A 72089-nucleotide genomic window follows, 5' to 3' on the forward strand; every position below is an offset into this window, starting at 1 on the left:
TGGTGTAGCTCATGTTTCTCTTTTCTTCATTGTGTCTTTGAGGAAATCTCTCTTTTAGTACTTCAAGTGTTTTGTTGTACTTGTTATGTTCATTGCCAGATGGAGTATGGGGTCTTGATTTGAGAATCCTTTTCTTGCTGATTGTTTCATGACCAACTATAGGTTGTCATGTTTTTAGAGTGAGATTTCTTTGTAAAGGAATGTTTTCTTGAAGGGGAAACTATCCACTCTTTTGGTTAGTACACCTTTTGGTCAGCACACCTTATGTACTCTTTATCACTGAATTATTTTTAGCATAATGAAATGGGGTCAAGCCATTGGAATCTGGACCAAGGAGATGTAGCCTAGGAGGGGTGAACTCCTTTATCAATTGCTGAGTGTATTACTGTTATGCTATTGTTCAATGGTATTTTTAATTCACATTTTAAGCTGATGAATTACATATAAAGACATAAAAACTCTTGTAAAACTTGAAATTTACCTCATAATCCTCAAGCACTTTGTTTACTATTCTAGATTGGAATTTAGCACAACAAATACTAACTTTCCCATTCAGATCAAGTTGGTATTAGAACACTTGGTTTTCTTTGTGAAAGGAGGATTTAAGTATTTGCAAGTGAATGTGAAGCTTACAAGTTGGAAGCTCAAGAGAGGAGAAGGTTTGTGTAGGAGAGCAAGTTTACCACATTCTCCACCACCAGTTCTACCACAAATTGCAATTGAAGCTTCAGTAAGCATGGACATGAGTTCAAAGCATGATAGTCTCCAAGATTCAAAGGAAATTATTGTATTTCTCCAACAAGGGAACATGGAGTTGAAAAGACTACTTGAAGCTAATGAGGAAGAGAAGCAAAGGATGTGCCTCATGTTGCAGAATGTTGTGAAGGAACAAACTCGTGAATGTTGTTCTACCAAAGCAGCAAAGGTTCCCTCCAATACTAAGAAATATTTTGGACACGGCAAGAATGTAACCTATGACTCTTGTCAAATGGAGGATACCTCCTATGTACCAGGAACCCAAGGAGGTTTCCTTGAAGCATCCTCCACTGCTCCATATAGGGAAGAGAAGAAGGAGGAATTTTTTGATGAGTACCCACAAGAGGCTAGTGTAGAAAACCCCTCAGAGAAGGAATATGGCCAAGTCTGCACCTTTTTTCCACGTGATGTTGAGGTTGAGGTTCTCTTCGTGCCAAAGTTCAAGGAGCTGAAAGAAGAAAGACCAAGAGTCTAAGAAGACACCTCAAGAATTAGGAAAGAGTTTAAGAGAATTTTTTTCACTTAGTTGAAAGATGAGGAAAATGGTAAGAATTTACATGTAGTTTCTTTACATGAAAATGTTGATTTAAACTCTTTTGCAGCCTTTGAGAAGCATAGCAAAGGCATAGGAACAACACTTTTGTCTAAGATGGGTTACAAGGGAGGATGCCTTGGAGTGAACAATCAAGGCATTATCCATCTAATTGAGGCAAAGGAGAGACCTTGATATGAAGGTTTGGGCTATGTTGAAAAGGAAGAATGGTCTTCCAGCGATAGTGCAGGGCATTTTAATTGTATGTTAAATCCCTGTCATTTAATTTGTCAACCCGGGGGTTTCATAAGCTTAGAAGCAAAGCAAAATATATGGGACCTCAGATGAAACTGTTGTAGAAAGTTTCTTTAGGATGGAAAGAAAGAAAGGAAATGCATATTACAAATATAACTAAAGAAAAATACAAAAGAAAACTGCAAAAGAAATCACATAAAAGAAAACTGAATTAGATTCTAGGGATGGAAGTTAAATTATAAGGGTGGAATGAATGAATGCCATGGTTTTTCTAAAAAAAAAACTTATAAACTAATCTATGAACAACTATAAGAAGAAAACTATGATAATCTAGAAAGCAGTAAGTAATAACTAGTGAGAAGGCAGTAAATAAGAACTAGTGATTTAGATGTCAAGCAAGAAAACTAGGATAACTAGTAAGTAAGAAATTTAATGAAAATCAAATCAAATATAGGAAATGAAGTCATACTTGCAGAAAGTAAATCATACTTGTGGAAAGGAAATAACAAAAATGAAACTATGTTACAATTGTATGCATATTGCAGTTGATGGGGATCCTTCAATTTCTTAATAGCACACATGAACAACTATCACACCTTAAGAATCAAACAACGCTCATAACTCATAATTCTGGAGAAAATTATATTATTCATGCTAAATGAACAATCATAAATCTGATGATAATGAATAACTGATAATTGTTGGCTTGCTTTGAAGGATGCACCTCTTATTTATACATGAGTTAGGGTTATATTCTCAATAAATGCAGATCCCTTAAATATTTAATAGATCCATACTTGTCTCAACTTATCCCTAAATATTAGATACAAATCCTATGACTCATAAAGACCTCCATGATCTTTCTCCTTGGAATATGGTCCACCTTTTGAGTTGAAATTCGAATTTGTGCTTGGGAGGACAGGTAAGACCCTTCTAGAACCTCCAAATAAGCCTACACACATCACAAAACACATAACACACACACACACGCACACACACACACACACACACACACACACACACACACTACTGTTACAAATTGATTCCTACTGCAAACTATTGAAATGATGTAGTCTTCAATCGTTTCTACTCGTGGCATAATTCTTATCTTTGCGAATAGATTTTTCGATGTCGAATAGAGAAAGAAATTGTTGGATTACTTCCCATTAATGAATTCCCTTAACCAACATGAGACTATGTAGGTTTTAACCCCGTACAGAAATTACCTGCATACGAATTCTAAAACACAGAAAATAAACAATGCGAGAGCATAACACATAAAATACATATACACAAAGATTTTCCCCTGGATCCCAAAAATGAGACTACCAGCTTGATTTTTCATTATATTCCTTTCAATGTTACAATACATATTTATACATGTCGAAGCATCCAATACCATGGACTGAAAACCATCGTGTCCAAAACCATGGACCGAAAAACCATCACATCCAAAACCATGTGCGAAAAACATGCAAAAAACCATAGGTAGGATCGCCCGACCTAATATAGGGTCCAAAACCAAAATTTTCTAGGGCACTGCCTTGGACCCTATAGAGTGGGGTTACTTGCACCCCTCAAACCCCCTGTGACTCCCCCTGCTATGCAATTGGTGCAACGAAGGGGGGGCTCCGCCCCCCTTCTAACCCCCTGGTTAACTACGTGGGCTAGTCGTGGAAAGAATATAACACAACCCAACATTCTCCCACTTGTTGTTTTCTTTCCATAGGGGGCCACAAGAGAGCTTAGTCATTTATCTAGCCCTGCAACGCCCATTGTTTCTCTACACCAAGAGAACTTCTCAGAGCTCATAGATTTTGTCAATGCATCTACAGTATTCTTCAAATTTTCCACCTTTACCAACAACACCTTTTTGTCTTCTATCATATCCCTCACAAAGTGATACTGGACATCAATGTGCTTTGTCTTTAAATGATATGCAGGGTTCTTTGCCAAGAAATTGCACTTTGGCTATCACAGTCTATCCTTATAGCTCCATGTACTAACCCCATACTTGAACACAATCTCTGCAACCAAACTGCTTCCTTGCTTGCATGAGTGGCTGCCATGTATTCTACATCTGTAGTTGATAGTGCCACTACAGATTGTTTCTTACTCATCCAACTGATTGCACCTACAAATAGGTTAAAAACATACGCACTTGTAGATCTTCTCTGATCCAAATCTCCAGCCCAGTCTGCATGAACAAAGCCACGAATATCCAACACTCCGTCCAATCCTGGTCTTCCTTGGTAGCACAAACCATAATCACTAGTGCCACGCAAATACTTGAAAACCCTCTTCATTGTTGTCCAGTGCTCCTTCCCTGGTTTTGACATAAACTTGCTTAATACTCCCACCGCATGTGCAATGTCTGGTCTTGTATAGACCATCGCATACATCAGGTTACCGAATGCACTTTCATATGGAACATGGGACATGCCCTCTTCCTCTTCTTGTGTCTTAGGACACTGTTCAGCAAATAACTTTACACCTACCAAAATAAGAACCTTCAATGGTCTACTATCTTGCATATTAAACCTCTACAATATTGTCTCGACATACTTCCTCTGGTTTAACCAGAGCTTCCTCTTTGTTCGATCTATTTTAATTTCCATGCCCAAAATATAGTTTGCAACACCAAGATCTTTCATGTTGAATTTGGAGGACAAATGGGTCTTCAAATCCTGGATAATTTCTTTGTCATTTCCAACCAGCAACATATCATCCACATACAAGACCAGATAAATAACACAGTCCCCAATTAATTTAAAATACACACACTGATCTGTTGTTATGAAACCAGCTCAAGAAAAGATAGAAAAGATAGATCAACGCCTTAGAATTCCGCCTCTTCGAGGGGGAAACCTCCTTTACATTACATAAATGAAAAATTCTTCGATGATACAAATGACAAAACCTCCTTTCTATATATAGGAGTCTAAGGAGTCACAATATAATCCAGCCGACCTAACAATAATAATATAAAGCCACAAAAATAACAATAGAGGGATTCTATGGGGCACAGAAATAGTAATATGGGGGTAATAGGGGCACAACAATATAAATAAGGGGTATAAATACAATAGTAATGGGGTAGTCACTAGTATTATAGCGACCCAACATGCCCCTCTCCTTCAAAAAAGTGTTGTCCTCAACGCTTGAGTAGTTCTGGATACTTCTGCATAAAATTCTCATCCTCCCATGTGGAATCTTCAGCTGATAAGTTCTTCCACTTGATAAGATATTCTGAAATTGATCGATTTCGTAGCTGTCGAGTTCTTGTTTCTGTGACTGCTTCCGGTTCCAATATAATTTTTCCTTCCTCGTCAAGTTCTGGCAATATTGTTTGAACTGGGAGCTTGTCGCCTATAACCTTCTTTAAACATGAAACATGGAAAACTGGGTGCAATCGAGAAGCTGCAGGAAGCTCCAATTTGTATGCCATAGTACCAATCTTTTCCAACACCTTGTACGGACCATAATACTTTGGTGATAATTTATTATCCTTCTTAGCTTGCTTTAGGGACATTTGCTTATATGGTTGTAGCCGTAGGAATACCCAATCACCTACATCAAAACTTCTTTCACTGCGATGTTGATCTGCCTGTTGTTTCATTCTATTTTGTGCCAACACGAGGTTATCCTTTAAGAGTTGGAGGACTTGTTGTTGATGTTCGATGTGATGTTCCACTGCTTGAACCTTAGAATTTTCTCTTAAATATGATGTGATTTATGGTGGTTGGTACCCATAAAGTGCCATAAATGGGGTCATTTTTGTTGTTGTATGGAAGGAAGTGTTATACCACCATTCAGCCAGAGGCAACCATTTGACCCATTGTGTCTGTTTATCAGATACAAAGCAACAAAGATATCCTTCCAAACATTTGTTTACTATCTCAGTTTGCCCATCAGATTGAGGATGATAAGATGAGCTATGAGCTAACTGAGTACCCAGACAAGAAAATAATTCTGTCCAAAAATTTCCAGTGAAAATGGGATCTCTGTCACTTACAATAATCTTTGGGTTTCCATGTAGCTTTTGAACTGTTTCCATAAATGCAGTAGAAACTGTACTGGCTTTAAATGGATGTGATAATGCACAAAAGTGTGCATACTTGGTAAGTCTGTCAACTACCACCATGATGACACTCTTTCCCTCAGACTTGGGTAAACCTGTGATAAAATCCATTGAAACCTCCTCCCAACGTTGGCTTGGAATGGATAAAGGTTGTAATAGACCCGGTGTCTTAATTTTTCAACTTTATTTTGTTGGCAAACCAAACATTCCGCCACAAACTTTTGAATATCTGATTTAAGGCCATCCCAAAAAAATTCCTTCTTAACCCTGTGGTAAGTTTTTAAAAATCCTGAGTGCCCTCCTAAGGGAGAAGTGTGCAATTCCATAAGAATATTTTGTTTTAGCTGGGAATTCTTACAGAGGTATAAGCGATCTTTGTACCATAACGAATCATTTTGCCAGCTAAATGTATCAGAAGTACTGGAATCTTGTTGTAGCTTTCGAATAAGTGCCCACACTTCTTCGTCATTCTTCCATTCCTCCTTGCTTCGTTTATCCAATCTGGTTGGATAATAGAAATGGCACACAACAATGCTTCCATATCCTCATCCTTTCTTGAGAGTGCATCTGCCACCACATTTTGCTTCCCTTTTTTGTAGATGATTTCAAAGTCATAACCCAACATCTTTGTGACCCACTTTTGTTGCTCTTCAGAGGATAATCTTTGTTCTAAAAAGTATTTAAGGCTATCATGATCCGTTTTTACCTTGAAGTGTCTTCCCATTAGGTAGGGTCGCCATTTCTTAAGTGCATGGAGTATTGCCAACATTTCCTTCTCATAAATAGCTTTGCTTAAAAACTTTCCCTTGATTGGACGACTTTCAAAAGCAATGGGTCTTTCATCTTGCATTAGAACAGCACCAATTCCATTTCCTGAAGCATCACATTCCACAATAAAGGTTTTTGTGAAGTCCGGTGTAGCTAAGACCGGTGCTTGGCACATTGCCTCTTTAAGATGTTTAAAGGCCTTTGTTGCTTCCGGAGTCCATGAAAATGAATCTTTCTTCAATAATGTTGTTAGAGGTGCTGCTATTCTCCCATAATTCTTAACAAACTTGCGATAATACCCTGTCAACCCAAGAAATCCTCATAGATGCTTTATGGATGTGGGGATTTTCCATTCCTTAATGGCTTTAATTTTGCTAGGGTCTACCTTAACTCCTTCATGAGATACAATATGACCCAAATATTCCACCTCCTGGACTCCAAAGAAACATTTGGATCTTTTTGCATATAATTGTTTCTCCTCCAATAGTTGTAGCACCTGTCAACATGTTCAACATGATCCTTCCAAGACTTGTTGTAGATTAGTATATCATCAAAAAATACTAACACAAATTTTCTAAGGAATGGTTTGAAAATTGAATTCATCAAACCTTGAAATGTTGAAGGTGCATTGGTAAGGCCAAAAGGCATGACCAAAAATTCATAATGACCCTCATGAGTTCTAAATGCCGTTTTCGGAATGTCTTCAATCTTCATTCTGATTTGATGATATCCCGAACGAAGATCCAACTTGGTGAAGTAAATTGATCCATGCAATTCATCCAGTAATTCATCAATGACAGGAATGGGGAACTTATCTTTAATAGTGAGCTTGTTGAGCTCCCTATAATCTGGACACATGCGCCCTGATCCATCCTTCTTGTGCACCAATACTACTGGAGCTGAGAAAGAACTTTGACTCGGTTGAATTATACCAGCCTCTAGCATTTCTGCAACCATACGTTCAATTTCACTTTTTGGACATATGGATATCTGTACGGCCTGATGTTTGGAGGAACACTTCCTGGAATCAGATGAATAGCATGATCATGATCACGCATAGGTGGGAGACCTTTGGGAGTCTCAAATACCTTGGAATGATTGTCCAGGACTTTTTGGAGATCTGGAGAAATAGATGATTCCAATGTGGAAACATCTAGCGAACATAATTGTGCAATTACACCTCTTTGCTCCTTTTTTAGAAGCTTTGTCATGCCATTAGAGCTGATTATCTTTCCTGGTTTCCCTGCAATACCCCTTAATTCAACTTCCTTTCCTTCCACAGAAAATTTCATGAAAAGTTCTTGAAAATTAAAAGCTATTGTACCCAAGGATTGTAGCCATTGGACTCCTAGTACAACATCAACACCTCCCATTGGAATGGAAAGCATTGGGCTAGTCAATACATATTCTCCCATGGATAGCTTGATATTATGGCACTTTCCAGAACAATTTATTGTTCCTCCATTTGCAATCATCACTTGACACTCTGGTGCTGGATATAGGAAGCAATTCAATTCTTTTGCTACCCTACAATGAATAAAATTGTGGGTGCTTCCTGAATCAATCAACACTATTACCTTTTTCTTCTTGATTTGTCCTTCTATCTTGATGGTTTGAGGAGTGGTAATTCCCACCAATGCATTACAAGATATGGTCGGATTTATTTGTTCTTCATCTAGGCTTTGTTCCTAGAATATATTCTCTTCTTTTGACCTTTCTTGCTCCTTTTCTTCTTCCTCTTCACAATCTATGTAGAATAATTTCTTCTCAGCACACTTATGACCTTTTGTGTATTTGCTATCACAATTGTAACAAAGCCCTTTTGCTCTTTTTTCTTCCAATTGTTGTGGTGTCAACCTAGTAGGTTGTGGAAGACTATGGGCAACAACACTTCCGTCTTTATAGTTGTGAATGGTATGCTTCCTAGTTGCCATAATTTTGCTTTCCATTTTTCTTGCTAACCTGAATGCCTTCTCTAATGAATCAGGTTCCCAAAGGCGCACATCATGTTGGATATTATCCTTTAAAGACCCTATGAACACATCAATCCTATGCTCCTCTGGAATATCTTTTACCCTTATGTTCAATTTTTGGAACTCCTCAATGTGCTCCATTATTGAACCCTTTTGTTTGAGACTTATCAATTGGCTAAAAAAAGTGTTGCTTTTTGTATCCTCATAATGTGCTATCAATTCTTCCGTAAAAATTGCCCAAGTGATAAATTGTTTACGAGAACAAAGCCATTGATACCATACAAATTGATTTGGTTCCAATATAAAGTTGCCATACGTACCTTTTGTGTGTTTTGCACATTATTGAGATCGAAGAATTGCTCCATCTGTAATATCCATGTGGTGGGATCCTTGCCATCAAACTTCCTCATATCGATTTTTGGAATGTGGTGATTCTTCGATCCAACATTAGCATCTATGGAATCATGATTAACATTTCTTTTGTTCTCATCATGAGTTTCCTTTACTACCTTTTCACCATTAGTAAGTATTTCTTGTAGAAAATTAGTCAAATCTGTCTTCAAATCTGCCATGCCTGTCTTCAAATTTGTGTTCAAATCTATCTTCAAATTGTCCATCTTAGCTTCCACGCCATTTATCTTAGCTTCCACGCCATTTATCTTAGCATCTGTTAACTTTTGTGAGCGTGACATTTGTTGCACTTGTTCTTGTAATTTTGATATATCATGTAGCATTTCTTCCTCTTCTTCATGAGTCATGCTAGAGCTTTCAGGTTCCTTACTAGGTGTTTGCATTTTCTTTCCTCGGGGCATCAATTACCGATAATAATGCTCTACTATGCCCTTTGAATTCCTTCAAAATAAATTTTCAAACAAAGCTTAATAAAAAATTTAAAAAATCTACACACCTTTTTTCACTTTGTAGGAGCTCGATATTGTCTCTGATGTATCTCTGTACTTTCCAGTCATCTAGTTCTGAACTTGTGACCTGTAGTAGCTCTCTGTGTCCTCTTTCCAATGCCACAAGTCTGACCCAAATTGGATTCTCCAAGGAAGAGTTATGCGAAATCTCCCACCGTGACTTGATTATAGACTAGTTCAGTAGAGCTAACTTGTACGACGTGCCGCGAGTCACTGTTTCGACCTTTGGATCTAAAAAACACCCACAAGAAACTACAGTCCGTCCTCTTTTTGTACCTTTTTACGAAATTTCAATTCGATCCTCAGAGAGAAATTTATGACGATTTTCCTCAGGTCACCTGTTTCGAATGTAATTCAGGAGTCTGCAAAAAGACCAACTTCCTCAGATCATATCTCCAAAAATATCGCACGAAAAAGCTCTAAAATTCAGATCCAAGGTTCAGTGCCAATTATTCTCAAATGGGTTTTTCTTGCGATTTCTGAAACGTCACAGAAAAAAATTTATAACGAAAATGCCACGATGACCTGTTTGGAGCAGCGAAACCCTAGAATCCAAAGCTCCGATACCAAATGTTATGAAACCAGCTCAAGAAAAGATAGAAAAGATAGATCAACGCCTTAGAATTCAGCCTCTTCGAGGGGGAAACCTCCTTTACATTACAGAAATGAACAATTCTTCAATGATACAAATGAAAAACCTCCTTTCTATATATAAGAGTCTAAGGAGTCACAATATAATCCAGCCGACCTAACAATAATAATATAAAGCCACAAAAATAACAATAGAGGGATTCTATGGGGCACATAAATAATAATATGGGGGTAATAGGGGCACAAAAATATAAATAAGGGGTATAACTACAATAGTAATGGGGTAATCACTAGTATTATAGGGACCCAACATCTGCTTTACTTCTGGTGAAGCCAAGTCCCCTATAAATGTATCAAATTTCTGATACCACATACTTAGTGACTGTTTTAACCCATACATAGACTTCTTTAACTTGCATACTAGTTCTTTCTTACCCTTCACTGCAAATCCTTCAGGTTGCTTCATGTAGATCTCCTCTTCTAAATCCCCATGAAGAAATGTTGTCTTCACATTCATTTGTTCTACCTCAAAATAAAAAGTAGCAGCAACAGATAAAAGTAATCTAATAGAAGTTACCTTGGCAACAGGAGAAAAAATATCACCAAAATCAATTCCTGGCACCTGGGAATAACCTTTTACTACCAATCGAGCTTTTTATTTCTCCACCTTTCCTTCTGCATTTGTCTTCTTCTTGAACACCCATTTGTTTCCAATGGGTTTCCTTCCAGCCGGCAACTCCACCAGATCCCAAGCCTCATTTTTGTGCAAATATTCCATTTCATCAACCATGGCCTCTTTCTAGAGTTTTCCATCCTCTGAATCTATTGCTTCCTTCATAGTTCTGGGATCATCATCAGTAATAGATAAAGAAAAATTTGAACAGAAAGCAGATGGACTATACCTTTCTGGCTGCCTTCTTTCTCGAACTGATATTCTCACACCCGGAGTTTGTGGCTCTTCATCTTTTGATTCCTCCTCTGTTTTAGAGTCTGATTCTTCCTCCTTAAGCTCAAACTCTATCTTCTCAAGTTCCTTTGGTTGGACTTCATGTTTAATAACATCTTTTACCTCTCTAAACACCACATCTCAGTTGTACAAAACCTTCCTTGTTACTGGGTTCCAAAGCTTATAACCCTTTAAACCATCCTTATACCCAATAAAGATGCACTTTTCAGATTTACTATCCAACTTGGTTCGTTTCTCCTTTAGAACATGTACATATGCATCACATCCAAATACCCTCAGATGTAAAAGAGAGGGTTTCTTACCAGTCCATACCTCTTGTGGAGTCTTATCCTCCAATGCTGATGAAGGTGATCTGTTGACCAGGTAACATGTTGTCTCCACCGCCTCTGCCCAGAATTCTCGTCCTAACCCGCCACCACTGAGCATACTTCTTGCCCTTTCCATCAACGCCTTGTTCATTCTTTCTGCAACTCCATTTTGCTGAGGTGTATATGGAGTAGTCTTCTGCCGTGCTATACCACACTTCTTACAAAATTCATCAAATTCCTTACTGCAAAACTCTCCACCGTTATCTGTCCTCAGCACCTTTATCTTCTTCTCTGTCTGGTTTTCCACCAGAGCCTTAAGTTCTTTAAACCTGTCAAAGACTTCAAATTTCTTCTTAAGGAAATATATCCATGTATTCCTTGATAAGTCATCTATAAATGATACATAGTACATAGACTTACCCAGTGATGGAACCTTCATAGGTCCAAAAACATCACTGTGTACAAGCTCAAATATCTATTTCGCCCTCTTACTACTAGAGGGGAAACTCATCCGATTTTTTTCCCATATACAAAATTTTCACAGAAATAAAAATCCAGAGAGCTATTACTCATACCTTCTACCATACCTTTACCATGAAGTATTCAAAGTCCCTTCTCTCCAATATGCCCAAGCCTTTCATGCCACAACATGGTCTTCTCTCCAGAGACCACTAGATTTTCTGCTCCACTTTTAGGAACCACAGAAATGTTGCACCCATCAACAACAGTGCTACCTTGCAGCTTGTACAGAGTTCCAAACCAAACTCCCCGCATCAATACCAGTGCTCCCCAAACCATCTTGCAGGTATCCTTCTCGAACACTGTTTTCGCACCTGCATCATCCAGCTTACTTATAGAAATCAGATTTTTGGCAAATGCAGGAATATTTAGAACACCTAGAAGTGTTCTAACCCTTCCACCTTGCAACTTCAACTTTACTTTTCCACGACCAATGATTCTAGCCTTCCTATCATCCGCTAAGAAGACATCACCACCATCGTATTTCTCATACTCGCAGAACTACTCTCTATGGGGAGTGAAGTGAAAGGATGCACCTGAGTCAATCAACCATGCCTCATGATCTACATGTGTACTTGAAGAAGCCAAGTACACATCCCCAGCTTCATCTGAGGTGGTTTTCGCCTCTGCAGAAGGAGCATCATCGGATCTCTTTCTTTTGTTAGGAGCTTTAGATTTATAGTCCCTTTTGTAGTGCCCTTCCTTTCCGCATTTCCAGCACACCACCTTTATAGGTTTTCCTGGAGATTTAGATCTCCCTCTAGATTTAGATCTCCCACTCGATGAATTATTTTTGTTTCTATTCTGGGATCATCCTCGTACAGACAAGGCATCACCATTCTGGCTTTCTGTAGGAATTTACAGGGTAAGTTCCACAGAAAGAATACCAAAAGGACACCGCTCACAACCAGATCTCAAATCAATACACCAGTATTTTTGACGTGGTTAAAACCCTCAGAGTGCAAGGAGGGAAACAGTCCACGGCCTGTCCCAACGTGGGTACTACAGGTAATTTATTAATCAAAGAATGAAAATTTACATAAGCTTCTCTCATGCACGGATTACCAGAACAATGACCCTCCATGCGCTTTAAATAGAACTCATGGACCAATCGGGTGTCAAGCCACGGATCAAGTGTCGGTAATACCGAGGTGAGAGTGAACCGTCGGATCACTACATATCGTGACCGTCGGATTGTAACTTACAAAATGTACAACGGTAAAGAAACACACTTTACCTAAATCTATACTAGACCAAGTTGAACTTAACTATATCCTATGTGTCGGAATATCCTAACATCCCCCCTTAAGAACAACTTGGGATAGGATTGAAGGATTTACAAATATGACACAATAGGAGAAGGAAGGAGGCACTAGAGCCTATCCCCCCTTAGTGACAACTTCCTGAACTCCAAGCATATATCGAAGTTTAGTGAACTTCGCCTTGTGAGAGCCTTTGTGAAGATGTCTGCAACCTGATCATCTGTTGGACAATATTGCACTTCAAGAACATGGTCATGAATGAGCTTTCTGATGAAGTGCATGTGTAGTTCAATGTGTTTGTTGCGCTGATGCTGGACTGGATCTTTGCATAGCTGAATGGCACTTTGATTATCACACCAAAGTGTGGTTGGATGCTGCTGCTCAAAGCCAAACTCTGATAGGATCTGACGAAGCCACAAGGCTTCCTTACTAGCTTCCACGGCACCACGATACTCTGCTTCTGCTGACGAAAGAGAAATGGCAGCCTGTTTCTTACAAGCCCATGTAATAGGTCCTGAACCAAGAGTGAAGACATAACCGGCAGTAGACTTCCGATCATCAGAATCAGTGAAACCAACTAACAGAGGAGCTGCTTTGGCACTGTAATGAATCCCAAACTGTACTGTACCTCGAACATAACGAAGTATTCTTTTAGCTGCTTTCCAATGACTTTCATGGGGGTTTTGCATAAAACGAGCAACAAGGCCAACAGCAAAGGAAAGATCAGGACGAGTATGGGTTAAATACAAGAGTTTTCCGACAAGTTGACGGTATAAGGTAGCATCAACTTCAGGAGAAGTACAAGAGACTGAAAGTTTGACTCCAGACTGAAAGGGAGAAGGGGCTGGCTTACAGTCTTCCATGTGAAAATGACGAAGAATATCACAAGCATACTTGGACTGGGAAAGGAAAATACCCTCTTGGATTGCAAGACTTGAAGACCGAGAAAATAGTGTAAGTGTCCTAAGTCTGTCATTTCAAATTTCTTTTTAAGGCTGGACTTCACATGGTTTATAAGGTTGGGATCACTACCAGTAAGAATAAGATCATCAACATAAAGAACAAGGATGATAAGAGAGTTGCCCACTTTCTTGGTGTAGACAGTATTGTCAGAATGACACCTAGAAAAGCCAGATTCTAAAAGAAAGCTATCCATTTTGGCATACCAAGCCCGAGGAGCTTGCTTGAGGCCATAAAGGGATTTCTTAAGTCGACAAACAAGGCTGGAGTCTGTTTGTATGAAGCCAATGGGTTGTTCCATATAGATTTCTTCCTGCAAGTCCCCATGCAAGAAGGCAGATTTAACATCCATCTGATGGACTTCCCATTTTAAAGAGGCAGCAAGGGAAAGAACAAGGCGGATAGAGTTCATTTTGGCAACAGGGGAGAAGGTTTCAGTGTAGTCAATGCCTTCAACCTGTGAAAAGCCCTTAGCAACGAGACGAGCTTTATGTTTATCAACTTTCCCATCTGGTCCATACTTGGTTCTGTAAACCCATTTACATCTAACAAGTTTGCGTCCCTTTGGTAGAGGAACAAGATCCCATGTATCATTTGTCATCAATGAATGATATTCTTCATTCATAGCTGCTTCCCAATGTGGATGGCCTGAAGCTTCTGCAAAAGTGTCAGGATCATGATTTACTGGAGCTTGAGCCAGTAAAGAAGAGGCTCTTTCAAACTGAGAACGTGTACGTCGCTGATCTGTAGGATCACCGGCAAGATCACCTGCTGCATCCCGAGTAGCACGGACCCATCTTGGAAGTTGAGGATCCTGAGAAGGTGGGGGAGGATTATCATCCTCGCTTTCATCATCTGAAGAAGAAATGTTTTCAAAAGTAGAAGAGATAGGAAGAGGTGGCACATCCGCCGGACTAGGCTCGCAGGCCGATTTATTTTCATCAAATTTTACATCTCTTCTAATGATAACATTTTTGGACTTAAATGGAATAAGTCTATAACCTTTTACATCTTCAGAATATCCAACAAAAGTACATTTCTCACTCTTAGGTTCTAAAGCTTTATGCTTTTCATCTGGAATATGGGCCCATGCTTCACTTCCAAACACACGAAAGTGACTTACATCTGGTTTAATGGAACTCCAAGCTTCTTCTGGAGTGATATTCTCTAGAACCTTAGTAGGAGTGCGATTGATTATATAATTTGCACAATTAATTGCTTCGGCCCAAAAACTAAGACTGAGTCCTTTAGATTGCAGCATACAATTAGCCATTTCCTTTAAGGTGCGATTTTTCCTTTCAGCTACACCATTTTGTTGTGGAGTGTATGGAACAGTATGTTGCATTTGAATTCCATTTTCGGTGCAAAAGTTGATGAATGTGTTTTTAACATATTCTCCACCATTATCAGTTCTTAGCTTAAGAATTTGATGTCCAGATTGTTTTTCAACAAAGGCTTTGAAGGCCAAAAAAGTGTTAAATACTTCGCTCTTGAGTTTTAAGAAGTATACCCAAGTGCGTCTGGAGAAATCATCAATGAAAGTTAAGAAGTACTTGCAGCCAGAGAATGAAGCAACAGGAAGAGGACCACATAAATCACTGTGCACAAGCTGTAAAGGGGCTGAGGCGTGCCAAGAGGCACGTTTGTCAAAACTGTCCCGATGATGTTTTCCGAGTACACATCCGGAACAAACACCATCTCTGCAAGATACCATAGGAAGACCTGTCACCATATTTTCTTTACATAGATGCTGAAGGGAGCGATAGTTTAAGTGACCAAATCGCTCATGCCAAAGTTTGCTCACTTCATCATTATGAGCAACAAATACTGAGGGAAGATTGGATGACCCAAAGTTGTGAAACTTATACAACCTTTTGGAATCATCAGCAAGACCAGTAGCTAGAATCTGTTTAGGATCTTTTAGATCCTTGATTACAACATCATGAGGTGAAAATTCAACAATTTTACCTTCACCTGAATGAGTTATCTGATAGACAGATAGAAGGTTGCAGGATAAGGTTGGAACACATAATACATCATTAAACTGACCATTGTCTAGATGAACAGTTCCAGTCCCTACAACATTAAGAGATCTATCATCACCAATATATATATTTTTGGTGTTACAATCATTTAAAGAAGAAAACATGGCTTGGTTTTTGGCCATGTGACAAGAGGCTCCAGAATCAATGAGCCACTCATGAGAATGAGAAGAAGAAGAAGATACATTTAATGCATAACCAGACTGAGATGATTGACAATGACATGCAGAAAGTGCCATTCCGGAAGTTGAAGTTGAAGTAGGCTCCACATGGATGTTATGTTTCTTCATTGCGGCTTCCAAGGCTTCCATCTTCTTAAAGCATTTAGATTCTAAGTGGCCATCTCGATTACAAAAGTTACAATGTCTATCAGTCTTCTTCCATTTGTTTTTATTGGTCTTATCATTTTGAGGCTGAGATGGTTTAGGACCATTCTTTTGAGGATATGACTTCTTAGGATTCTTTGAATTTGGTTGCTGCTGGGCGGCTAACGCTTTCGTGGAAGAGTTTCCAAGATTAAGAAGACCAAGGTGTAAGAGTTTTTCTTGTTCTCTTATTAAGGAATCACAAAAGGAGTCAAAGGAAGGGGCCTTGTAGTCTTGTCCTTGACAAATGAAAGCTTCCCTTGTAGAATGGAAAGTGGAAACAAATACAGAGTAGGCTGGTCCCAACTTAGTAAGGATGGAATAAATAAGGTTACCATCTTCTTTCTTAACTTTAACACCTTCCAAGAGATATCTAAGGGTCTTGAATTTGGACAAGAAATCTTCAATGCAGGAAAAATTATTAGGATCCAAAGTAAGCAGCTCATTTTCAAGTTGATGGGCTCTAATTTCATTTTTAATCCCAAAAACTTTAGCAAGTTTTTCTAATGCTTCATGAGGAGTCTCAAGTCTGCAATGTGGAATCTAAGATCAGGAGAAATAGACATCCCTATCAAACCACGTGCTTGATCTTGTCTATTTTCCCATTTTGCCGCCTTGTCTTCATCTTTTGGTTTCTTCTCTTGGTTTGTGGCTATTCTGAAGAGACCTTTACTTCTAAGTAAATCTTCCATGTATTCTACCCATTGGAAGTAGTTAGTGCTGTCAAGAATGACTTGGCATGGACTTTCCATTTTAAAAAAAAACTGAAGCTGAAGATGCTGAAAGTAAGTGTTCCAACGGATAGATCTCGAAAAAATAGGCGGTTTTAAAAAAAAACGGCTCTGAAAAAGGCTTCCGGATGAAGAAGTTATGGCTTTTTGAAAAAAAATTGTTGACGTTGCCGGCAAAGTGCGCGAATGTGCGGGAATGAAAAAAATCCGCCCCCACAAAATGGAGACTTGAACCCAAGACCTCTACTCTCTTAAAATAGCTTTGAACCAATTGATCTATACAAAAAATTTGAGAGAGAGAGAGAGAGAGAGAGAGAGAGAGAGAGAGGGGGGGGGGGGGGGCTTGGTTTGCGTGCTTGCCTTGAGAAAGCTCTTTTTCCCTACAAAACACAAAACACAAAACCCAACACGAATATGCAAAGAAAAACGAACCTTGCGGCTCGAAGTTAGCTTTAGCCAAAAAACTAGAAATTTTAAAAAAAATCTCAAAGTTAGCTTTAGCCGAAAAACTAAATATTTTTCTCAATGTTTCTGATTTTCCGAGATCACACTAAGGTGCAGGGAAAAGAGCATACGCATGAGAAAAATCCTTCCTTTCTGTTTCTGATTTGCCCAGATCGCACAGAGTCGCAGGGCAAAGAGCATACGCAGAAATGAAAGGTATAGATCCGGTTAAAAAAAAGGCTAAATAAACTGAGACCGAAATAAGCAGAGAGAAAATAACAGTAAACTGCAAAAAAAACACTGTATACCTCCCGATCTGAAAAATGACGCAGCTAGGGCTACCGGAAACCTTTTCGCGTGAAACGAAAGGGGTTCCTCACTGGAACAGATGCTCCGAACGCAACAGAGCAGTCCTCTCGGCCCGAAAGCAGTCAGAAACAGCAGATCTAGGAAACGACAGCCGCATGCAGTTCTACCGGCTTCAGATTTGGATCACCAACGGACGCGGCCCTCAAATAGCTCTGATACCATGTAGGAATTTACAGGGTAAGTTCCACAGAAAGAATACCAAAAGGACACCGCTCACAACCAGATCTCAAATCAATACACCAGTATTTTTGACGTGGTTAAAACCCTCAGAGTGCAAGGAGGGAAACAGTCCACGGCCTGTCCCAACGTGGGTACTACAGGCAATTTATTAATCAAAGAATGAAAATTTACATAAGCTTCTCTCATGCACGGATTACCCGAACAATGACCCTCCATGCGCTTTAAATAGAACTCATGGACCAATCGGGTGTCAAGCCACGGATCAAGTGTCGGTAATACCGAGGTGAGAGTGAACCGTCGGATCACTACATATCGTGACCGTCGGATTGTAAGTTACAAAATGTACAACGGTAAAGAAACACACTTTACCTAACTCTAACCTAACTCTATACTAGACCAAGTTGAACTTAACTATATCCTATGTGTCGGAATATCCTAACACTCTCCATATTTTTCCGTCTCATCTCCTCCATCAGCAAGTATGAGACTATTTCATCAAACTGCAAGGCAATAACATTGCTACCTATTGCAATAACCAGATTATCCAATGAATCTATTAGAGAACACAACAAATTAATGCACTTATCTTCATCTGAAATTTTGATATCAACAGACGATAACTGACTTACCATAGTATTAAACACATTTAGATGCTCTGTCGCCGAGTCTCCATCTTTCATCCTCCGGTTCTACATCTTTTTTTGTAGGAACAGTTTATTCACCAGAGACTTGGATTGGTACAAAGTCCCTAACTTGTCCCACAAAGCCTTCACCGTAGCTTCCCCTGATACATTCAGCAATACTGAATTTGAGACACACAATCGTATTGTGCTCTTTTCCTTCTAATCCAAGTTCTTCCATTCTTCATCAGACACTCCTATTGGTTTAGTACTTGGATCTACTGCGATCCACTGATCTTTATCCACCAACAGATCCTCCATATTGATTTTCCACAACTCAAAACTCTGACCATTAAATTTCTCGATCTCTATATTTCCACTGCTCACCATCTTCTTTAACCACCAGAATCGATCTTGCAGATCTCCCACTGAACAGGGTCTACCATAGGCCCGAGCGAAACCCCTCAGCAATAAAGGTGTCCCCTTGCAGCCAAAGCAACTCTGATACCAAATGTAGGTTTTAACCTCATACAGAAATTACCTGCATACGAATTCTAAAACACAAAAAATAAACAATGAGAGAGCATAACACATAAAACACATATACACAGATTTTCCCTTGGATCCCAAAATTGGGACTACCAACTTGATTCTTCATTATATTCCTTTCAATGTTACAATACATATTTACACATGCCAAAGCATCCAATACCATGGATCGAAAACCATCGCGTCCAAAACCATGGATCGAAAAACCATTGCGTCCAAAACCATGTGTGAAAAGCATGCACAAAACCATAGGTAGGTCTGCCCAACCTAATATAGGGTCCAAAACTAAAATTTTCCATGCCACTGCCCTGAACCCCATAGGGTGGGGTTACTTTCACCCCTCAAACCCCCTGTGACCCCCCCCGCTACGCAATCGGTGCAATGAAGGGGGGGGGCTCCGCCCCCCTTCTAACCCCCTGGTTAAGTACATGGGCTAGTCATGGAAAAAATATAACACAACCCAACAGACTACTCACCATTGATGTAAATGAGAGTCTAGATGCCTAAGTACATCTTACTAGGTACGAGTGAATGTGTTGTAGTCGAGTCACCTAGAAGATGTGACAAACAGGGGACATTGATGTATTCCCATTATCTATTTGCGAGAGAACTTGCCATTAAGGCATGCAAGCATCATGGTACTTTGAAATATCTCTATTTTTGATCCCATATGATGTGTTTAAGTCGATAGGTCAAAACTTGTTAGAAGGGAGGCCTTAATGAATCCTCCATCATCTAACGCAAGCATAAAATAATAATTTTGAAGAACTATGGATGAAAATTTTTGTAGTGGATCAAGGTTTATTTAACAAAATGAAAAGGGAAATGGAATGAATCACCTTTGTAGGGGAGCTGAATGGTTTTATTGCTGCGTTACAGGTTAGTAAAAGCGAGGTAGGAAAGTATAATGACTGTGAGGAAAATGAGATGAAGATTTTATTAACTGAATAAGTAGGAATGCAATGGTAAGACTAGTATCTAAAAGGTTTTGAAATGGTGTGATGGATTTGATTTTACATTTTTTATCCAAAATCATGTGCTCATGCTCTGATATTTCATCTTTGATGTTGCTCTGATCATGTTCTTAAGAAATGTGGTCTTTAAGAGACAATGCTTGTTTGTGGTCATCTGTTTATCTTCCTAGAACCAGAAAGAAAACATAGTATTTTTTCTGCAATGAAATTTAATCTTATCAAAAGAGAGAGGTGATCAATCTCTTTATTTATGAGATTTACACAAAAGATACTAAGAATTGGTACTAATGAAACAAATTCAATAAATAAAATCAAATGAATTCTTAACTTGTTTCGAAACTAGTGCCTTAGACTACCTGTCATGTCTTGTTAGAAATTTCTTCATTCTTTTACTGTTTCAAATTCTGATGAAATCTTTCTCATTGTCTATATCCTGTCGAGATCTTTCCAACGATGTTTGAATTGTCAAAAAACAATTTCGTATGAGAAAGTTATGCTTATTTGAAATTTTTGTGAAACAGTGAAAATAGTCATGTGTGAGTGTGACATGGAAACATGATGCTGATGTGAAAGATGAAGTAGGCAGATGATATTGCATGCTGATTATGAATTTAGAATGCATTTTCAAGATGCCTAAGTACATCTTACTAGGTACAAATGAATGTGTCGTAGTCAAATCACCTAGAAAATCTGACAAACAGGGGACATTGATGTATTCCCACTATCTTTTTGGGAGAGAAATTTCCATTAAGGCATGCAAGCCTCAAGGTACTTTGAAAGATCTCTAGTTTTGATCCCATATGATGTGTTTAAGTTGATGGGTCAAAACTTGTTAGAAGGGAGGCCTTAATGAATCCTCCATCATCTAACGTGAGCATAAAATAATAATTTTGAAGAGCTATGGATGAAATTTTTCGTAGTGGATCAAGGTTTATTTGACAAAATGGAAAGGGAAATGGAATGAATAACATTTTTAGGGGAGTTGAATGGTTTTATTATTGGGTTACAGGTTAGTGAAAGTGAGGTAGGAAAGTATAATGTCTGTGAAGGAAAATGAGATGAAGATTTTATTGACTGAATACGTAGGAATGCAATGGTAAGACTGGTATCTAAAAGTTTTTGAAATGGTGTGATGGATCCGATTTTGCCTTTTTTATCCAAAATCATGTGCTCATTCTCCGATATTTCATCTTTGATGTTTCTTTGATCATGTTCTTAAGAAATGTGGTCTTTAAGAGGCAATGGTTACTTGTGGTCATCTGTTTATCTTCCTGAACTTGAAAGAAAACATAGTACTTTTTCTGCAATGAAATTTAAGATTATCAAAAGAGAGAGGTGATCAATCTCTCTATTTATGAAATTTACACAAAAAATACTAAGAATTGGTAGTAATAAAACAAATTCAAGAAAGAAAATCAAATGAATTCTTATTTGTTTCGAAACTAGTACTTTAGGTTACCTGTCATGTGTTGTTAGCAATTTCTTCATTCTTTTACTATTTCAAATTCTGATGAAATCTTTCTCATTTTCTATATCATGTTGATATCTTTCCAACGACATTTGAATTGTCGAAAAACAATGTCGTATGAGAAAGTTATGCTTATTTGAAATTTTTGTGTGAGTGTGACATGGAAACATGATGCTGATGTGAAAGATGAAGTAGGCAGATGATATCGTATGCTGATTATGAATTTAGAATGTGTTGTCAAGAAATATATCATTGAATTAAATACAGAGTTGCATAATTGTTTTTTAGTTGCAAAATTGTTTTTCAGCTACAGAATTGTGCATTTCCTGCATCTAAAAATCTTTCATGGATAGTTAGGTATACACAACTATGTAAATAATCAGTCTAATCTTCGAATTGATAAGTACCTAGTCAGAAAAATGAGAAAATCCCTACTTGTTTTATTGATTAGAAAATGCAGTGAACAAGTTTTTTTAAAAAGGAAAAAGAAAATCACCCGCATTAAAAAATAGAGAAATTTTTAGAAATACATATAGATATTGATGTCGTAGTCTTGTTTGCTTCTATGTCTACAAGACTCAAAGAGACATTATGTATAGAAATAATTTTTTGTACAATTATGAGAAGTCCTTTATCATTAAAACAAATTGAAAAACAAATTGCAAAATTTTAAAATGTAGACTCTCGAGTAAAACTTAAATGAAAGCACATTCCTCCTCTCCCTCTAACATCAAATAACCTCTACAACACATCAAAATCACTGCTGCTAAAGATTGATCCAATGATCCATCCAAATATTGGCACCAAGACACCACCAACTCCTCTTTCCTTGGCAATAGATGAGAAATATAATAGATAGTTGGAAGCTTAGGGGTGACTCTGAATACTCGAGAATAGAGTAGAGTAGATTTTAAGCAAGGATCATAAGCATTACAAACCTACCACTTATTGGTTCTATTTGACATGTCGTATTTCTTAGCCAATGTGTAGGATTTGCCGACAGATATGCTTTATTCCCTGAAGCGTTTGTTGTATTTGATCCACAGAGTGAGAATATGTGGTAACGAAGCTATTATCTAATTGCTAATATATGTAATAACACGTTCTGGTGGTGAGTTAGGTGAGAAAATGCTTATGACAAAACCTTATTTGGATAGTTTGAAATAAAAAAGTAGTAGAAATAATCATCATGAATAAAAAATACAAGAAATAACATCCTTGTGTTCTGACAGAACGTGTGTTTGAAACGTGTCTAATGAATTTGTGTTTGCATTTAGTAGTATTAGTGACATTTTTCCTAAAGTGGTTTACAAACACAATAGCTAGGAGGAAATAGTGGCAATACGCCTACTTTGGTATTTGGGACTCTAAAGCAAGCAGCAAGACAATTAAGGCAACGCAGCCAGAATGAACAAGAGCATCACTCCAACTCCCATGCCCATTGTTGTTGCTTGCCTACCAGTGGTAATGAATGGTGGTTTGTCCCTACAATCTTCACCCCTTTCACAGTTCCATTGCCTTCTCGTTGGTTTCCAGTCTAGTTGAGTTTATTCGTAGTTGGAAATGGATTTATACACATCCTCCAGAGAGAAATGTAGACTACCTACCTTTAGTGCATGGGATAAACCTCGCACCACTAACAAGATGGCAATGTTGGTATCAGGGAATCGAACCCTTATCGTGAATCATTCAATGTGGTGGTTAACTCATTTTATTACCCTGTTTTGGTTGTTTATGTTGTTAGTTCGAGCTTTTCTCCTGAATCGACTTGCTATACCTAGAAATTCTCTGCCTCTTCACAGGTTCTGTCAATGGAATGGTCTCCATCCAAAACTTCTAGGCACAAGGCCATCAACATAGCGCACAATTCATGAGCTTTGACATGAAATAGCGTAAGATGCTATCAATACCGCGACCACAGAAAATGACACTAGTCCCCAGTTCAACATAATAGACATTTAGATAAAGTTGGGGAATATGCTTGTGCTAAAATTCAATTGAATTGATTAATAATTTTGATGAGAGTCGACACTATTATGTTTTCCTCTTAAAAAAAAAACAATAAAATTGTGCTTTCCACCATTGACAAGCACGAGAGGGTGTAAAAGGTGTGTGAAACAGAAATCAATGATATTATGTCAATAGATGAATTCATAAGTTGGTTGAATCCTTGGGTTTTTCTCCATCGCCGATAAGGAATGGCTACTGTCAATCCTTGCTTCCATTCAGTGAGTGTGCTTAGGTTGGGATGTTTTACTTGAGATATAGAGCTCGATGATATTTTTCTTTTCCCTTTCCCCTACCAATGACCATGCCTTTCCTCTGCCATGTGTAGGTTCCAAACCCTGGTAGGGAGGTATATCTGAGTAACATAGCTTATCGAAGTATATGATTCAAACAGATGCATTCGACATTGCAAAGAAGATTCTAGTTTGAGTTCCTTCTTCTATATCACAGTGACAATGTATCTCCCTAGTGGCAATCGGAAGAGGGGGAAGAATTTCAACGGATCCTCCCTATGATGATTTCCATGCTATATGATGGTTGCCAAAGATGGAGATATCGACCAAGAATATCGAGAAATTGTAGAAAGGTGGTCAAATTAGAACATTCGTGTGTGTGTGTGTGTGTGTGTGTTATGAGTTTTGTGACATGTTTATACTTATTTGGAGGTTCTAGAAGGGTCTTACTTGTCCTCCCAAGCACAAATTCGAATTTCAACTCAAGAGATGTACCGTATTCCAAGGAGAAAGATCATGGAGGTCTTTATGAGTCATAGGATTTGTATCTAATATTTAAGGATAAGTTGAGACAAGTATGGATCTATTAGATATTTAAGGGACCTACATTTATTGAGAAGATAACCCTAACTCATGTATAAATAAGAGGTGCATCTTTCAAACGAAGCCAACAGTTATCAATTATTCATTAGCATCAGATTTATGATTGTTCATTCAACATGAATAATATGGTTTTCTCCAAAATTATGAGCTATGAGCGTTGTTTGATTCTTAAGGTGTGATAGTTGTTCATGTGTGCTCATTGAGGAATGGAAATATCCCCATCAACCACAACCTGCATACAATTGTAACATAGTTTGATTTTCATTATTTCCTTTCTGCAAGTATGATTTACTTTCCGAAAGTATGATTTAATTTCCTAGATTTGATTTGATTGTCATTAAACTTCTTTCTTACTAGTTATCCTAGTTTTCTTGCTTGACAACTAAATCACTAGTTTTTATTTACTGCTTTCTCACTATTTGTTATTTACTACTTTCTAGACTACCATAGTTTGCTTCTTATAGTTGTTCATAGAATAGTTTATAAGGTTTTTTAGAAAGACCATGGCATTCATGCGTTCCACCTTCAGAATTTAACTTCCATCCTTAGAATCTAATTCAGTTTTCTTGCATGTGATTTATTTTGCAGTTTTATTTAGTTATATTTGTAATATTCATTTCCTTTCTTTCCTTCCATCCTAAAAAAGCTTTCTACAAGAGGTCCCATATATTTTGGTTTTCTTCTAAGTTTACGAAACCCATATGTTGACAAATTAAATGACATGGGTTTAACATACAATTAAAACGCCCTACATTTTGGCGCCATTGTCGGGGAAGAAAACTTAGACGTAACTAGGTTAGGAGGATTGCTTAGGAAGCATTTTCATTTACGGTCATTTTTATTTAGGTTTAATTGCATTTATGTATTTTTATTTAATTTTATTTGCATTTTCATATAGAAAACATAGAAATAAAACACAAATAAAAAAACCCTCATTCACTATATATATAAACATAATAAAATTCCAATTGAAATAGCAAGATCTGAAGAGCTTTGTGCTACGACATTTGAAGAAGATCAAAAACCTAAATATCACATTCGAATTTGGTCTCAACTAGTCAATAGGCTACAATCTTCAACGCCAAATTTTCATGATCATGTCCAAGAATTAACTAGGGGTTATTTTTCAAGCTTGGATATGAGTTTACTCATGATCTTGTTGTGCAAATGGATGCATTAGAAATTATGTTATACTTAAGAGAATGTTTCATTTCTTTTTTTTAGTAGAATAGGACTAACAAATAAAAATAAGTTTTTGTGAATTTTGGAATAAATTTGCGATTTTTTGGTGCTGTAAGAACCACCCATTTAATAACCCTTGGTGGGAAAATTGCAATAAAACAAACGATTGTGAACAAGGAGCACAAGCAAAATTTAAAGAGAGATAATTTCAGGTGTGATCAATTCTTTTCCTTTTATTTTCTAAATCCAAATTTTAAAAAGAACCGATTATGCTCTCTTCCTATGCTTTGTGTGACCTGGAGAATCAGATTAAAATAAAAAATAAAAATATATAATTATTTAACATATTTGAATTAAACTTTTCTTAATGCTTTTGTACATAAACAAAAAAATAAAAATAAAATTAATCAAAAAACCACATAAAATCAACATGTAACTATGTCTTCGGCCTTGAACTAGATCTCGGGGGTTTTCACTGGTTTATGATCACCTTGAAGTTAAAAATGTAAATTTTGAAATTTCCAATGCTGAAGAAATACTAAAATCGATGGGATATCTTGAGATCTTGACTCCTGCTGGTGTGTGATTTATCACTCTCAACAAGAAGGCATCCCAGTAGGTTCCACTAATGAAATCATTATCACTTGCTCAAGTCAAAGGATCACTACAACATGAATTTTCTATGTTTAGGCAGAGAAAAATCCTCAGAATCCTAATTTCACTGGATTTCTCCACACTACAATCCCAACTTGTACACCGTTGACATCTCCATGCGTTCCAGAAAGTAATATTCCAAAATTTAGGGAGAGAGGATCCGAAACTAGCATTGTTGGGTGAACTACTTCTATTCTCTTGTCCCTTGCTCCTCGCAATCCAACCACCCACAGATCCATCTAACCAACAAGTGGATCATAGATCTGATGATGGCGTCATTTTTACAGGATCCCACACATACATATACACACACACACATACACACACACACACACACACACATATATGTATATGAAACCATGTTAATTTCCTAGTTTTTAATCATAAATTCACTTAAAATACATAAAATAAATAACTTAAGAAAATAAGGATTCTAACCCATATGATCATGAAGACGGTTACTTGATGTAGGGTTTTAGGGCTAGATAGTTATGAGATGAAGGCTAAATGGTCATGAAATGATGGAGTAGAGTTTTTGTAATTGTTATGCTTATTGTCAGATGGAATATGGGGTCTTGATTTGAGAATCCTTTTCTTGTTGATTGTTTCATGACTAACTATAGGTTGTCATGTTTTTTGAGTGAGAGTTGTTTGCAGAGGAATGTTTCCTTGAAGGGGAAACTAGCCACTCTTTTGGTCATCACACTTTATGTACTCTTTATCACTGAAGTATTCTATGCATAATGAAATGGGGTCAAGCCATTGGAATCTGGACCAAGGAGACGTAACCCAAGAACGGTGAACTCATTTATCAATTGTTGAGTGTATTATTGTTATGTTGTTGTTCAGTGGATTTTTTTATTCATGTTTTAAGCTCATGAATTACATATAAAGACATAAAAGCTCATGTAAAACTTGCAATTTACCTTATAATCCTCAAGCACTTTATTTACTATTCCGAATTGGAATTTAGCACAAAAAATACTAACCTTCCCATTCAAATCAAGTTGGTATCAAAGAATTTGGTTTTCTTTGTGCAAGGAGTATTTAATTGTTTTCAAGTGAATGTGAAGCTTACAATTTGGAAGCTCAAGAGACGAGAAGGTTTGTGCAGGAGAGCAAGTTTGCCACAATATCCACCACCAGTTCTACCTCAAATTGCAATTGAAGCTTTAGTAAGCATGGGCACGAGTTTAAAGCATGATAGTTTCCAAGATTCAGAGGACATTATTAAATTTCTCCAAAAAGAGAACATGGAGCTGAAAAGAATACTTGAAGCTGCTGAGGAAGAGAAGCAAAATATGTGCCTCATGTTGCAGAATGTTGTGAAGGAATAGACAGATGAATGTTGTTCTAACAAAGAAGCAAAGAGCCCCTCCAATACTAAGCAATATTTTGGACATGGCAAGAATGCAACCTATGGCTCTTGTCAAATGGAGGATACCTCCTATGTACCAGGAACACAAGGATGTTTCCTTGAAGAATCCTCCACTGCTTCATCCAGGGAAGAGAAGAAGGAGGAATTGTTGGATGAGTACCCACAAGAGGCTAGTATAGGAATCCCCTTAGAGAAGGAGGATGGCCAAGTCTACACTTTTTTTCCACATTATTTTGAGGTTGAGGTTCTACCAGCACCAAAGTTCAAGGAGCTGAAACAAGAAAGACCAAGAGTCCAAGAAGACACCTCAAGAATCATGAAAGAGTTGAAGAGCATCTTTATCCCTCAATCGAAAGATGAGGAAAATGGTAAGAATTTACATGTAGTTTCCTTACATGAAAATGTTGATTTAAACTCTTTTGTAGCCTTTAAGAAGCATACCAAAGGCATAGGAACAACACTTTTGTCCAAGATGGGTTTTAAGGGAGGAGGCCTTGGAGTGAACAATCAGGGCATTATCCATCTAATTGAGGCAAAGGAGAGACCTCGATATGAAGATTTAAGCTATGTTGAAAGGGAAGAATGGTCTTCCAGCGATAGCTCTTGGGTATGTTGTTTTTTTTGTCATAAGAGGGGAAATGAGGAGGCAAATTGTTGGGATTTTCATCTAGAATTGGTACCAACTTGGTTTCTAAAGAAAAAGGAGGACATGAAATGAAAGAATTCTCCAAAGAGAGATGAGCAAGTTGAAGAAGAGACTAAGACAAGTTCTTCTCACCATTCAAGTTCTCCTTGCCAGGCTCATAAGCCAAAGGACAACCATAATAGGTATAAGCATCAAGATTATTCAAAGGCTTTTGATGATTATAAAAAACATGATGATTTGAATAACATGTTGTGGAATTTTTTCCGGTGCACTTTTTGTCATGAACCTAACCATTGTGTAGCTAAGTGCCAGGAAAGAAAATAATTAGTCAAGAAGATGAATATGTCAATTGGAACTGAGACCAAGAATGAAAATTCTCATCCAAGTTTAAATATATTTGTGCCAAGAAAAGCTCATAAACACTTTTGCACTCATTGCAACATAAGTGGGCATTAGATTGAAAATTGTTGGAAGTTGCATCCACATCTTCATCCAAAGAAGGAAAAATAGGTAATGGAATCACCTGAGAAGGAGAAGGTAGATCAATGTGCAAGGCACACAATAACCATTCCAAATGCAGTTCCAGAAGGAAGTGAAGTGTGGAAAGAAAATTCCCTAGCATGGTTGGTTAAGAAATGGTTGGACTATTTGTCTAATTAAAGACTACATTTATTTTGCATTTCACTTGTTGCATGTCCCCATAGTTGGGTATTTTGTAAACATGATGTTTGTGAAGAAATCACTTGTATGCAACAGTAATTTCTTTGGCATTGTTATGCTATTTTGGTTTGATGATGAATCAATTTGTTTGATCAATTTGGGAGTCAAATTTATTCCATATTGTGTGGTTTTGTCTTCCAGATTTATCGCATTCATGATTTTGTTGTATCGACGTTTCAAACCAACCTCTATGATTCATCATCAGGATCAAAAGGATCATATGTGTGAAAAAGTCAGATTATAATGGGGTAATAAATATGGGATGGAGATGAATGGAGCCGACATGTATGATAATGTCATAAATAAAATCTGGTTTAATTGATTAAATTTTATTATTAAATGTTTATATTCTTATTGATGATTATTGGTTTATTTGTTATTTGTGTGTTTTATATTTTTATGTTGATGATTAACTTATTATTTAATACTAGATTTATTGATGTTAAATTTATTTTGTTTTAACATTAATGTTTTCATTGTTACAAGATAATTAAAACAAATAATTTTATAATATAGCCTAATTAGGTTTTCTATATATTAATTAATTGCATGTTTGTTATATTTCTTTTTATTAATTAATATTTAGAAATTAATTAATATTATTATGATTTTTTATAATGATCTAATGTTTTACATGCTATAATGTTATAAATCTAGTATTAAATCTATTATTTAATACTAGATTTATTAATGTTAAATTTATTTTGTATTAACATTAATGTTTTCGTTGTTACAAGACAATTAAAACAACTAATTTTATAATATAACTTAATTAGGTATTCTATATATTAATTAATTGCATGTTTGTTATATTTATTTTTATTAATTAATATTTAGAAATTAATTAATATTATTATGATGTTCTATAATGTTCTAATGTTTTACATGCTATAATGTTATAAATCTATTAACCAAAATTTTTAGTATTGATTAGTTCGTTGAATTATTAATGTTAATTTTTATTTTGTATTAACATTAATGTTTTTATTGTTGCAAGATTAATTAAAACTTCTAATTATTATAATCTAACCAATTAGGTTTTCTATTTATTACTAATTGAAAGGTTTCCAGTTTTTATTTAGTTCTTGATTAGGTCAATTTTGGGTTAAAATGAACTTTTTTGACAAATTAATTTTATTTTGATGATTTTAGGGATAGGTCTACCATTAAGAGATGAAGGGGTCTAGAGTACCTAGGAGACAGTAGCATCCCCGGTTAGTGTAGGAGTGCAATTATCACTTATTTTCCAACCGTCATGACGGTTGAGGTTATTGGGGTGTTTTCTTATTTCGATAGCTTCTCTAAATTTCCTATGGTGATAATGATTGATTTTGGGCAGAACACTTGAGTTTTCGATGCAAATGTGATGATTGGTTTTGCTTGAGTGCAGAGCCAAAGCTGATGTTTTGGATCGGTTATGTTTGATGTCCGCGGCATGTTCCTGAATCCTAGTTAATATAGCACGACCGATCTCCCCAATGTATGATTTTCCACATGAACATGGAACTAAATAAACCCCTTTATGGTGTTTAGGATTAATAGGATCTTTTACTGATTTGAGACATTTTCTGATTGTATTCAAGGGTTTGAAAGTGGTTTTTATATTATTCTTTTTTAAGATGTGTCAAATCTTATCAGTGGTACTTAGAATGTAGGGAAGGTGAACATTACCTACACAATCATCCATTGGTTGTTTCTTTTTAGGATTCTCTGCTTTTTTGAAAGCTTCGATTCCTTAGTGTGTAATATATCCATTCTTTTCAAAAACATCTAATAGGTGGTTCTTTTCTTGATCAAAATGATCATGATCCAAAATACGTACCGCCTTGGTAGCTAGAGTGTTGAGCACCATGAGTTTTTCAGCAGGATTATGGTGAAAGTTGGCATGCACATAGTGTTCTGGGTTGTCTTGTGATAGACCTGGTGAAATATTGAGCCATCTTGGTTTCTCTTGATTAGGATGTCAAGAAATGGAAGACAGCCATCCTCTTCCACTTCCATTGTGAACTTGATATGATTTGATTAAATATTAAGGCGCTTTAGGAATTTGTCCAATTTTTCTTTCCCATGAGGCCAAATGACGTAACCCTCATCGACAAATCTTTTCCAGAGCCTAGGTTTTAAAGGGGAGGACTCAATGGCTTTAGCTTCAAAATGTTCCATGAAAAAATTGGCAATGATGGGGGATAGAGGTGATCCCATGGCCACACCACAAGTCTGTTAGTATATATCATCCCTGAAGTTGAAAAAGGTGGACTTCAGAAAAAATTTATATTAATTTATTTGTGTTAGGATCAATGATTTGGTGGACTACTTCCATGGCTTCATCTATGGGAATGTTGGTATAGAGTGCTTTTACATCAAAGCTCACCAAGATGTCATTTTGGTCTAGTTTTATGTGTTTGATCTCATTAATGAAGTGATTGGAGTCCTTGACGAAAGAGTTGGTGTTTCCTACCATCGGTTTAAGCTTCTTAGCAAGATGTTTCGCGAGATGGTAAGTGGGACCTTCAATGGTATTAACTATGGGTCTAATGGGGATACCTTCCTTGTGAATTTTAGGGGCTCCATAAATCCTAGGGGTGTAGGGATTGGTTTCAATCAGATTCTTGATATTGTGTTCATTGCTCATTTTTATTAAGTTATTAACATTTTTGGAGATCTTCCTTATGGGATTCTTTTTTAATTTCATGTAACAACTACTATTAGTTAGATGGTCAATCATTTTGTTATTGTAATCTTGTGTGTTCATTATAATATTGGCACCACCTTTGTCTACTTTCAAGACCATGATGTTGGGCTTTTGGTTTAGATTTTTGAGAGCAAGGTATTCACTCTTGGAGATATTGCTTCTAGGTGGTTTAGATTTTCTAAGGATGATCGAGAAATCCTGTCTAATGATTTCTTTAATATTATCAGGTAAATCCTTAATCCTGTATTCAATGTGCATAAAATGTCTTCTTTGGGGATGGTGTAAGGGGAAATGGCAAAATTCAGGCCTCTTTCAAGTAGATTTAAAGTGACTTGGTCAATCTGTGTATTGGAGAGATTTATGATGCTTACCTTCCCAGTGTCAGATGTTACTCTCTCACTACTTGTTTCGATTTTTGTCCTCATTGTGTGATCATTATTGTTCCTACTGCCAAACATTGAATAGGTCGATGTTTCATCTGTTTCACTTTCTATTTTAGTGGACATGAGTCTGGCGCCATTGGTCTCTTCACATTTTATAAAAGTCAAATGTGATTTATTTCGCTCAACAACTGTTATGCAGCTTTCGTTAGTTATTTGACCTACATTATTATCCACGGGTTCCGATTTCGTTTTTTCAAATCCATCGTTTGTTGTTTCGCTTTTGGTTTTTGCGACCACCATAAGCTCAATCTACTTGTCAGTAGTCTCATCCCATTTTTCAACAGTTTTATTCCTTGCGTTTTTCAACAATGGTTGTTTTATGTTTGTGGATTGCTTCAACTAATTTGTGCTATTTAATTTGGTTCTAAAATATGATGCTATAAGCTTATTATCAACTATTTTTATCATTCTTTCTTCTGCCTCGTTGAGTTCATCATACAAAACGTTTCTTAGCACAATTTGGTGTGTATTTGTTCTGATTTCTATGATCCCATTGTTTCTTATATCTGACATTGACTTCTGTGTCTCAGATTGCTCCATCCTACGAGGACCTACGTTAGGTTTTTGTCCTTTTTTATGATTCATGGGTTCCCGAATGTTTATTACGATTGGATTTATCTGTGTCTCGGATTGTTCCAACCTTATATGATGACCTGTGTTAGTTAACTTGGAAATTTTATGACATCTGTAGTTCGCCGATGCCCCAATCGAAGTAGTTGAACTGTTCTTTTTAGGACCAGTGTTAGAATTAATAAGTGAATTGAGAAAAGATATCTGTGTGGTTTTAATTTTGGATAAAGTATGAGGTTTGTTAGTTGCTGTATAGGAAACGTTAGATTTATTTTCCAATTTTTCAAATTTTAGGGTTAGTTTGATGTTCTTACGTTCTTCAATTTAAGAGATTTTAGAGTTGTGCATGAGTCTATCCTAGACCATAGCGCTGGCTCAATATGGTTAGATAGATTAAGGTGTAATTCAAGAGATTTCTTGTTTAATAGGTTCAGATCAAAGTGTGATTTCTTGATCTCTGAGCGAAGGAGTGATTCGTTGGCCTTGGTGAAGATGTGATTGTTTCTGTGGTTTTTGAGGTTGTGTTTGATGCAGGCAAATGGAGGAATAATGGAGGTGTCTCTGCAGCGTTTGAGAAAGGTGAGGTCTGACTTCTTCATTGCAATTTGTACCCTTGATCGTTCCAATGCACGAACATCTTGTGATTTCTCCCTTCCGTATAGGTTGAAAATTATAGATTTGAGGCTTCTGCGATCTTCATTTTGTGTGGTTTTGTCTTCCGGATTTATTGCATTCATGATTTTGTTGTATCGACGTTTCGAACCAACCTCTATGGTTCATCATCAGGATCAGAAGGATCAGATGTGTGAAAAAGTCAGATTATAATGGGGTAATAAATATGGGATGGAGATGAATGGAGCCGACATGTTTGATAATGTCCAGAAATAAATTTGGTTTAATTGATTAAATGTTATTATTAAATGTTTATATTTTTATTGATGATTATTGGTTTATTTGTTATTTGTGTGTTTTATATTTTTATGTTGATTATTAGTTTATTATTTAATACTAGATTTATTAATGTTAAATTTATTTTGTTTTAACATTAATGTTTTCATTGTTACAAGATAATTAAAACAACTAATTTTATAATATAACCTAATTAGCTTTTCTATATATTAATTAATTGCATGTTTGTTATATTTCTTTTTATTAATTAATATTTCGAAATTAATTAATATTATTATGATGTTTTATAATGTTCTAATGTTTTACATGCTATAATGTTATAAATCTAGTATTAAATCTATTATTTAATACTAGATTTATTATGTAAATTTTTTATTTATTTTTTAACATTAATGTTTTCATTGTTACAAGATAATCAAAACAACTAATTTTATAATATAACCTAATTAGGTATTCTATATATTATTTAATTGCATGTTTGTTATATATTTTTTTTAATTAATATTTAGAAATTAATTAATGTTATTATGATGTTCTATAATGTTCTAATGTTTTACATGCTATAATGTTATAAATCTATTAACCAAAATTTTTAGTATTGATTAATTCATTGAATTATTAATGTTAATTTTTATTTTGTATTAACATTAATGTTTTTATTGTTGCAAGATTAATTAAAACTTCTAATTATTTTAATCTAACCAATTAAGTTTTCTATTTATTACTAATTGAAAGGCTTCCGGTTTTTATTTAGTTCTTGATTAGGTCAACTTTCGGTTAAAATGAACTTTTTTGACAAATTAATTTTATTTTGATGATTTTAGGGATAGGTCTACCATTAAGAGATGAAGGGATCTAGAGTACCTAGGAGACATTAGCATCCCCAGTTAGAGTAGGAATCCAGTTATCACTTATTTCCAACCGTCATCAGAGTTGAGGTTATTGGGGTGTTTTCCTATTTCGATAGCTTCTCTAAATTTCCTATGGTGATAACGATCGATTTTGGCCAGAACACTCGAGTTTTCGATGCAAATGTGATGATTGGTTTCGCTTGAGTGCTCAGCCAAAGCTGAGGTTTTGGATCAGTTATGTTTGATTTTCGTAGTATGTTCCTGAATCCTAGTTAATATAGAACGACCAATCTCCCTAATGTATGATTTTCCACATGAACATGGAACTAAATAAACCCCTTTATGGTGTTTAGGATTAATAGGATCTTTTACTGATTTGAGACATTTGCTGATTGTATTCAAGGGTTTGAAAGTGGTTTTTATATTATTCTTTTTTAAGATGTGTGAAATCTTATCAGTGGTACCTAGAATGTAGGGAAGGTGAACCTTACCTGCGCAATCATCCATTGGTTGTTTATTTATAGGATTCATTGCTTTTTTGAAAGCTTTTATTCCTTGATGTGTACTATATCCATTCTTTTCAAAAACATCTAATAGATGGTTCTTTTCTTGATCAAAATGATCATGATATGAAATATGCACCGCCTTGGTAGCTAGAGTATTGAGCACCACGAGTTTTTGAGCAGGATTATGGTGAGAGTTGGCATGCACATAGTGTTCTCTGTGGGTTTTCTTGTGATAGACCTGGTGAGATATTGAGCCATCTTGGTTTCTCATGATTAGGATGTCAAGAAATGGAAGACAGCCATCCTCTTCCACTTCCATTGTGAACTTGATATGATTTGATTGACTACTAAGGTGCTTTAGGAATTTGTCCAAGCTTTCTTTCCCATGAGGCCAAATCACGTAAGTCTCATCGGCAAATCTTTTCCAGAGCTTAGGTTTTAAAGGAGAGGACTCAATGGCTTTATCTTCAAAATGTTCCATGAACAAATTGGCAATGATGGGGGATAGAGGTGATCTCATGGCCACACCACAAGTCTGTTCATATATATCATCCCTGAAGCTAAAAAATGTGGATTTCAAACAAATTTCTATTAATTTAGATGTGTCAGGATCAATGATTTGGTGGACTACTTCCATGGCTTCATCTATGGGAATGTTGTTATAGAGTGATTTTACATCAAAGCTCACCAAGATGTCATTTTGGTCTATTTTTATGAGTTTGATCTCATTAATGAAGTGGTTGGAGTCCTTGACGAAAGAGTTAGTGTTTCCTACCATTGGTTTAAGCTTCTTAGCAAGATGTTTCACGAGATGGTAAGTGGGTCCTCCGATGGTATTGACTATGGGTCTAATGGGGATACCTTCCTTGTGAATTTAGGGGCTCCATAAATCCTAGGGTTGTAGGGATTGGTTTCAATCAGATTCTTGATATTGTGTTCATTTCTCATTTTTATTAAGTTATTAACGTTTTTGGTGATCTTCCTTATGGGATTCTTTTTTAATTTCATGTAATAGCCACTATTAGTTAGATGGTCTATCATTTTGTTATTATAATCTTCTGTGTTCATTATAATAGTGGCACCACCTTTGTCTGCTTTTAAGACCATGATGTTGGGGTTTTGGTTTAGATTTTTGAGAGCAAGGTATTCACTCTTGGAGATATTGCTTCTGGGTGGTTTAGCTTTTCTGAGGATGATGGAGCAATCCTGTCTAATGATTTCTTTAATATTATTAGGTAAATCCTTAATCCCATATTCAATGTTGCATAAAATGTCTTCTTTGGGGATGGTGTGAGGGGAAATGGAAAAATTCAGGCCTCTTTCAAGTAGATTTAAAGTGACTTGGTCAATCTGGGTATTGGAGAGATTTATGATGCTTACCTTCCCAGTGTCAGATGTCACTCTCTCACTACTTGTTTCGATTTCTATCCTCCTTGTGTGATAATTATTCTTCCTGCTACCAAACATTGAATAGGTAGATGTTTCATCTGTTTCACTTTCTATTTCAGTGGATATGATTCTAGCGTCGTTGGTCTCTTCACATTTTATAACAGTCAAATGTTATTTCTTTCGCTTAGCAACTGTGATGCAGTTATCGTTAGTTATTTGACCTGCATTATTATCCACAGGTTTCGATTTCATTTTTTCAAATTCATCATTTGTTATTTCGCTTTCGGTTTTTGCTATCACCAGAAGCTCAATCTGCTTGTCAGCTGTCTCATCCCATTTTTCAACAATTTTATTCCTTGCGTTGTTCAACAATGGTTGTTTTCTTTTTGCAGATTTCTTCAACCCATTTGTGCTATTTAATTTGATTCTAGAATTTGTTGTTATAAGCTTATTATCAACTATTTTTATCACGCTTTCTTCTGCCTCGGTGAGTTCATCATACGCAGCGTTGCTTAGCACAATTTGGTGTGTATTTGTTCCATATTGTAAGAGGAATTTCCACTTGTGGGAATTTTAGTAAGCATCCTAAACTTTGGGATAAGTAGTTGCAGCACATTCAGTATGGTACAGATGTTTCAAGAACTCATTTTTACAAGAATTTCCATGTGAAGCTTGTTTGGGTTATTTTCCAAAGTATTTTTGGATTTTTATCCTTGGCAAATATTTTTCAAAAGATCACCATTAGATTTCATTCTTGGGAAGGATGTTTCTATTTATGGTCATAGAGACATAGACAAAGCCAAGAAGTTCATTGAGAAAATCCAATTGGTACCTCAAACAGGTCAAGATCAACTTTGAAAAGAGCCAAGGAAAGCACAAAGAAAGGCATGACAAGCATTATGTAGATCACAAGTTCCAAGTCGGTGACGAAGTTTGGCTTCACATTAGCAAAGAGAGGCTCCAAGGAGAAGGTAAAAATATGAAACCAATTCGATATGGTCCATTCAGAATTTTGGAAATGATTGGTGACAATGCCTTCAGATTGGATTTTCCTTCATATATGCAAATTTATGTTCTTGTTAATGTGGAAAATTTAAGGTTTTATGAGCCTCCTTTGATTGAGGATCAAGGAGAGAATGTTCAAATTCCGTCCATTGAATATTTTTCTCCTAAATACCTTGATGAACTACGACAAGACACCATTCTTGACAAAATAACAAGGTCTTCAAAATGAGGGAATCTGGATTACCTTCATGTGGAGCTCAAAGGAACAAATTCAAGTAAAGCCAAATGGATCGAGATTGGAAAGGTGAGGGAAATGTACCCTCATCTACTAAACAACTGAAGGTGATCTTTTGGGGTCCAAAAGATTTTAGTGGGGAGGAGTGATCAAGTGCTCAAAAATTTGCTGAAAATTCAAAGTTGTTAGATCGGTGTGGACCTTGAATGACCACGTAATGCTCGTCATCCTAAATATCACACAACTCGTTTCGTGTGAAACAGACTCCATATGCTCCCAGAAACATGTTCCATTTGTTTTCCTAAACAGGCGAATTTTTGAAAAAACATTGACAGTCCATTCAACAGCCTCTACCGCTGATGTGGCATTGACGGGGTATGCCTACATGGCAGGGTGACTGTGCATTGAATATTTTCCTTGGTGAATTAGGTGGTGCCAAGTGGCACGATTTCATTGGTGTTGATATGTATGATTTTCATTGGTGGGTTGGTGGCCAACCACAGGTCGCCACATGGCCCAACCGGAGGCCACATGGTAGCATGGGGGCCACCAAAACCTTGTTAAGGGACGAATGGACTAGTTGGGGGTCGAACACCATATCTCCATCCAACAAACCTTGCCATCTACCATCGCACTACTATGAGTCTTATTATATTATGCCATGCAACATATATTTAAACATAAGTTTTGCACCATTCGAAAAAGGGGTCAGCCCACAGGGGGGCAGCGTTTGGCACATGCAACCCAACATAATTGCGGGCAGAGCAGAGTGGGCATTTAATCGCTCCAATAAATTCACCCAGAATTTCGTGGAATTGGTGCCCAATTAGTAGAAATTGGGAAACATTTGTAGGATGGTGCCAGATTTTGGGGAAGTTGTAGAACGAATAGTGCAAGAGCTAGGGAAAGCCATAACTTCTTCATATTTTTACCAATTCAGGAACATGAAGAGGCTAGACAAGAATTTTTGGGTCTTCTGAATTCAATGGAATAGGTTATAGAGCCATTGGATCACTTTTGATGAGACTTTTTGCAGGTTTAAGTCTATGGGTGCTAGGATAAGCCAGGGGGTTGAATCAATTTTTGAAGGCTTTTAAGAATGGAGAGGACCTTGTAGGGGTTTTCTAGCCTTCCTATGTTTTCTAGAGTAGCTGAGACATCTATGTTGTAGGTCATGTTTCTTTTTTCTCATTCTGTATTTAAGGAAATCTCTCTTTTAGTACTTCAAGTGAATTGTTGTACTCGTTATGCTCATTATCAGATGGAGTATGGGGTCTTGATTTGGGAATCCTTTTCTTGCTGATTATTTCATGACTAACTATAGGTTGTCATGTTTTTATAGTGAGAGTTATTTGCAGAGGAATGTTTTCTTGAAGGGGAAACTAGCCACTCTTTTGGTCAACACACTTTATGTACTCTTTATCACTAAAGTATTATGAGCATAATGAAATGGGGTAAAGCAATTGGAATCTGGACCAAGGATATGTAGCCCAAGAGGGGTGAACTCCTTTATCAATTATTGAGTGTATTACTGTTATGGTGTTGTTCAGTGTGTTTTTTAATTCATATTTTAAGCTCATTAATTACATATAAATACATAAAAACTCCTGTAAAACTTGAAATTTACCTCATAATCCTCAAGCACTTTGTTTACTATTCTGAATTGGAATTTAGCACAGAAAATACTAACTTTCCCATTCAGATCAAGTTGGTATCAGAGCACTTGGTTTTCTTTATGCAAGGAGGATTTAATTATTTTCAAGTGAATGTGAAGCTTACAAGTTGGAAGCTCAAGAGAGGAGAAGGTTTGTACAAGAGAGCAAGTTTGCCACAATCTCCACCACCAATTCTACCTCAAATTGTAGTTGAAGCTTCAGTAAGCATGGGATTGAGTTCAAAGAATGATAGTCTCCAAGATTTGTAGGACATTATTTCATTTCTCCAATAAGAGAAAATAGAGCTAAAGAGACTACTTGAAGCTTTTGAGGAAGAGAAGCAAAAGATGTGCCTCCTGTTGCAGAATGTTGTGAAGGAATAGATTGATGAATGTTGTTCTACCAAATACACCAAAGAGTTCCTCAAATACTAAGAAATATTGTGGACATGGAAATAATGCAACCTATGGCTCTTGTCAAATGGAGTACACTTCCTATGTACCAGGGATACAAGGAGATTTCCTTGATGCATCCTCCACCTCTCCATCTAGGGAAGAGAAGAAAGAGGAATTGTTGGATGAGTACCCACAAGAGGCTAGTGCAGAAATCCCCTTAGAGAAGGAAGATGACCAAGTCTATACCTTTTGTCCACATGATGTTGAGGTTGAGGTTCTATCAACGCCAAAGTTCATGGAGCTGAAAGGAGAAAGACCAAGAGTCTAAGAAGACACCTCAAGAATTAGGAAAGAGTTTAAGAGCATCTCTGTCCCTCAATCGAAAGATGAGGAAAATGGTAAGAATATGCATGTAGTTTATTTACATAAAAATGTTGATTTAAACTCTTTTGTAGCCTTTGAGAGGAATAACGAAGTCATAGGAACAACACTTTTGTCCAATATGGGTTACAAGGGAGGAGGCCTTGGAGTTAACAATCAAGGCATTATCAATCTAATTGAGGCAAAGGAGAGACCTCGATATGAAGGTTTGGGCTATGTTGAAAAGGAAGAATGGTCTTCCAGTGATAGATCTTGGGTGTCGTAGATTTTTTTCATAAGAGAGGACATGAGGAGGAAAATTATTGGGATTTTCATCCAGAATTGGTACCAGCTTGGTTTCTAAAGAAAAAGGAGGACATGAAATGCAATAATTCTCCAAAGAGAGATGAGAAAGTTGAAGAAGAGACTAAGACAAGTTTTTCTTTCTATTCAAGTTCTCCTTACTAGGATCATAAGCCAAAGGAAAACCATAAGAGGTATAAGAATCCTGATTATTCAAAGGCTTTTGATGATTACAAACAACATGATGATTTGAATAACATGTTGTGGAATGTTTTTCTGTGCACGTTTTGTCATGCACATAACCATTGTGTAGCTAAGTGCCACAAAAGGAAAGAATTAGTCAAGAAGGTGAATATGTCAATTGGAATTGAGACCAAGAAAGTGAATTCTCATCCAAGTTTAAAGACATTTGAGCCAAGAAAATCTCACAATTTTTTTTTTCACTCATTGCAACATAAGTGGGCATTGGATTGAAAATTGTTGGATGTTGCATCCACATCTTCATCCAAAGAAGGAAAAACAAGTAATGGAATCACCTGAGAAGGAGAAGGTACAGGAATGTGCAAGGCATGCCATAGCCATTATAGAAGTAGTTCCAGAAGGAAGTGAAGTGTAGAAAGGAATTCCCTAGCATGGGTGGATAAGAAATGGTTGGACTATTTGTCTAATTAAAGACTGCATTTGTTTTGTACTTCACTTGTTGCATGTCCCCACAGTTGGGCATTTTGTAAAAATGATGTTTGTGAATAAAACACTTATATGCAATAGTAATTTCTTTGGCATTGTTATGCTATTTTGGCTTGATGATGAATCACTTTGTTTGACCAATTTGGGAGTCAAATTTATTGCATATTGTAAGATGCATTTCCAATTGTGGGCATTTCAGTAAGAATCCTAAACTTTGGGAAGAGTAGTTGCAGCACATTCAGTATGATACAGATTTGCCAAGCACTCATTTATACAAGTATTTCCATGTGAAGCTTGTTTGGGTTATTTGCCAAAGTATTTTTGGATTTGTATCCTTGGTAAAGATTTTGAAGAATATCGCCATTAGATTTCATTCTTGGGAAGGATGTTGCTATTGATGGCCATAGCGACATAGACAAAGCCAAGAAGTTCATCGAGAAAATCCAATTGGTACCTCAAACAGTTCAATATTAGCTTGAAAAGAGCAAAGACAAGTACAAAGCAAGGCACGACAAGCATCGTGTAGACCACAAGTTCCAAGTCGGTGACAAAGTTTGGCTTCACATTAGCAAAGAGAGGCTCCAAGGAGAAGGTAAAAAGTTGAAACCAATTTGATATGGTCAATTCAGAATTCTGGAAAAGATTGGTGGTAATGCCTTTGGGTTGGATTTTCTTTCATATATGCAAATTTATGTTGTTGTTAATGTGGAAAATTTAAGGTCTTATGAGCCTCCTTTGATTGAAGATCAAGGAGAGAATGTTCAAATTTCTTCCATTGAATATTTATATCTTGAATACCTTGATGAACTACAACAAGATACCATTATTGACAGAAGAACAAGGTCTTCAAAACAAGGAAATGTGGATTACCTTCACGTGGGGCTCAAAGGAACAAATCCAAGTAAGGCCAAATGGATAGAGATTGAAAAGGTGAGGGAATTTTACCATCATATACTGAACAAATGAAGATGATCTTTTGGGGTCCAAAAGCTTTTAGTGGGGAGAAGTGATCAGGTGCTCAAAAATTTTCTCAAAATTCAAAGTTTTCGGATGAGTGTGGAAATTGAACGACCATGTAGTGCTTGTCATCCTAAATCTAGTGCAATTCGTTTCCTGCAAAACACACTCTGTATGCTCACATAAACATGTCATGTTTGTTTTCCTAAACAAGTGAATTTTTGAAAAAAAAGTATGACAATCCAGTCAACAGTCCCTACTATTGATGTGGCATTGACTGGGCATGCCTATGTGGTAGGGTGATTGTGCATTGACTATTTTCCTCTAGTGAATTAGGTGGTTCCAAGTGGCACAATTTCATTGGTGCTGATTTGGGCAATTTTCATTGGTGGGTTGGTGGCCAACCATAGGCCGCCACATGGTGGCATGGAACCGCCAAAAACTTGTTAAGGGCCGAATGAACCAGGCAGAGGTCAAACACCAGACCTCTTTCCAACAAACCTTGCCATCTACCATAACGCCACTATGAGTCTTATTATATTATGTCATGCGACACATATTTAAACCTTAAGTTTTGAATCATTAGGAAAAGGGGTCAACCCATGGGGGGTTAGCCACTAGTCGCGTGCAACCCAACATAATTGTGGGTGGGGCGGAGTGGGGGCCCGACCGATGGGGTGGGCTGTTGACCTTATCCTCAAGCATGTGTTCCCCCATGTAGCCTAAATTTTCAGAAGTAAGGCCTCATTGGGAATTTAATCGCTCTGACAAATTCGCTCGAAATTTGGCAGAATTGGCACCCAGTTAGCGGAAATTGGGACAAATTTGTAGGATGGTACTAGATTTTGAGGAAATTGTAGAGTGAATAATGCAATAGGTAAGGAAATCCATAACTTCTTCAGGATTTTACCAATGTAGTAGAAGGAAGAGGCTAGAAATGCATTTTTGGGTCTTCTGAAGCCAATAGAAAGGGTAGACTTTTTGCAGGTTTAAGTCTATGGGTGCTAGGATCAACTAGGGGGTTGAATAAGTTTTTTAAGGCTTTTGAGAATGGAGAGGACCTTGTAGGGGTTTTCTAGCCTTCATATGTTTTCTGCAGTAGCTAAGACATCTATGGTGTAGCTCATGTTTCTCTTTTCTCATTGTGTCTTTGAGGAAAGCTCTCTTTTAGTACTTCAAGTGAATTGTTGTACTTGTTATGTTCATTATCAGATGGAGTATGGGGTCCTGATTTGAGAATCCTTTTCTTACTCATTGTTTCATGACTAACTGTAGGTGGTCATGTTCTAAGAGTGAGAGTTCTTTGTAGAGGAATGTTTCGTTGAAGGGGAAACTTTCCACTCTTTTAGTCAGCACACTTTATGTACTCTCTACCACTAAAGTATTTTGAGCATAATGAGATGGGTCAAGCCATTGGAAGCTGGACCAAGGAGACGTAGCTCGAGAGGGGTGAACTCCTTTATCAATTGTTGAGTCTATTACTATTTGTTGTTGTTCAATGTTCTTTTTTTAATCCAATTTTTAAGCTCATGAATTACATATAAAGAAATAAAAACTCATGTAAAACTTGCAATTTACCTCATAATCCTCAAGCACTTTGTTTACTATTATGAATTGGAATTTAGCGCAACAAATACTAACTTTTCCATTCAGATCCACCACATTCTACTGAGGGTTATGGGGTTCCGTCAACTCCCGTTTAATCCCTTCCACTGCATAGAAGTTCTTAAACGCATTTGAGACATACACACCATCATTATCACTATGCAAAGCTTTGACCTTCTTACCCGAATCTTTCTCCATCAATCTTTTAAACTCACAAAATTTGTGAAGGTTTTATCCTTTTTCGCCATGAAAAATATCCAACATTTTCAAGAAAATTCATCAAAAAATATAACATAATACCTCTATTTGGCCATGGATGTTATTGAGAATGGTCCACGCACATATGAATGGACTCGCTCTATAATAGCCTATGCTCGACTGTCTTTTTCATTAAAGGAAGACTTGGTGTATTTATCCATAGTACACCCCTTGCATGTATCAACTTGCTCTAGTGTAACTTTTGGAAAACAATTGGAAATCTATTGCATGATCTTTAAAGCCCCATGATGAAAGTGACCCAATCGCCTGTGCCACAACTCGCCAATGTCTTGACTCTACACCATCTCTTCTCTTGTGCTTAAATAAACACAATCATCTACCTCTATCTTATAGAGATTCTTCACTTGAATCCCTATATTCTTTACTTGACTCATGGCTATTTAGCAAAGGAAGCCTTTCCTTTCAAGAAAATCACTTCATAGCCTCTATCCTTAAGCATCGAAATAGATACCAAGTTCTTCTTCAGCCCAGGCACATATATAACATTCTTCAAGGTGTTTGGAGCTCGATGATACCTCTGAAAGGTGACTGCGCCCAATCCAATAGCACTATACCTCCTGTCGTCACCCATTTCAATATGCATCTGGAGATCTTTCTCCTCCAGGTCACTGAATAACTCCTTGTCTTTAGTCATGCGGAATGAAGTTGCATTGTCTAAGTACCATACACTTCCCATCATTTATAACACCATGCATTCAATGAGGGAAAATTTGAATTCAAATTGAGAGGCCAAATCCTCACGCATCGCTCCTCCTGAGGACTTCTTCTTGGACTTCTTGAGTGGAAAATTTGTAGAAAAATGGCCTAGCTCATGACAATGAAAGCACTTAACTTTCGTCATGCCTTTCTTATTACCTCCATGGCAAGAATCCAATTTGGAATGGGAAGCTTTCCCTTTCCCCTTATTTTTCTTAATTTCTAAGGCACAATTCTCTTCATCATCAGTCTTTGACTAAGATACATCCCTGGTGTTCCTGCTGATCTCCTGCTACATCAAATTTGACCATAGTCATTTCTAATCTGGAATCTTCTCTCGACCATTGACAGAGTCCCGATAACTATGCCAACTCTTTGGGATTCGTAGAAGAGAAAGACTCACCATATCATCCCTAACAACCATGATTCCAACACTTCCAAGTTCATCACAACATTGAGTGAATTTGGTCAAGTACTTTGGAATAGTCTCGCCTTTCTCCATTTTTATTTTTCGAAGTTTATCCTTTAGTGCCAATTTCCTTTGGTCACTATTGTTCTGATGCAAGTCCTTCAATTATTTCCACATAGCATACAGAGTTTCCTTGCCATGGATACTCGAGACAATGTGGTCTCAAACTCCCTCAAGGATTATCTGCCTTGCCTTCCCCACACACTTCTTCCATTCAGCCAGATTCTGTGCATCCGATGTTGCTGGCTTAGGAATGTATCGATCAACAAATTCCTTCAAGCCACTATCCTTCAGCACAACCTCCATTCTATCCCTCCAAGCTATATAATTTGAGCTACCTTCCAAGGCATACTTGAGCCACAAATTGTAGAACATCATATGTTGATCCTGAAGTATGTATTGCAAATTCGAATTTCACCTGTAACCCAAAACTCAAAACTTTGAAATCTCCTCTAGTATACGTCTTCAACTCTGATACCATGTAGAGTTTCCTATAGATTCACAAGCTCATGTAATCTACTAAAACAAGAGACAAGAATCTACTTCTACTTTAAACCAATGGAAGCCAATAGATTGATGAAAACAATATGAACAAGAAGAAGAAAAATCAATGGAACATAACACAATAAGTTTTCCTAGGGAAAGTCACTGCTCCAAACCCCTCCTATCTATATTGCATTAATTAGAAATATGAGTGAAGATACAAAGCTTGTTCTCACAAGAGCAATTCCGCACAAGTATGCTCAACTTTCTACCTCACAAGCCCACTCTTAGCCAACACTTAGCCAATATCCACTTCCTCCCAAGCCCCTAATTCCTTGCGCAATTCCTAGGATGAATAGCCCATATTTAAAGCGAATTCATGCTTCCAAAATTATTGCAATCCTAATTAGGTCCTCTTCCTAATGTCATGTATGATATTACAACTCAGTAAATCATACAACTAATAGTACATTGTCCATGCACTCTAGTATCAACTTTGTATTTCTTAGAAATGGCATGCATGAGTTTCTAATGAGTGAATATTTAGTTATCTGGACTAGCACTTCTGGATGCAACAATGCACTAACTGACTGTTAGTCCTCTACTAGTTCAACAAACAGTTAGAACTAGTTTAACTGACTATAACTCAGTAAACTAAGTTATCTAATTACAACTCAATCTAAACCCATACTGGACCCCTAAAATTTAGGGAGAACATATACATGAACTCCAAAAGACTTCCAACTCAAAATTCCTACGCTAATTAAGTTAATTAAACTTAATTAACTATTTACAGGTTGCTATGAGAATAGAATTCAATTTTACTTCACATTTTAATTCATGGACAAATTAAATTGGAATTTCTTGTTGCCATTTCTCAACAGTCTCCTATCCTTCACAAAGCTTCAAGGTTTTAGTGAGCCAAATTCCCCATGCTATATTGAGTGGAAAATCTCTCATCTTCCTTGTGTCCTTGTTTTAATTCCAAGGCTTGAAAGTTTCTTTCATGTGTCCAACTTCTTTCCAAACTTTTTTTGGAAAAGGGAAAAGTCAAAAGTATCTGACCAATAGTCTCCTCTCCTTGCTAGCATAAACTACACCATCTCAACCCCTTTTTCCCTCTATAAGACCTGGTTGGTAGGATCCTTGTTTTTTAATTCCATCCACATGAAAAATATCATATTTCAAAGGACACCTTCACTTGAATATGATTCTCCACCACCAAACCTTCCTCGACATGATCTCTATATCCCAATTGGTGAGAACAATTTTTGAATGATTTAAGAGACCATAGAAACTAGTCTTCACCCTCCTATCCTTCAAGGCATATGTATATGAATTCAAAGAATTCATAAGTTCCTCTCTCAATCCAATTTTCTCTAAGGTAAGCCATTTTTTTGCCAATTTGTAAACATATCATATTCACAATTTGTATTAATGAAAAAAATCCTTTACTTCAATGTTGATGTGTCACTCGAGCAGGTAGTTTATGCTAGCTTTTAGTACCTATCCAAGGATGAAGTCATATCTATTCTTTATCCCCTTGACCGACATACCATAACAATTAATTAATAGTTAATTGAAAAGCTAAGTTCACATCTTTCCATATAATTGAGGCATTATTTGAATGTTTCATGAGGTTTCTAATCTAATTCTCCACCATGGATGGGTATAAGTATTTGGATTTGCTTACTTAGACACATAATTATTTTCTTGGAACCATCCTCACATTTTTTTTTTGTTAGGGCCTTTCAGACAAGAAAGAGGTTTTTTAGGCCCTGTCCTCCATTTTCTTTTCATATTACCAATTTTTTCCAAGATGCCATTTCAATTACTTTCTTGAATTTATTTGAACTAGATAAATTTGTAGTGAAATTTCCAAACTGATTCTAATACACCTTTCAAGACCCAAGCCAATGAATTCAATATACTTGTATGGCTTTGTGGATAGATTTTAAAATTACCAATATTCCCCTCTTAACATCCACTAATTCCACCAATGGTTTGTCTTACCTTTCTGATTTAGCAATCAACTATTGTGAATCACCATTTTTGTATAGACATGGTTTAAGTTGGATTCCCAAGTACTTTAATCATTCATCTTATTCTATCACCTAGTATAGAAACAATCAGGAGAAATATTCTATTCATGCTTTAGTATGTCCCATATGCATACAATGAATTTACCCATATTTATTTTCATACATATAGCTTTATAGTATAAGTCAAAATATTTTTAACCTTTTCAACGATCCTTGTAGTGTGTTCACGTAAATTTAGTACAGATTCACAGTGCTATAAGTTTTCCAACATAGTGGGTGTTCTTGGTATGAAGTTCCAACTAGACCTCATAACGTTTGGAGTAGGAGATCCATTTGGATAATAGGCTAGACCACCATAACTTAATGTTTTACCTTGGTTACAATAAACAACATAAGGGGGTATGCAAACAATCTTTGAAACAAGCAAGTTGACAATATGAATCATACAATTGCAATGTATATAAGGTACTTTCACTAAAAGGGAAGAAGGAGGGAGCTTTGAGAAGAAAAATAATAGTATTATCCTACAAGAGCAAGGAAAGACTCGTTGGTTAACATGAAAAATATTTCACAAGATAAAAATAATCATGAAAGCAAATAACAACGCACATTCAACAGGATATATACCAATGCTAACAAAACAGTTCATTTTCTTTAGTATATGTGAACATGACATATAATGCAAAAATTAAAAGAATAGTCTTACAACATCCATGATACATGCATGAAATCCAACTTTAAGATCTTCTGATATTAAGTGAAAGTTACAAGATGCACAATTAGAACAATGCAACACTAGCCCCAATAGTGAAACATTAAGTCACCACTTTCTCCTCCAAAGAATGATACTCTATCCTATGCCAAGCTAGAGAATCCAAGGTGGGAAGTCCACATGCTTGAGGCATGAGTGTTTTTTAACAAAAAATGAGGTGATGCTTCACCTCTCCTTGTGAGTCTTGACCTCCCTCATGACTCTTGAGCCTCCATGTGACTTTTCAAACTTCTAAGTGACCTTTGAGCTTCTATATGACTCTAGAAATTTTTAGTGACTCTTCATGTTCCATGCGTGACCCTTGGGCTTACACACATTTTACATTTCCTCATTTTTGGAAATACAAAATTACAATCCACAAATTGTGGTAAAATACATTAATAACATATGAGTTTATGGTGACACTTTGAAAAACCATGATTTGGCAATAGTGGCATAAGACTTCATTGTATCAATTCCAAGCTCTTCTCTTTGCTACTATGTCTTCAAATTCATCACGATATATCTAGATTGTACGTCATCTTCACCCTCCAAAGGGTATGGATGAGTGTTGGAACCTTCTAAGTCAACATGGCTTTCCATCTCTTTGTTTTGATCCAAGATACCTTTAATCCTACATGATATCACATATGTATGTCATCTCCACAAGTGTCCTTCTCGTAACCTCTGCTTGATGACCTCCTTGACGTCATCTTATCATGGTAAAATAATATCACTTGCAAATGAAATTCACTAATGAAAAGACAACATCAGTCCCACAATCACCTATTCTATTTATGTTTTCTCATGGAACATGTTGACTGTGTTGGGACATTGCATAAGCGCTAAAGGAGGGGCCTAGGAATTACACAGTTGAGCATTGTACAGACCAAGGGATGACCATGTCATCCACTGTAACTGTTTAATGTGTAATAAGGGAAGTCTCATCAAGGTTCTGTGAAATGGGAAATTCTAAGAGACAAGGGTGATAGGCTTGCTCATTGAGGATGTGCAGTGCAAAATGCTTAAGAAAGAAGAAGTAGGGACTGCGTAGTTGATCTCAGTAAGGACTAAGGATAATCCCTATTGTCCACTAGAACTACACAATGCGGAGTTGAGGTAAGGAAAGACAAGGCATTGCACAATATTGTCCACTAGAACTACACAATGCATATTTGAGGTAAGGCAAGACAAGGCATTGTACAATAGACAAATTCAGTCAGCAAGAGTGGCAAGACTAGTCATTGTAACTGTGCAATGTGCAATGATTGAAAAGAATACTCTAGGATTATGCAGTTGAGAATTGTAGTGACCTAAATATGGACCTACTATCCAATAGAAATACACATTATCCAATAGGAGGCACAGTTGGTGAATGGATTTCGTAGAGGACTGGTGTAAGTAGAAGAAGGTAAGGTCACATATATAACTTGAGGGTGCTCACTACGAAATGAAGAGAAGAGGGCCTTTGCATTGCAATTTTTGTCATTACAAGGAGATAAATAAGTCCTTACTGTTAACTAGAAGTAATCAATGTGAAATACAGGGTAGGACTTATCAAGGTTCTGTGCATTAGGGAAGTACAAGTAGTAAGGGTTTAATGACTATGCTCTAAAGGTGCTCAATCCACAACAATGGGAGTTATCCTCATGAAAGGCTCAGTGCACAAGTCTTGGAGGTAAGATTTTTCATCATTGAGGCTTGTGAATGCATAATGATTATCACCTAGTGGGAGTTTAGTGTATATACAACTTGCACATGATAAGAGGACAAAGAAGTACTCCAAAATTTCTAACTTTGGGATCAAAGGAAAAAGAGAGAGAGACATCTAAACAAGTCCTAAACAAGGATCACACAAATGTATTCAAAGTAAACAAATACATAGTGCTCAAAATCAACATGCATACCTTGAAACGACAATAAAGTGATACTTGTTTCTGAATGTGACAGTTAAAACGTATGATTATGACACTTCAAATACAAGTGATGACACTAGTGTTGATTGCAATAAAATGGTGTTCTATGCTATGGGAAAGTTTCCAGTACATGATGTTATGATAGATATCATCAACCAGCACAAGAGAGTGTGTTGTAGTTTCCTCTAGAAGGTGCATCGTGGTGCTCTTAAGATGTGTGAAAACAAGTGAAAGTGACACATGCAAACATAGAAAACACAAGTGACACATGCAAGAATGAAAGCAGACAAAAGATACATTTGCAAAGGATAGAGTAAGCAAAAATGATGCATGTAACAAAAAAATAAAGCGAAAGTGACACTTGCGAAAGTAAAAGCGATAGTTGAGAAACTCATCGAGAAGATAGGAAATTTGCAACCATGAGTGAGAGAATGCTCCTTATGTTGCAATAGTGCACAAAGCTCAAAAGTGAAATATGAATATAAGGATAAGCTCTAGATTGGACTCTTTATACAGGGAGAGCATACATGTAATTAGGAGTAAGATTAGTGAGTGCACTTAGTGCATGTCGGGCAACTAGGAGACAAAAGTTAATTGAATGCCACTAAGAGGTGTGAACGTACTGACTTGAATAAGTACACTCCCACTGTCAACCAAGAGTGTGTAATCACAATTTGTTGAGGATTCCCTTACAATGACATTGTCCATAAGGATTACGTGGTCTTTTTCCCTAGGAGCTATGCAAGCATCGTCCACAAGGACTATGCAAGCACTTCCATCAAGGATTGTGCAATCTCTATCTCTAGAGGATGCACAGTCACTATCATTAGGCACTGCATGGTTGTTTTCATTAGGAGCTTTTCAATGATTTTCATCATGAACTACACAATGCTTGAGTTTCAAGGGTACAATTGACTACTATTCTTGCTTGAAAAGAAGTTTGCTATGCAAGCATGTTAAGATAAACATGTAAAAGTAGGTTGCTTCAACACTAAAAATTCTTAAAGAAAGATTTGAACACTTGAACAACATGACTAAGCATGGCCTTAAAGGCTTGAAATAAAAGATGGAATGACCATAAGGAGGCTCCAAAATTTGGATGTAGGAAAATTTTTGGAGGGTGTTTGTCGCAAAGACAAGAATACATTATCCATAAACAAAATATTTGTGATGTTGCAAGCTCGGCCAATACAAATCCATTTAAAGTTTGCATTTTGTTATGATTCTTTTAATAGTCTATTCACCCCTTTGGATAATAGTATAAATAAGAGAGGGGAAGGGGGCATTCCTATCTAAGACCCTTACTTGCTCTAAACAAACGAGATGCTGATGCATGGATTAAGACAACAAAGGGTACGAAGGTAGTGCAACTCAACACCCATATTACAAAAGTATGAAAAAAACCCAAGTGAATGAGGATCAATCTTCGGTACAATTAGCTTACCCTGTCATTGGCTTTGGAGAGGTCCACTTTGATTACCATCTATCTTTGAATTTTTTTTTTGATGAAATAGAGGCTTTCTTGAGCTACTCCAACTAGTTCATGGATTTGTTTTTCTTCTAGAAACTTGAATTGGTCACTTGAGATTTGTTTTAATAACACCTTTTTCAAATCTTCATACAATATCCTTTGAAATTTTCTAAAAAAACAATTGAATGACAATATTCATCAAAACTTTTCAAAAATTATCAAATTACTCTCTTTTGATATTAAAACAATAAATGTAAATAAAATAAACCTAAAAAATTACTCTCATATATTTAATTTAATCTTTCATTTTTATATACAACGTAATTCTAAGCCTGAATCAATTCTTTAAATGGAAATATATTTTAATGACTAAATTCTAACTTTAAAAGTCTATTTATAAAATTATGAAGTGACATCAAATTTACTTTTAAAATATTATTTAAATTCTTTTAAATGAAAATAGCGGAGCGTCTGAATCTACTTAAAAAATGGCTACGAGTGCAATTATAGAACCTTGCTTTAAGTTTATTAACATATCTCTTTTCTATTTAAATTCATGTTGGCTTACAAGAGTGCTTTCATAGATTTATTATACATTTTGAACATAGTAATGTACTTTAGCATGAAGTCATTCGTCGTTTTAGGATGATCATAACTTTGAATATGATTGACCTCCTTTGGTATGCTTTTTTGGCTTGGCACAGAATGAGTTTATTACTACTATTAGGGTATGAGACAGACAAATGGATGAAGATAAGTATTCTACATGGAAGGGCTTGCAATGGAGTCCTCCAGAATTTGTCAGGGCATAGGGAGGACCACCATCTAATGTTGCTATTGCACTTGTAAGGTTGGGAGGTAGAGTAGCATTTATGGGTAAAGTAGGTGATGATCCCACTGGTTATCAAATGGTTCTCACAATGAACAAGGAACATGTCCAAACTCATGGTGTTAAATTTGATCCTTATGCATCCACAGCAGTTTCCTACATGAAGGTAACCCGTCAAGAAGGAAAATTAGGAATGGAATGTGTCAAACCATGTGCAGAAGATGGTTTTCACATTTCTTATATTAACATCGACATACTGAAAGAGGTATTCTTATAGTCATCCACACAAAATGTATACTTCTAACTTCTTTTTTCCCAACATTTTCCTTGTCTCACATTCTTGATTAGTTTCTCCTTTTATATTTTTGACCTTTCCCATTTTTTATATTTTTTTTGGTTTGGTCCAATTTTTCTATCATCTTACAGAAGCAGACTGCTTTGTAATCACTATGTGCTGATAACCATAAGCTGGAGTTAAATTCTCTTTATCTGTGACTAAATATTTAAACTTTTCACGCATGCGAGGATGTTTCATTACAATTCCATGGTTCTTCTTAAACAATCCATACATGCCACTCTTCTTGCTGCAATCAAAATGTCAAAAGAATTTGGGGGAGTTATATTTTTTGATGTAAACCTCCCTTTGCCACTTTGGAGGTCTCGAGATGAGACAAGGAAACTTATCCAAAGTGAATGGAATGAGGCAAATGTCATTGAGGTAACCATGCAAGAATTGGAATTTTTTATTGGTGTGTGTTTTATTACTTTGTTTCCACAAACTAAAACAGGACTACGAATGTTTTCTGTTTCACATGGATACATAGCTTATACAAAAATATATACATCTAATAATATTTCATAAGCTAGGGCATTGCATTCAACCCTTATCTGACACCCAATTTTTGTAGGCGCATGACCAATCCAAAATGTTCTATGTTGTTTGTTTCTCATTTGGTTCTCTCTAGGACTGCAAAGTTACATAAACTGTCCATTGTCAAAGAAACATCCCCAAAAGAAGAAGCCACTTCAAATACACCACTCACAGATGTTCAAGAGGCTCCTCAAAAGCGTAGAAAGAAAGGTAGTTGTTTTCTTTCATAAATGTTTCCTTTAGTTGTGAGGAAAGTAGGAGTACGACTAGTCGTTTCAAGTATTCTATTTTTCTCCATGAGCACATTGTGGGTTTTTTTCTTTTGTTGTAGTCATTGTCGAGGGCTTGTGGGATGCTACAATGAATCGCTATGTGCCTTTGTTACCCTTGACCTGATTCTTTCGGAATAGTAGGTAATGTTGTTCCAAGCTCAAAGAAGACATCCCCTGTTATCAAGAGGATTGCGAGGAGAAGAAAAAGTGAAGAGAAAACATCTTCAACAGACGTTAGTGGGAGCGATGTGTCTAAGAAGAGTAGGAGAAAGAAAACCGCTGAAAATAAAGAAGAAAAAAGTATGGAGTTGGAAGCAGATGGTGAGGAGGATGATCATAACTTTGAATATGATTGGCCTCCTTTGGTACGTTGTTTTGGCTTGGCACAGAATGAATTTATTCCTACTATTAGGGTATCAAAAAAACAAATGGATGAAGATAAGTATTCTACATGGAAGGGCTTGCAATGGAGTCCTCCAAAATTTGTCAGGGCACTGGGAGGACCACCATCCAATGTTGCTATTGCACTTGTAAGGTTGGGAGGTAGAGTAGCATTTATGGGTAAAGTAGGTGATGATCCCACTAGTTATCAAATGGTTCTCACAAGGAACAAGGAACATGTCCAAACTCGTGGTGTTAAATTTGATCCCTATGCATCCACAACAGTTTCCTACATGAAGGTAACCCGTCGGGAAGGAAAATTAGGAATGGAATGTGTCAAACCATGTGCAGAAGATGGTTTTCACATTTTTGATATTAACATCGACATACTGAAAGAGGTATTCTTATAGTCATCCACACAAAATGCATACTTCTAACTTCTTCTTTTTTCACAACATTTTCCTTATCTCATGTGCTTGATTAGTTTTCCCTTTTATATATTTGACCTTTCCCATTTTTTATATTTGTTTGGTTTGGTCCATTTTTTCGATCATCTTACAGAAGCAGACTGCTTTGTAATCACTATGTGCTGATAACCACAGGCTGGAGTTAAATGCTCTTTATCTGTGACTAAATATTTAAACTTTTCACGCAGGCTAGGATGTTTCATTTCAATTACATGGTTCTTCTTGAACAATCCATGCATGCCACTCTTCTTGATGCAATCAAAATGTCAAAATAATTTGGGGGAGTTATATTTTTTGATGTAAACCTCCCTTTTCCTCTTTGGAGGTCTCGAGATGAGACAAGGAAACTTATCCAGAGTGCATGGAATGAGGCAAATTTCATTCAGGTAGCCATGCAAGAATTGGAATTTTTGATTGATGAGGATTATTTTGAGCGAAAGAGGAATTACAGGCCTCAATACTATGCACATTCCTATGAATAGTCAGTCGGAGAAAGAAAAAGGCAACGACGATGGAGGTGTTATCATTACACAAGAAAGGAAATTGCGCCGTTATGGCATGATAACATAAAGATTATGTTTGTCATTGATGGAACCTTCCGCATACACTACTACACACCTACATTTGAGGGTGCAGTAATAGGAATAGAAGATGTTTTGGTCACGCCATTCACGTGTGATAGGATTGGTTCGGGTGATGCTATTGTAGCAGGTAGTCATTGAATGCAGTCACATTGCTCAAGGATCTATCTGAAGAGTTCTTATACTTCTAATAAAAGGATGATATGTCGATGAAAAGTTCAACATTGTTAGTAACTGTGTATGTCTTGCAGGCATTATCAGAAAGTTGACTTCACAACCGGAGCTATATGATGATCAAGTGCTGTTGGAGAAGCAATTAAGATTTGCTATTTGTGTTGGGATTATCGCACAATGGACAATTGGTGCTGTCCGGGGATTCCCAACTGAAAGCGCAACACAGAATCTGAAGGAGCAAGTATATGTACCTTCCTTGTGGTAGGCTATTTAGAGGTTTAGCATAGCTCCATTGATGTTGCAAGGTAATGTATTATTGTATTAAGGTACCTTTTGTCTTGCTGGACACTACATCATGAACTTTGCCTTTCAGGTTCTTCTCATGGGCATTGCTTTTGAGGATTTGATATCCAATTGTGGCACATATTTTAAGAGACAAATTTATGGATTCTCACAATTCTTGTCAATTCCCTCTATAACCTTTTTCATTTTAAGATGTTTGATATGATAAGTTTGTATATTTTGTTTCCATGTTATTGATTTAGTCATAAATTAAACAATGAGTTTACGGAACACATAAGAATCCGCTACTATCAGTCATCTATAATTATAATGTTCTTCGAGGTACATTCCTTTTCTTAGATCTCAGCAAGTCTGCTAGATTTGTGCATGATGTTTTTAGTCATTCTATAATTATTTCACTTTTTGTAAAATCAGGTTTCAATGTGTAGGCATTAGCATTAATGGAGTCTCTGTAGTTATCTTATTGAAAATGCATTGTATTGAGTTTGTTAAAACACTGGAGAAAAGAAAATTTGTTACAAGACCTGGTTGGGTCTGAGGTGCTGGGTTTGCCAAGTCGACTTGTTCAGACTCAGTGAGTCAAATTTGTACTTGTTTTTCCAGTGATTTTGTAACTGTTGGGTCTGAGGGCATGGCCTATCCCAGTCAGACCCGGTTGGGTTTGCCAAGTTGACTCACCTAGACATACCAAGTCAAATTTGTGGGTAACCAATTGTTGACTGCATTGTGACTGTTAACTTGTGGGCTTGCGTAGCTTATTTTACTGATGCATAGCGCCAAGCAATGAAGAATGTTGTTGTTATTGCTGGCTTGAATGTAGCTCATATTATCAACGAACCCACAGCTGCAGCAATAGCTTATGGCTTGGACAAGAAGGGTGGAGAGAAAAATATTGTTGTTTTTGATCTTGGCGGTGGCACATTTGATGTCAGTGTTCAAACTATTGACAACGGAGTTTTTGAGGTTTTGGCTACAAACAGTGATACCCATCTTGGAGGTAATCTGTCTGAACTCTGTCTAGCAGTTTTACATTACGAATTTGAGTACATGCACGGTGGTTATCATTGACTTTTTTGGTTGGCTTTCGAGCTTTGAACTTACCGGGATGTACACTAATATGGAGGTGAGGACTTTGACCAAAGGATAATGGAATATTTCATCAAATTGATCAAGAAAAAGCACGGAAAGGGTATTAGTAAGGATAGAAAAAATGAAATAAGACATTCAATGTGTTCCTTGTATTATAGATATAAAAAAAACATCAAAGAAAAGTAATTGCACAATGATCTAGTCCAAGAAAACAAGGTTTTCCCCAAACCAATTAACTCTTCTAAAAAAATTCAACAATTCCAATTTAATAATCCTATCAGCCTCTCTTTGTACCTTTTGGGACAATTGCTAGTGTACTTTAGCATGAAGTCATTCGTCGTTTTATAATGTGCATCTACTGCAAATCACTTTCAGATAATTCATAAAAGTTTGGAAAATTTGGATATCTATAAATCTATCTGCTAGATGTTTGTTGTATTTTTTATAGGATAATTTCCCACACATACGCTAATCACATGTGGTGTGATCCATAGAAAATAAAAATAAAAAATAATATCATATTATTTGTGTGATGTATAAAGTAAATTTTTAACATAGATATATTAATAAGGGTTATATAGTAGCTAGTACTTGTAGTTTAGTTGAAGTATAGTTTAATTAAACTAAAAATAATAGATATAAAAATTTCATTATAAAAATAAAACAACTAATAAAATATTGTATTATTGAATATCATCACCAAAAACTAAGAAATATGATTAACTAATACAAATTATATTAACATATATACACTTTAATATATATGCTTATTATATATGTGTGTCTTTTATTATACCTGTGGCAGGTATGATATTACACATTCAGTTTTGGTTTGACTTGCCTATTTGTTTGTTTTTTACTTAAAATTTATGCTCCTTATCCATAATTTAACATTATGAACTCAATATTTGTTATTTATTATTATTATTTAAATTTATTTATTCGTAAAGTGATTGGTTGAGGTCTTATTATGGACTTTTTAGTAACTTCCATTTTAGTTAGTTACTAATTTTTTGTTTTTTTCTATTTTCATGAATCTAGTTTTTTCTCCATATTTTCAATTTAAGATAACTTATTATTATATTAAAACAAATTTTAGTAAATTATATATATATATATATATATATATATATATATATATATATATATATATATATAAAATCATATTTCTTAATTTTTGGTGACGATATTTAACAATACAATATTTTGTTTGTTTTATTTTTGTGATATTTGTTTTATTTTATTTGCTTTAACGTTAAGAATTCAATTTTTGTTATTTTATTATTATTATTTAAATTTATTTGTTCGTAAAGTGATTGGTTGATGTCTTATTATGGGCTTTTTAGTAACTTCCATTTCTGTTAGTTACTAATTTTTTGTTTTTAGATTTATTCCATGTTTATTTAACCTTTTTGTTCATTTTTTTATTATTTCCATTTTCATGAATTCTAGTTTTTCTCCATAACATGAAATATATATCAAAGTGTATATATGTTAATATAAACAGTGTTATTTAATCATATTTCTTAATTTTTGGCCATGACATTCAACAATACAATATTTTATTTGTTTTATTTTTATGATGAATCATTTTTTATTTTTTATTTTTTAGTTTAATTAAACTATATTTAAGTTAAGCCGTAGGTACTAGCTACTATGTATCCCTTGTTTTATATATATGTTTTTAATATAATAAAAAGTCATCTTAAATTGAAAATATGGAGAAAAACTAATTCATGAAGTTGAAAATAATAGAAAAAGGAAAAAATTAAAAAATTAAATAAAAGGACATAAAACTAAAAACTAAAAAAAATAGTAACTAACAAAAATGGAAGTTACTAAAGAGTCCATAATAAGACCTCAACCAATCACGTTACAAATAAATAAATTTAAATAATAATAATAAATAACAAAAATTGAATTCTCAATATTAAACTATAGATAAGTAGCAAACAAACTCGGTCAAAAACAAACTAATACACAATCAAACTATATAATATTTTTTCAGCTTGGTAAAATATCCAATTTCTTTTTCAAGTACATATTTGCATGTCACTCAAATTTTCTCGAGTCCCTTTCTCCTACTAATAAAATGTTATTCTTATATCACATTAGAAAGGGAGACAAAAGAAAGAGTCTATATAATTATTTGACTCGTAGACAAGAAACTCTACATAACTAATTGATTTGTTATATGATACTCTAGATTATTAATTGATTAGTTCTATGAGAGTTGAGTTGATTGATTTTTTATCTGATACTCTACATAATTAATTGATTAGTTCTATGATAGTTGAGTTGATTTTTTTAGGAAGATGATTTTTTTATTTATGATTAGTTCTATGACAGCTGAGTTGATTTTCCAGGAAGGCGATTTTTTATTTTTAATTTATTAGTCCCCATCGTAGGCAAATTTATTAGTCCCTATCGTAGGCATCGTAGGCAAGGCAGGGATTATAGTGATTGACAGGGATTATAGTGACTGACAGGGACTATAGTGATTGACATGGTAAAATTAATATTAGTTTGAGTTGGTTATTCAGCAAAGCTTTTAGGCTCGCTATATATTTTTGATAGTGAAATCTATTTCGCCATCTTACTTGGCCTCGGGATCTCGAGGCAAGGGAGGCAATATCCTTCGCATTTTCATTTGTTTCATTGCATTTTTAGAATTGTTAAACTAATACCACCATTAGTTCAAAGCATATTATGCCATGCAAATGAGCGACCCAAGTAACCAAGGAAAACTAAGTAGGGATCTATACCGCTGCCACCTATAAAAACTTAAAACTTTCCACAGCTTCCACCTATACAACAATGCAAATGTCACGACTACCATCTATACAACTATGCAAATGTCAGTTCGACAGCGTTGCTCTTTTCCTCCTCTGTTCAATATGCATTGGATTTGTTCTGCCAAGGCTTTGTTCTCAGCATTGGACTTGTGTTGACGTGCTCATGTGAGGGTGTAAGCTTGGTTGATCCATAGCTTCCCCTGGTGCACTATTGAGGAGACGAATGTAGGAATAGTGAGCTTGTTCCACTTGACGGAGAAATTGACCATTTCAACCAGTAGAGACTCACTTCTCCAGCAATGATAAAACCCCGGGGGGACTCATGCCCGGGCCAATCTTCCTTACAGACTATCAGCTTAACAAACAAGAACATCAAGAAACTAATGATATGGCAGGTAATTGCAAGTCATGGATATAAGCATCCAAGAATCCATGCACAGGTCACAGGCAGATATCACGTGTAGGTTGCGGGTTAATTGTTGTTGTCAACCATTGTTATCAAGCATTGAACAATGGTGCAGTTGATTTCGTTTAGTACTTCGGTTGGAAGAAGATGGCCATTATTGTAACATACTCCTCCATTGAGCTAATTGAACTTGAGATTCTCTGTTACAAGGCATTTGAACCCATTCTTCCCTTGGGACACCATCGCTTCGTTAGAGTGGATATGAGAATCAAAGTGAAAGGAGGAGGACACGCTTCATGGATATACGCCATTCGACATAGCATGGAGAAGGACCTGGTGGCCTTCTATCAGAAGTACGTGGACAGATTTCACTGTATTCAACTTGCCAGCATTTTGATATTTTTATATGTTAATGTGGAATCAACCATCAATACCTTAAACATTGACTTTCTTAAACAAAGCATTCAAGTAATTCAATGACGACCTTGCTTGGCATAAAGAAGATGAATTCAACAGGAGAGTGCTAAAATTCTCTGGTTACCTTGTTGGATGACGTCTATAGTCGTCAACCCGTGTGATAGTTGAAGAGAGAGAACCAACACAGTGTGGGAGGCATGGCATAATCCTCCAAATAATTTCCAACTGGTCTCCTTGATTCCAGCGAACTAATTCCCTCATTCTGTGACGCTGAATTTCCGATTTTCCCTCATTCTGTGACAAGTCTCTTGAATCTTACTCATTTGGACTCTGGCTGGAGTTGTCTATTGTGTCTTATATAATCTAAGATATGATATCAGACAACTTGCAGAAGGAAAACAAAGTTATCTATTGTGTCTGATCTGAGATATGCTCTTAGAAAACCTGTTCTAAGAAAATCGGCAAAAGAAAACCTACAGAAGAAACCATAACATGCACTAATAATTGCCTAAGAATAAACAATAAAATGTACTACGAATTTCCTTAATAAAATATTTCATCTGCTTTGTGTTGTCCATCGTGCATGCTTGATGTTTTCAAGATAAACAAGTGGTAAGACTGTGGGCCCACAGAATAGACAAGTAGTAAGACAAGTGGTTATTTATATTAGATTACAAATCTTTGTATATGACATTTGGGTTCTTTATATTAGATGATTAATCTTTGTATGTGACATTTGCCCATGTATTAAGCTTGTCTTTCACATAAGGTTGGGTATTTATTTATCCTTCAATTGTATTACGCTTGTCTTTCACATAAGGCTGGGTAACCTGCCTATGAATTTCCAGAGGGTGAATGGGATCATTCTGAATTTGCTATAAACAATGATATATCTGAATAATAGAGGGTAGAACATGCTTGCAACATAAATGGGGTTTTACTCATTATTTGCTTTTTAAAGTTTGTGATAGATTTGGTCATGGAATAAGGATTCAAGAATAGTAAAGCTATATGCTTTCTTCTTGATTGGCCAAAATTTAAGGTTTTTCTTGAAAACCTTGGGCATTGAGATGTCTATCTTAGTGGTTAGGCCAAACTTCAAAATTAGTATGAGATTTTCCTGCAACTGCCTTATGCCCATTGTTAAGTCATTTTTGCAAACTTTAAAGGATATTTAAAATTTCCCATCCAGGTCTTTGAAAATCAGTTGTTATAAATGCCTAGGAAATTTTTCCAAGTTGTTTTTCGAGTTGCAGGATAGCATGTATGATTAAAATTTTGTAAAGAATCTTGTATCCTTCAATGACTTGCATATCATTTAGTTTGATTTGCAACACTACTCATAAATTCTCTTGTGACAGGGGGCTCCAGAGAAATGGACATTGATCAAAGCACATGGACCTGCAATTGGACTCCCTACTGAAGGTGATATGGGTAACAATGAAGTAGGTCACAATGCTCTCGGAGCTGGGAGAATATTTGCTCAAGGGTAAGAAATTACAGATTTTGTAAATGTCATGCTCTTGCATCTTGCAGATGGAAAAGTTTTCTAGGCATGTTCTTGTGTTCTCTCTACTATTTAGTGAATCATAACTTATTTTTGTGATCATTCAAGAGAAGTTCTTGGCTTACAAATAACTATTTAGTCTTCTTTGTATTGGTGGTTTCCATGGAGTTTTATCTGGTAAAACTTAGTCTTTATGATTAGTGTTTGAAACTGACCAATCAATTTTGACTAGTTGGAGAGAAAAGCAGGGTCATATATTATTCAGGTAAAATTTCCTAGTGTGAAGGAACAAGCGTGAAATTGTATGCGTCTATAATGGTCAGTCCATTTAAGACAATGGTCAATTCAAGGTGAAGGATGCCATATAGGTCAAAATAATGTATGAGCTCTAAGATTTTTGTATCATCTGTTGGAGTGTTTTTTTTCTTTATTGAGCCTCCAGATGAGAAGGCTTTGATTCAATTTTGCAGTGTTATCCAGGGTGTGAGCCAATTTCCTTGGATGTATCTATCCCTTCCTTATTTGTAGATCCAATCATTGGCAGTGTTGTTTCTTTGCTTCATTTCGAGGCTCCAAATGAGAAATATTTGATTTATTTATTCCATTGTTATTCATTCAGTAATTGAAGATCCACCCCAACTGGAATTCTCTTTTAATTTTCTTAAAACTTTGGGTGCAGAGAAAAATTAGTGGATCAGGCTCTTGCCTCTGGAAAAATCTATCAAGGAGAAGGGTTTAAATACATTAAGGAATTATTTGAAAATGGAACACTTCATCTCATTGGCCTTTTGAGTGATGGCAGTGTACACTCACGTTTAGATCAGTTGCAGGTATCCCATAACTATATATGCTTTATTATGAGTTGTGTTTCTCTTGAATTCTTGTAGATAGGACATTCGCTCATCTTTAAGTTCATGGGAAACTTGGATGCTTAAACATTTTTATCTTCTTTTTCTAGTTTTTGATATTGATCAATTACTCTTGCAGTTTCTTTTGAAAGGTGCTCCACAACATGTTGCAAAAAGGATCTGAGTGCATATTCTCACTGATGGTCGTGATTGTCTCGATGGGTCAAGTATTGGCTTTGTAGAGACACTAGAGAATGATCTTGCTGATTTACAGAAACAAGGTGTTGATGCATTAATTGCCTCTGGTGGAGGTCGCAAATTCCATTCCTTAAGCACGAAAGGGTTTTCTTACTTAGTTGAATTGTTTCATCATTTTGCAGGCTTCATCTTGGTTCTTTAGGCAACAAAAAAACTTTTCCCTTGACTTTAATCTATTTATATATAAACTTGCAACATTGAATGAACTTGAAGCAAAGAAGAGCATGTCAAAGCAGAGTTGTATTCAAGCCCATGACACAATCAGAGAGAGAAACTATGAAAGAAAGATGCAGAGGTTGTTGGAAGTTAGTATTGCGGTTCTTGATAGCTAGAAAAACATGCTTGAAAAGTGTCAATCCATAGCTAGTCTTGGTCACAGTATCATGGTAACCAAGTCTGGTGTAGTTTATACATTCGGCTCTAGCACCTCTGGATAGCTTGGCCATGGGACAACATAAGAAAAATGGCATCCAATTTCAAATTTAGATTTCTTGAGACATATCCATGGAAAAATGACATCCAATTTCAAATTCATATTTCTTGAGAAATATCAATGGTTGCTTATGCAAATGTATGCTATAGGTACTGAGTGTGTTGTCAATAAACCATGGAAAAAATGAAAGAATCGTTGCCAGATTAGTGTGTATGCTATAGGTACTGAGTGTGTTGTCAATAAACCATGGAAAAAATGAAAGAACTATTTCCATATTAGTGTAGGTTGCACACATAATTACACATAATTTTAAGGGTCTAATGTATAGGTTGTGTAAGGCTGGTGTCAAGCAACAACTAGGATATTCAGTCCATACAATTTGATGATATTTATAGATAGTTGTTGCACTTTCTTGGCTGGTTTTAATTTACCATTCCTTGAGGATTTGGCATTTTTGAAGTTGTTGAGGGATTGTCCTTCTCATTTCCCAAGGAGCCAATTTCCATGCATGATATAGTTGCTGTTATATTTATATATGAACTAGATTTCAAGTTATCACCTCAATGTTGTGTTACCAGGCACTAGAATTTGGCCAACTTGAGTTAGTAAGGCAAAGGAATAGGATAATAACTTAGCAGGTGGAGTTCGAATTCCTTTGTTTTCAAACTATTTGAGTAATGGTATAATTGTTGTCTTTTCACTGAGATATGTTATATTTTCACTGATATATGTTCTATTGGGTAAATGAAATGATGGCTTTGGGATGAAATCCTATTTTTGAGGATGAAATTTTGATGCTACCCTTGATGTCAACTGCATATTTACATTTGACTTAAATTGGCTGCGAAACTATAATTTCTCAAGGGTAAAATTGGTAGTATATATGTTCTATTGGGGAAATGAAATTGTGGCTTTGGGATGAAATCCTATTTTTGAGGATGCAATTTTGATGCTACCCTTGATGTCAACTACATATTTACATTTGACTTAAATTGGTTGCGAAACTATAATTTCTCAATGATAAAACTGGTAGAAAAATAATGGGCCCTAATAAGTTTTCCATAATTTTGTAGCAAGTTGCTCTCTACTGTGAAATTCATCCCTGTTATAGATATCGGGAGATTGTATGCATCCGTGATGGTATGCTTAAGAAAGATATATTGGAAAGTGGTTGTAGGGTAGGTGAAGCCGTGAACAAGAAGGAAAAACTTTGTGCAAATGTGTTCAAGTAAAAAGAATTGCAATTGCTGGTAAATCAACAAAAATTTAGTTCTTCACTGTAAAGGTCATCTCTTACTCTTGGGCTTTTAATTGGTCCTAGTCCGTTGAGGTGCACTTGGGAATTTCATTGTGACTTGTAAGCCCAATCCACATTCATAGCTTTGTTTTATTTACTTCCAATTTGCTTGAATGACTATCTACAAACTACTTGTGCAATCAAGCATGAACATCCAACCCAGATGATGCCTAGAGTTGACATTACCTTGCCTTGCAGATATGAGTTGATGACTAGAGTTGGCATTACCTTGCATTGCAGATATGAATGAACAAATAGGATAGAAACAGTTTGTGCTTGCATTCTTCTAGGCAACTCAATTTAATTATTCTGGGCAACTCAAATTGATGCCAAAGTGTGGCATCCTCTTGAATGCAATTGATCTTGAAAGGAAAATTTTCAACCTTTATCTTTGTAACTATCAAACAACAAAACTTCAGGTTGAAGGCTACTTACTCATTCTGTGAACCCATGTAAAGATGGAAACACCAACCAGATTTAGTAGGTGCGTTGTTATTTATATTTCACAAGAGGGGGTTATCTCACAAACGTTTTCTTAGTATTTATTATGTTTTCTTTGTTTTTATTACCATATATAGCGTTAAACAATGGATGAGGATCAAGCAAGAGGACCAACATCATGATAATGAGAAACACAAGCTAGAGCATTTGCTAGATTTGCATCTTTCCTTAGTCGACACTGGTTGTAGTTACGTGATGCTTATCTTTGGGTCAAACTCCAGAATACCTCTTTGGGTTTCTATTGGGGAACAAGTGTGGATGGACAACTTGTTTCTCTTTCTGAGGGATCGGTTCAACCTCCTTTTAATGGATTGGGCCAAACTTGGACAAAGAAAGAGAGTTTCTATGGAACTAATTGCTTGGACTAATAAGCTAGTATCTGAAGGTGACTTGTTTCTCTGTTGGACCAAGAAAGAAAGAAGGAAGATCGGCTAAGTGTCTTAGACCAAGCAAGAAAGCAGCAAGACCGGCTAAGTGGCTTGGACTAAGGCTAGTAAGAATTGATATGGATCTATTTGAGAATCAATCTATAAAATCAAATTCATATATTTTTAAGAGTTCATTTGACTCCTCCTCTCTGAGACTTGTGTTTAGTAGTTTTGTCTATACAACTTAATAAGACGATCTTCACTCCACCTCTTTCAATACAGCTAAGGCTTGTTTCCATGGAACTTATACTCCAAATAAAAAGGCTTTCACTCTAAGGATGCTAGATAGTGAGACTAGATGATATTCACTCCACCTCTTCCAATATTTACTCCACCTCTTTCAATACAACTAAGGCTTGTTTCCATGGAATTTATACTCCAAAGAAAAAGGCTTTCACTCTAAGGCTACTAGATAGTGAGACTAGACGATATTCACTCCACCTCTTTCAATACAACTTAAGACAATCTTCACTCCACAGACGACCTATAGGAACTCCAAGCCATTCAATTGATGAATCAAATTGATTGAGTTTATTAACATCCTTTGAAAAAATATTTGTAACTGGATAATCATATATAATGAGATACATGTTTGAGTGTAAGATGGACCTTTCCATAAATAATTGACGATTCAAAGAGGTCTAAAAACTATATGAAGCGGGAAAAGCACGAGTGATCCTTATAATGGTGCCTTTTGGAATAGTTAAGGTCAGACAGTGCTTTCACACTTACAGGAGATGAGGAGATCATAGACTAACCACTTTAGCAACTATCCACTTTAGCAGTTTGAAGGACCAACAACTGTGTTTCCAGCGTTTCATTTCATATACCATTCCCATATGCTAGACCTCTTATTTCATCTTGCTATACGTCCAAGCTTTCTCCCATCGGTAGTTGGAAGCAGAACTTAGACTGGATGTAACTGAATGAAAATGAATATAGGTGCGATAGGAGGGCACGATTAAGCAGGTAAGTGAAGGATCTCTCTCTCACTCTGTGGTCTTGTGTAAAGCCTTTCCATCCATTATTGATCTTCATGTAACCTAGTATAGAATTCTTGTTCTGTGTGATAGAATTAGCATCCAAAATGTTCTCTACTCTTGCACCATCAATTTCCCTGTTCAAGACCATTAATATATCCCATGTTGCATTCAACCAGCTAAATCCAATAGCAATCAATATACTAGTGGGTTATTTACTCCAACATATGAACATAGTATCTTTACCAAGGGTCTCAAATCAAAGGTTTAGTTTGACATTTTTCTTATGTAAACTGAAACTAACACAATTACATGCCCCCTTTTACTTACATGCAAGCTCCTAAAATTGGGGTTGGTTCTCTAGAAATGTTGGTTGGCCTATTCAAGGTCCATGGCAGGGACTTGCTACCCTACAACCCCTCTTGTTTAAGTTATAAACATCATATTACTTGACCACAAACTCTTTTAAGTATGTAACATGTTCTCTATTTTAATGTCCCTCAACTTCAATACCTCAAGGAAATTGCACAAAAGTATGTTGAGAGCATTGAGTTTAACAATAGAACACGTGGATGGTGAGGATATGGTGGGGGGAGACATTTGATTGCCCGATGCATGAAGAATGGGATTTAAGTAAATTTTATACTAGAAGTTGACAAATTTGAAGGAGACAAAGTGAGAGATTGCATTATACCAGAGGTTGACAACTTTGAAGGAGACAAAGTGATTGATTGCATCCATGTGCGAAATAAGTCTAGTTTTGAAATAATGAATCTATAGGGTTTTGTGACTAAATTATATCTTGCATTTTTATGTTCAAATTTTATTCTACTATGCATAACTTGCATGGTCTAGACCAATGCATTGAACCTTTACTTGGGACCAATGCTTACTATTGTGTATAAATTAAGGAGAGATCTTATCAAGTCCTTTGATATGGAGTTAGAAGAGTTTTAATTAAAAAAATTAAAAAGGTTTTATTATTAATTTTTAAGCTAGACATATAATCCAAGATTATGAATAAGGTAAAAGTGGAAAAATTTGCTATAAAGCATTAATTAATGGAGAGTGGTTAATAGGAGAAGATATCATTCATATTCATTGATGATGGTGTGTAGGGGAATATTGAGTAAAATATTATTGTCTAAGTCTTATAACTTTATATTTAATTTGATCACATAAAGTGATAGAAAGACTTAATGGAAAGGAAAATATTGACATTGTTTGACCTAGCTCTATATGTTTAAAATAAAAAAATTTGAATCAATTCCTTGATTCCTTTTAAGTTGTTGAATGACAAACACTTATTCTTGAATAATGAAATGAAGGATATTTTATTGAGGTTGACTTCTCATTATCTAAGAAGAGGGGACAAATCATATTCCAATCCCATGGTTGAATGTAAATGTTTTTGAAATTGTAGGTTGGGGCTATTGAGAATATGAGAGACACACATGGTTTTCTTGTGAAGGTTATATAGGGCTATACGTTAAAAATCCATGAGAGAAAACTACATATAGGAAAATTATTAGGATATGGATATTAGATTACATTTGAAATGCTCAAAAATAGAAAAGGGATATTTATTGTCTTATAACTAAACTCATTGTTGATCTATAGGTGATTTTTTTTTAAGGAACGTAGGTGTGCTTTCTTAGTGACTAAATCCCATACCAAAATAAACTTATACAAAATTCCAAGTTTTAACAACACCGATCATGATGTCTTATGAAAGACAATGCATGATATTGATGAATGATCTCTAGTGTCTAAAACATTTTTTGGTCGATCTTCTATCTCTAGAAACTCTATGAGATTGGTTCAGAAAATGTCATGTGGAATTCCATGGGTAGCACTAGCCTGAGGTCTATATATTATTATCAAGGTGTAACTACATAGGCTTTACAAATATGAAAGTTTGATTTATAAATAATCCTAATCAAATTATAATGATTTATGATTCCATCCACCTCTACCATAGTCTAGCTATAAAGAAATTTATTCCCCTTCATGATTACAAAGTATATGACTCATCCTTAATCTAGATACCTTCAGTAAGGTGGTGTAGCATGATAACCAAACCACAATATCATAAGAAGGAACAAGAGAGTGGATTCAAAAGTCAACTTTGAGGAAAAATTGAGAAACTCTAGGGAAGAGGAAGAGAGGAAGACAAGAAAAGGGAGAAAGGATACTAGATTAATTAGGGTTTAAATCTTAATTAGTTATCTAGGATTTAAGGTTAATTAGGGTTTCCAAAAATTAATTTACAAGAAAATAACAAAGTAAAGAAAACTAACCCAAGGTTAATTATGGGTCTCCTTAGTGAGCTAATTAAATTAAGCATTGGAAAATTAAATGGGGCAGGGGGGGAATGGAAAGAACTCACCCAAATAAACATTGTTAAAGGTATTGAAGTTTCTTCAGTTGAAGATGATACTTGTAACATGCCTCTAAGAGAGTTTTCCACTTCAGAAATGAACCTCAACATGCAATTTGATCTCCCTACAAAAATAATTGTACCAATTCGTCAACACAATGCAATAAAACCACTAGATCCACCACATGAATAATAAAGCAATTGAATATTGAGTACTGATCCAAAGTGTCGTAAGAAGGGTTTCATAGCTTCTTTCCCTATATTTTCTATAAAATCCCTTTAGGTGTTTGGGTTAAATCATTAAAGGTATGTGAGATAACCAATCCTTTTATTATGCCCTAGAGCTAAACAGTAAGACGATAAGTTTGGAGACAAATTAATATGAATGGATCAATGCTGAGGTCATGGAGAAGACAAGTACAAATAGTCTGAGAGTCTAGAGTGTTGATTGGGAAAGTATATCAAAATTTGATGACAAACTGAATGTGTACATGTAAGATAATGAGAGGAGGAAAGAAGTTGAAAAAGAGATGAAAAACTTCAAGGTAATTTACAAGGAATGATTCAATGACATAAATAAAAAATAAATGACCTCAAGGCATATACAAAAATTACAATTATTTCTAGAGAAAGAAATTTTTATACAAAATTCAAATGTGTGGTTTGAACTCATACCTTGAGTACATAATACCATGCCATAACATTTTTTAACTAAAGATAGGCTCTTTATATCATGATTCATGATAGTTAGCATACAGTTGGGATAGTCATGATTGACTTAGCACCTTGAGAATGGGAAATGATAAGGAATATTTGACTCATCTAACCTCATAAATAACAAGAAAAAATGGATTTTGGTCATTATGGACCCATAATGAGGCATCCTATTAGCACTAAGGGAGGCCAAGCTCTCAAATTTTTCGAAATGTTTAAAGTAATGTGCCAAAGGACATTATATCGAGCAAGGAAACAATGTTTCGCATGGAAATTTCACTAGACACTGTATATCAGAATTGAGTACATCATTTACACATCCATGGAGGACTTGTAATGAAGTACAAATTAATACAATTTTTTAGCTAAATTAAGGTTAGGTTATTGTGGTGCCCACAAGGAGAAACCTATATAAGGATGTAAATAAATAATAAATAATATGATAGTGGAGAGAGATGTTTTCTTTTTCCGAAGAAAAAATCTGTAACCTTTTATTTAAAAAATGAAAAGTTACAATTGCAGATGCATGATGCATTTCCATAAGCTGCCCATGGGCTCGAGTGTCATGGCACCCTACGCAACGTTACTGGTCTAACGTGCAAAAAATGATGAGAAAGGAAGAGAGAGAAAGAGGGAAAAAAGATAGAGAGAGAGAAGAAAGAGGAGTGGGGGCATGAAAAAACTGAATTACATATGTGAATGAGACTCACGCTTTAGGTTTTTCTTCCTTTTTTCTTTTCGACCTTGCGCCATCCTCCTTGGTTGGGCTCGATCGAAGCTATGACTATATGTGTTTCTGCTTTCTGCATGCCTAATTCCTTGTCTGAATCTGATGTGTCTGATTGGTGGTGCCGCTTTATCCCTCCCATGTTCTGGTCCTCATTTGTCTTCTCTGCCTGATTTGGCTGAAACTGTGCAGTCTTGATATCTGTTGTGGTTTCCTTCTGATTCCCCGTTTCTTGGGGGACCTCAGCTGTCTCTGTGGTAGTATCTTCCTCTTCAGCTTCTGATTCTTCATCTTCTGAGACTGGAGGGGAAAGGAACCATCCTTTCTTTTGCTTCCCTTTCTGCTTCCTTTTGCTGTTTACTTTTTTGGCTTCTGGACATGTGCTTTGCAGGTGTCCTATTTGTCTGCATAGCCTACACCTAAAGGCAGTATTTTCATAGTCTAGTGCTTGCAGCCAATTTTGTTGTTTATAGATCAACCTTATATTGTCAGGCAGCCCTTTACTTAAATCCACTTCCACACAAATTCGTGCGAAAGTGAAAATCCTCTCATCAATCCTTTCCATATCTGTTTTGATGTATTTCCCGATGCTGTTCCTGATTCCTTCCAGGACTCGTTCACTCCAGGAGTGTAGGGGAAGGTTGTAAAGACGAACCCATAACGGCACTTTGGAAACTGTCATTTTGTTTGGATCAAAATCTGTAAACCATGGGGTTATAAACAGCCCTGCCATTCCCCAGAACCAAGGCCCAGCATTGATAATTATATCTCTGACTTCCCTGGATGAAAATCTGACTATGAAGAACCCTTTAGAGCATAAGTGTATCTCGCATTCCATGGTCCAATTTTTGAAGATCCAGTGGAATAGATTCGTTGCTGTTGGCCAAAAACTGTTGAATCGGCATATTAGGGCCTGTGATTCATATGACTTAACATAGTCATCCAGCCCTGTGGAGTCGAAATTAAGAGCTGGGGTTTGCCCTAGCTGTTCTACTATGTATGGCCGAGGTGTATATCCGCCTTGATCTGGGGGGGATCCTGACTCTCTGTTGCCTTGGAGAATGTTTTTATATGATGAAACTCCCTTAGGTTTATACTGGGGTGCCGTTTTCCCTTTTTCCCCTCCTGAGCTGCTTGGCTGTCCCTGAGATGGTGCCCCTCCTCTCAGCCTTAGATTCAAGACAATGGTTTCTCCTGGGCTGATCTCGTAGCTTCCCAGGGTTCTGTGGTCCTGGAGAGACCACCTACCACTGACTAGGTGTTGGATCTGGCCAGGATAGCCAGTCAAAGCACAAATTTGCTGCTTTAGCAGCGAAACAGAACTATCTCCACTTACCCATACTAAGAAAGATTTCTTCTCAGGGGTTTTGATAAAAATCTGAAAACTATTTTTGGTTACCTGATCTCTACGTTCTGGCCGAGCTCTGCCTGAGCCAGTGACTATATTGGTTGCCGGATGGTCTGGCTGTGTACGTTCTTCCAGATCTTGCCTCTTATTGAGTCAATCTGCCTTTAGAATGATGGGAGAGGTGTGTCCTCTGATCATTCGATGCCTATTCCCGCAGATCTGTTGACTGGGTTCCGTATAATCTTGAAACTTGCTCCAATCTGTTAGATCCGGCCTGGATCTGTGGATTTTGAGCCATGCGTTGGTGTGATGGGTTGGATCTGCTACATGCATTCCCCCATCTTTGCATGCAAAGGA

General features: G+C 36.2%; 1 pseudogene; it reads left to right on the forward strand.

Annotated features, from left to right (window-relative positions):
- Nucleotides 1–28163: 28163 nt before the first annotated feature.
- On the forward strand, nt 28164–55566 carry LOC149241834 (fructokinase-like 1, chloroplastic; annotated as a pseudogene).
- Nucleotides 55567–72089: the final 16523 nt, after the last annotated feature.

This window comes from Pinus tabuliformis, chromosome 8, assembly GCF_031772625.1.
Source record: "Pinus tabuliformis cultivar Carrire ecotype Pingquan chromosome 8, CPIR1, whole genome shotgun sequence".
Classification (NCBI taxonomy): domain Eukaryota; kingdom Viridiplantae; phylum Streptophyta; class Pinopsida; order Pinales; family Pinaceae; genus Pinus; species Pinus tabuliformis.